The 72,089-nt window shown below is 45.7% G+C and overlaps 2 protein-coding genes, 1 non-coding gene and 1 pseudogene across 3 annotated transcripts; all 4 read left to right on the forward strand.

Moving 5' to 3' along the window:
* Window positions 1–19,943: 19,943 nt before the first annotated feature.
* Window positions 19,944–20,015, forward strand: Trnap-ggg. The gene has a single exon. It is a non-coding gene; the product is annotated as a tRNA-Pro (tRNA).
* Window positions 20,016–32,818: 12,803 nt separating this feature from the next.
* LOC121836022 lies at window positions 32,819–33,514 on the forward strand. Its single transcript, XM_042290641.1, has one exon. The coding sequence runs from the start codon at window positions 32,819–32,821 to the stop codon at window positions 33,512–33,514; it is 696 nt and encodes a 231-aa protein (XP_042146575.1).
* Window positions 33,515–41,859: 8,345 nt separating this feature from the next.
* On the forward strand, window positions 41,860–42,676 carry LOC121836023 (annotated as a pseudogene).
* A 2,553-nt stretch (window positions 42,677–45,229) lies between these two features.
* On the forward strand, window positions 45,230–47,677 carry LOC121836025 (zinc finger MYM-type protein 1-like). The gene has a single exon (XM_042290642.1). It carries the CDS (start codon window positions 45,230–45,232, stop codon window positions 47,675–47,677), a length of 2,448 nt encoding a protein of 815 aa, XP_042146576.1.
* The last annotated feature ends 24,412 nt before the right edge of the window (window positions 47,678–72,089 follow it).

Here is a 72,089-nt window from a genome sequence, read left to right on the forward strand (position 1 = left end):
AGTGTCCTGAGTAAGTACTTAACACCGCCTCAGTAGTTTTGATGGCACCCCTTAGGTTTAAAAAGAAGAACAGTAAGAACCGACGGTCGCATTTTGACGCTTACAATATCGCCCGGTGCACATTCAAAAGGCGTTTTCAGATATGTGCCTACGTTTTTCAGTGGCTTGTCCTACTTGTGTTGAGTTGTTTATTTTTCCTGAAAATTAGGTGTATGTTTATTTAAAACGCATCAAATTCACAAAGCAAGCTAATGACCTCTTCTCAAATGCGGCATGCACTCGCGCTTCATTTTTGCAGTTGCAAGTCTCACAATACTTCTTCGGTTCTTGGCTAAAACGAAACGAAACTTATTGGATATTTTTTTATGTGTTAAGATTACGGGGAAGTTTTTCCGTCTATTAATTTTGGTTCGAGCAACTGGCATCTCCCTCGAAAGCGACAATTATAAATTGAAGTCACCTAGAAATACCAATATTCTGAGGCATTGGAGTGAGTTATTTTCATCCGCTTGTGTTATGAGTTGAGCCAATGTGTAAGCGAAATTTGATTGTCGCCGTCCAATGGAAGGTTGTTTTTTTTGTTTTTTTTTAACCGGGATAAAGTTGGAAGTAAGATACACATCTTCAGCAGCTGCACATGGTTGAAAAACCCAATAAATAACGACTGTTGAATAGAGTGATTCAGCTTCTCTATGAGCGTATTTAACCTTTAAGGCCGAATTCATTTACACTGTTACAAAAATGTCAGTCCGACTTCAAAAAGGACTTAAAATATGCTACATAAGAAAGGCGCGCGAGTGACTCAGGCATCCAGGTTTTACTGCCCAGTAACAGTACCAAAAAGCCTGCTTTTACTTCAATCAATCACAAAAAAAAAGCAGGCACACTCATTCCACATTCATTTTCATTTTCAGTTTATTTTTGATTACACAGCGTTTTCATTACACTGTTCGTTAACGACTGGCAAAAGTCAAATTTTATTATGATGCATCAGTCGATTAGGTACGGTTGACGTACGCATCTTCCATTCCAGCATATTCCATTGAAAAACAAATATCTCTGTGAAAGAAAGCCGCAACATTAAGTAAAATATTGTGAATCTACGGAAGGCATTTGTTTAAAAGATTGTAAGTTCACTGGCATTCTGCCCTTGGTAAAAATTGCGCTTAATGTATTTATCTTGTACTATTTGAGCATGTTGGTGATTTTTAAACAATTAAAAAGAAGCGACGCAGAGGGGACGACGCAGGCGGGACGCTCTTTCAACGTCAAATACATTTATTTTCGCCTTCAAGGCCTTCCTGAGGCCGACGATGGAAGTCGAGTTTTGTCAAGTAAGGCGAGGGGACGAGGTCACCACTGGAGGCCTCTAGGCAGACCTTCCCCCCCCCTTCCCCCTTTTCTCCCTTCCTCTTAGAAGCTTCTTTGCTATCCACCTTGCAATTCTCTCGCCATCCCTTTCTTCCCTCAAGCGCTTTCCCTTTTCCCTCTTCCCATGGAGCGGTCGGCCACCGGCTTGAAGTCGAATATAAATGAGGTTGAATTTGAAAGATTGTCCTGTCTTTGTCGTCCCCTGCGTGTACCCCCTCTATAATTGTTGTAATGCATTTATGGTCTTATACAAATAAGCACATTTATTCCTGGGTTTTCATTTTTTTTCGCAATGCCTACTTTGCAATTTATGCGAAATACTCCAGGTGACCTACCGCTTTCGCATCGCGAAAGTGAAACTCAGAGCATATTACGAAATATTTTTAGTTTTAAGTGTGCTCTTGTACATCTGCTGTAGACAGCACGTTTTCTACGTAGAGATAGCCGATTTAAATTCAAACTCATTTCTTCGAATGCAAACCTTTTAGGTTGGTATCATTGAGGACAACCTTGCTTATTATAAACACGTGATCAATGCGGAGAATCGTTAAGCGATCACTTCGCCCTCAAACCTGGAAAGTGGCAACAGCATCGTAAGCGGGAATATTACTAACCCGTGCACTTTGATTCCCTTTCGCCCACTTTCAAACCATTTAATTACAACAATGCTTACGTTTTTGTAATTAATACTGTTACATTTAAATCAACAATGTTACATTTAATTGCATGTCCATAGTTATGAAAAATAGAACACAGAGGGATGCGCTCGAATTAACTCGCTTGCTTCGTTAGACGTGGAGCATGCTATATAACGCGAAGCCAGTCAGGTAGCCGCATTTTCTATTTGAGAAAAGCAACCAAACGCATTCAGTGGCAGTAAAGTAGTGATTTGAGCTAGTTGGCACTACAACATGATAAAATAACGCACAGAACATGGAAGAAGAGAAAAGTATTTGTCCTTTTCTCTTCGTCCGTGTTCTGTGCGTTGTTTTATCATGTCGCCTTCAGTGGATTTACGAAGTTGCATAATTAAGGTAAGAACTACATCTCATTCTAGGCCTGCCTTCAGGAACAGGCATTTTTTTTTCTTACCCATTATATAATGGAATTTAGTACGTATAAACTCGTTCCAACATTCCACGCGAAAACACGCGCTGCCTCCTGAAGTGCTCTCCAAACAGGACACAGCAAGTTGAGGGGCCACCACACAGCACAAACAGGCCCCGCAACACTTTCGTCCTTTTTTTTTTCTTTTTTGCTAGGTCCAAAGTTTTGTTTCGCTTCACAGCGCGTGAAGTGAACGGAAGCTTCACGTGCTGCGAAAATGCTTTAGGACACTTTCACACCCCAAGTAAATTTCAAAACGGCGAGAGTGCCCCGGTACTGGACCAAAAGGTTGGTATCTACATAAAATAGTCCAAGCCAACGCTGCGCTGTATTCTAACACCTGTATCAAATAGGCAATGTATGCGCCCGAGCTCAGACGTGTCTCTGGTTTTAGTTTCGGGTCAATTAAGGCTTCTATATTCAGAAGCTATTGGAACTGATATGATTGACTTAATTGGGATTTTAGGTAACGTCCATTGATGCACATGAACCAAGGGCTTTCTAACGACGATTTGGTTGCAGAAGATGTCAATCAAGGGTAGTTATCGTACAATTTTTCGGGAAGTTTCAAATATTTCAAAAGTGCAGTGAAAGCATTCGAATTGAAAATATTATTATTAAAATAAAAATGATCGCATCAGTCGACTCTTCTCACACTATTTTTAAACTAGTTACTAGCATACGGTAAATTACGTAATTTATCGTTTTCTCAATTAACTACCATAAACCGGACCTTGAATCACAGCTTGAGGTTTTATACTAGAAACGATTGTACCCACCTTACAGGCTGTTCTGTTAGCCTTTTGTTCTACAGTAAATCGTGGAATCCACGGGAATTTATATTCTCCATGTTGGCAAATATACCGGCATTGCAAAGGGGCTAAAAGAGACTATAGAAAAAGAAGAAGAATAAAGATGTTTTGGGTTAACATTTTACACATTAAAGCCACAAAAATATGATCATACACCAGACGACTAAAACTTGGGGATGTGCTAGTTGGTTTGCGTGATGTTATTTAAACTGCGCCATTAATTTACATATTAAGCGGAGCTAATGCTGGAAGAAGCGGACGTATATATGTATGCTCGAACTAAGAACTTTTTTTTTCTAGCCGTGCAACACCGGGGGCGACGGATAACCAAAGAAATGATAGATAAAACATGACTACTGGTTTAGCAAGATTTATTTAAACTGTTGTTGGCCGCGGAAACCACTAAACGATTGCTATTAGTAAAATCCCAATCTAAATTAATTTATCTCAGCCCGAAATTCGTTTCGTGAGTCCTTTAAGACTATCAATGTGCACGATAGTATGCTCATATCTTACTTCGTGAAGAATTTCGGCTGGATAATGTTGATATTTTATCTATCCGGACAGATGCTATTATTGAAATATACTTTTTAGAGCGCAGCTCTTAGGCGTCCTTTTCCGGCTTTAACGGCGCCGCCGTTGCCGTCGCCGTTGTATTATGAGACGGTCCCATAATGATGGCACACGTGACGTCACACGGTTCCAAGATTTGGCAGAAACTTTTCTCGCTACATTTAGCGGGGAAATTTTTTTCGATAAATTGAGCGGGAAAATTTTTCTGCCAATTGAGGGTGCCAAATTTTTCCAACAAATTTAGCAAGCAATTTATTAATCTAAAATTAGCGGGGAAGTTCTCCTGAAAGACTTAGTGCGGAAAGTTTTCCGCTAACCGTAGCGTGTAAATTTTTCCGTCAGATTTAGCGGGAGAATTTACCGGCAAATTTTCTCACAATTTCCCGGTAAGTTCACTTCCGTATCCTTCCCTCCCCTCCGTACCCTTTCCTCCTCCTCCTCAAGAACTGTGCTCTAATTCGGCATTACAGAAAATTCTGAACGTATTTCTTTCTTTTTTTCACTTAGTACTGTATAGGCTCAGTATAATTAGATGGTACGAGGCTTGAATTATTATTATGTTGTTGCTACACACGCTAACATTTGCATAACCCTGGTGGTTGCAAAAGGAGATGTAATACGAAAGCATTTGGGATACTTTGCTTCCTGCGTTTTCAAGGCGAAATGATCAGTGGTACCTCCAATGTCTGACAATGCCTTTCACGTCATCGGACGCGCTGCGTAGGTTTTCGTTGGTTTATTACTTCGGGCATTTTTGTCGCGCTCTTTAGACGTCTGTACAGCCTCGCGCTCTCGGTCTGCCTCGGCGTTGCGCCTTTTCTGTGCCAATTCTTCCTCAAGATATGGAGGTTTCTTTCTTGGAGGAAATCTGAAGGCTGAATCACCTCGTGGTCCTCCTACAGATCACGTTATTCCGTGCTTGTCCTAGGCGCAGGTATGAGCTTACGTTGCCTCATCCAGATGGCGCCACAGTGCCTGCTCTCAAAACGCGCAGCTGGTTCACACTGACGTAACTCGGCTTGTTTCACGATGTTTCGCCAAAAAATGGTGCTCGTTTTCTCACCACATTACCTCGTTTCCTCCCTCACATTTCAATCAATAAGCAAGCGTGCTATTGAGCCGCTTATGGGAGAGCGCACTAGATCTCAGGGTGTGGTAGCGAGTACCGTTTTTAAAACTCCGTAAAGGTTTTTGACGGCCCGTATCTGCCAAAGTTTATAAAAGCCGCGTTCATGAGTTGACAATGCTCAGAGCTCGTGCTGCGCTCAAACCGTTATTCCGCGCACATATTGGCCACGACGCGAACCCTCGTATTTACCGAAGGATTCATTGTTAGCGAACGTAAAACCAGAGGTGATATATGCTCATGTTCAATCCGTGTCCAAAGCTTCGGCCGTGACGTTTCTAAAATAGTTTTAGGTCGCTTAAATCACCTACATTAACTTTATACAGGGTATACGTGCCTCTTCCTGCCGCCATGACAAGGAGAGGGTGATACTTCGGGTTCTTCTCTATTAATTTGTGTTCGGGTGGGTGAACGGCCAGTCTTGGTCCACCACCAAGCAACTGCCCGAAATCTAAGCTCAAGAAGTGCCCTACGCTCGCGGTTCTTGAGTTTCCGATACGCACCGGCAAGAAAAAAATGTTACAAGTGACGATTTCTCGATTATTTCGAGACGGGGGATGCCACCGACGCCGCCGAGCTTCGGTGATCGCAGCTAAGCAGGTGGTGCTCGCTTATTTCAATGTGCTGCCGACACATGCCGCAACGCGACAAACTCCAAGGTGCGGCGCCAGCGGCGCCTTGACCGACCACCTTCGTACAACGATAGGAGCCAGCCGGGCCATTACGGCATGTGTATATGGAAGCTGGTACAGTATTCCGGAAAATGAAACATGAATGGCAAAGCAAGCAAGTCGGAACATTAGAAAATTGTGCGTTACAGAGACACGCGTCGCCCTGAAGTAACCGTAATAAAAAAAGAGACCGAGGACACCTAAGCACTTGTTATGAGTTGTGAGTGCGAAAGCATAAATGCCGTTCTTTCGCTCCCTCAGTCCGTCTACGGCGTAGTGGATGAACGCTCACGTTTCGCAACTGCCGAGGTAGCGGCCGACGGCTGAGCGCGCGCTCTCGTGAAGTGGCCGCGCCGCGCTGAGCTCGGCCGTGCAGCCCCTCCGGAGTTTGCCCGAGCGAGCTGAGCAGACAGGCCTTCACCACCGTACCTCTTACCGGCGGGCGGGCCACTGCAAGCGCTGCTACGCCATAGACATTGCTTCACTGGTAACGTTTTCTTTTCCTTTTTTTAACATAGCTGCGCTAGAGCTAATGGGAGCCTCGTTCCTTCGTTACGCGCTCTAGCCAGTCGGAGCCTATCCATCAGGTTTCTGCAACAGACGACAAGCTTCGCTCCATTGGGACAGGGGAAGGTGCCGTGTGGCCCGGCATCAAAGCTGAGGACGTCGGTTCGCTTCATGGGACAGTTAATGCTTTCGCATAAAAACATTCGGAATGTAAAACCAAAACCCGGCTCGGTGACTCATGCAAGGAAGCTCGGTGCGACTTTTCGGCACTTGGAAGCGGTAGGTGCTAATCGACGATGCCCTGCCGTTTACCAAGTAGTTAAACGCGTTTAAGAACTTGTAGGTTTTAAGTGTTGTCAGGTATATAAACCAGGTGGCTCGAGTGGGTAGTCGTCAAGATTCGCCGACGATACCTTCGGCAGATTTGTCATATCTTTGAGATGAGGTGCTCTTTTTTTTTACCCATGGGATCAGTAATGCACGCTGATCCCGTATAAGTAAATTTCAGGAGACACCACAGTTACTCCTCGACGGTGAGACTTTTAAGTATACACTAATTACGGCGGGTACTCGAAAACAAGCAAAAAGAATAGCCAACCGGAAATTCGGTCACGTTTGTTTCTGTTTACTTTAGCACGACCTGTGTGCATAATACATTTCCGTAAAGCGTTTGAACTAGTCCTGGGAAAATGACTCAGATTTGAATACACCAACAGAGTTTCGATTTTCACTTTGTTGCTTCTTAGGAACAACAGCCCAGTAAGGCATCAGAATGGCGGAAGCACAATGTAACGCAGACACTGGACGCACTTTTAAGGTTTGCGAGAGTTAATTTGTCAAAAGTTTCTGACAACCCCAAGCAAGAAAATAATTCAAACATTTTTACTTTCACCTGTTTCGAAGTTTATTATCTATGTATAATTTACCACTTAGTTCTCTAAAACGCCAGGTAAGGCGTTAAATGCAAAAAATTCAGAATTATCAAGGTTTTGCAACCAAACTTTTTAGCCTACTTTCTTCGCTAGACGCTCCGCATTAATAATCCTTTGGGGTTGTTTATGAAAGGCTAGCTGCCTTTAGTTGAAAACGAGAAAGGTTACAAATAATTAAAGTAAAAAGTAGTACGCGAGAAATCTTTCGATGATTCTACGTTTGTGTTTTTTTTTTGTTTTTGAGTACTGTGGAAGATACGCTAGCCTTGGTGACGTAGCACATAGTAGCTCTCGCCGAAAATAGGAGGCGCTCTCGAAACTGAATCCTGCCACTACAGTATATGTTTATTATGCTTTTGTGATATATTGTTTTATCAACTTCCCACGGCCTAAAGAGCGCAAAAGATGTTTGCGACTTCTCATTTGTACGCCTATAATGTCGTACATGTAATACAAGAAAATCGCATGTAATGAGCCACTTCAATAAAGAACGTGTTTCTCTTTAAGCTTTGCAGATTTATTTTTAAAAAAGCCGCGAAAGCTACACGAATGTGTTTTATGCAGGTTAGCTATACGGGAAGGGGGACATAATATAGAAAGTTAATCATCACAATCACTCGGCTAATTACATAAAACAAGTAAATAACGTTTTAATTATTGAAAATACAGATACCGCTTTAATTAGAAACTTACTGCGCGTCATCGAAAACCGCTAAATCACACAATATCATAATTGGTTGGAGCACCCTTGAGAAGCACGCTGGAGCGCTAAAGGGACTACAGCTGCATCAGGAGCAAAACTACCGGTCCCATGACGCGAGGATTTTCCGTCTCTTATAAATGCCCCAGCCTTTTGCCTGTCGCATGAGATGGAACTTCAGCTCAAGATAGTGCGCTTCACACGCGCTAAAAGTTTTCTGAAGAATGACTGATTGAGTGGCTTTCGATGACGCTACGGAAGTTGTCAACTGGTCTTTTTTTTTTTTTAGAAAGTGAATTAAGAATATTTAATTATTTTGCCTGTTATTGTTATGATTAGGCTTCTATATCATGCCCATAATGTCCCCCAGCCCGTATAATTCATCTGCACACACCGCATTAGTGTAGCTTAAACGGTTATTTTTACACGAGTATGTTAAGCTGAAAAATAAAGACCTTGAATACTATATATATATATATATATATATATATATATATATATATATATGCGATATGGAGGTGAACAGCCCTCTACTTGTTTTTGGCGCTCCTGCAAGTTTTGGAACACGCTGTTCCAGAAGAGGGCTAGAACGCAAACTTTAGACCCCCAAGCCACGTACCATGTGAGACGTTGAGAGTTAATATAGCTAAGGGAGCCGTAAAACAGGCAAGAAACCAGGTAAGGTGTTCACCCTCATATTGCCGGCGGGTGTACACCGCCAAGCGATATGAAGGTGAACGCCGGACCGTGGACCGGTCTGTGCTTTTAGCGCCATGACGCGGCTACCGTGGCGGCTCGCTTTCTTATCGCGCTCTTTGCCGAGATTAAGCGCTTGGATCGAGCGCTGTCTTTAGATCTGCTGCTACTATCTGCAGAAGGCGTGGAAGTAGGCTTCAATTTCTGCATGTCTTTTTGTCGGCGTGGCTAATATAACATCGTCATCGTCGCAAGTGCGACGCGGCTGCTGACACATCACACAAATAAAACAATATTGTGTTCTTTTTTAGCACATATAGCAAAAAACTACTAAATCACACTGTTTACCGATAGCGTCTCAAAGGCTGCTTCCCCAATGCTGGCGCTTTCTGCGGACAGTAGCAGCAGAGCTGAGAACAGCGCTCGATCCAAGCGCTTAATCTCGGCGAAGCGCGCGATAAGAAATCCAGTCGCCACAGCAGCCGCGCCATGGCGCTGATAGCACGGACCGGTCGATGGTCCGCCGTTCACCTTCATAACGCCCGCGGGTGTACCTTTCAAGAAAAAACAAAAAACACATCGCCGTCCACGAAGAAGGGTTGAAAAAAGTTAGGTTTAACACAGAGGTGTGCGAATATTAATATTTTTGAATACGAATCGAATACAAATAGTTTCGACTATCGAATCGAATATCGAATAGTTGAAGGCAGATAAATTTATTCACAGCATTTTTTATGTTCACATGTCAAAACTGATGTCATTTTTTTTTTGAAGTGCAGAATTGCAGTTGACTTTTCTGCATGACAACTTGTAATCTTAACGAGAATAAAACAAAAAGAAAAACACGAAAATTCTAGTTGTAGGGAAGATTACAAGTTGTCGTGCAGAAAAATCAACTGCTGCACATGGTCAGTACGAGGCGCTTTCTTCGAGCGGAAACAACACCTCCAGCCACAGAAAAAAAGTCTCTCACTCGGCACTGAAGTGGCAGGTATTGCCAAGTATTTGATGCAAAGCTTCGCCAGACTCGAATATCTCAAGCACCAGACAGTTCGCCACCTCTCACACGGATCACTCTCTCTCTTTAGCAGTGCATCCTCCGCATACTTCCCATTCTGAAGCTGAAACCACTTTGCTTTCCATTGTGCTTTTGACTAAGTGGTCAAACGATTGACGAATGACTGCTGACGGCGTTGAGTGTTGCTTTTGTGTCTGTTTTGCTGCTTCCGGCTGAGTTTCTTCAGTAGCATAACATGAGGCTAGCTCTTGCGGCACCAGAGCTTTTAGCCATATTAATTTTCTTTTTCAGCTTTAAAAATTGTGGACTTGAAGAATGGGTCGAAGAGCATAGCAAGGCATGCTTCCTTGTCCTCGTCATACAGAGTGAACCTTGCCTCGATGGATCTTATCAGTTTAGCGGGAAATTCTGATGCCCCAGCAGTTACCAAGACAGTGGAGCATACCGAAAATCATAGGAACTTGGGAAGACAAAGACGGATACTTCTCAGCACTGGCAATAACAGTGGCATCAAACAATGGCTTCAATGCTTGTACATACCCAGAAGCATCTTTCCACTCTGATGAACCAAGTCCATCGATGTCACAGTCCAAGGTAGCAAGCTCCACAGTGACTGCTTCCTTGAGCAGTCACTGTGAAGGCGAGACATCATAAGATACTGGCTATTCCATCTCGTCTCAATGTCTTGCACCAGACGTAGTGCGTTCTTTTCCATCTTTTTTTTTTTTTTTTTGTCACTCCTCGAGTTTTTTCGGAGCTGGTGAATTCTGCTTGTAATGTCCCCAAATATGCCTCCCTTTCTTGCATAGGTGATCAATGGGCGGCGAACGGGGTCTCGCGTTATTTATCGCCAGTTGAAGCGAATGCGCAAAGCACGATTTTTCAGTTCACGGAAGTCTCCTTAATTACCACAGCACGGATGTTGCGCCACTTATTCGTTACGATGAACTTCGCGCATTCGTCGAGTATCTCCCAGTCATGACACATTGCGTCCAGAATAGTTGCGATGTTCACAGCACTGTGACTGGCAGCCACGTGTCGAGTGTTCAAAGTGAGTCACACATCATAAATTTTGGAGTGAGGAGATGGCAGTTGAAGCTCACGTGACATTCGTTAGCGCGCGATGTCCACATGTCGCTTGTAAATGCAACAGCGGTAGTGCCGCCTTCAAAGACACTGTTTAACTCTGTTTTCACCTTCTTTCCGGTGTCGTCATACATTCGTGGCATAAGCACGCGCGAGAGTGTAGAGCGGGATGGTAGGCGATAGTTGGGAACAGCTTCTCTCAGAAGTTCTTTGAAGCCGCGGTATTCCACAATGCTGTAACCAAAAATATTTCAAAATAGCACTCCACTCTCTTCGTTTTGGTGCCGTTTCCCGTTCGTTCCTAAGCTTCCCAGAGGGTTCCCCGCAATCACCTTCATCCACCATAACACGGGTGGGCGAACGCAAAGTGAGCACAGTTTAAAAAGTCAGGAGTAACAAGAGGACAAAAACTCGCAGATTATCGCTGCCGACACCGACAACACCAGTTTACATTATAGCCGCCATGCAGCTATGTCGCTGTCAATGGGCCTTGGTTACCGAAACTGAAACCGAAAGCCAAACTTACGCTTGCGAATACGTTCTTGAATATACAATTAATTTCGAATATTCGTGTTACGACGAATATTCGAAAATACCAAAGTCATAGCTTACGAATCGAATACGAATATTAAATCTGTAATATTCGATTTGTATTCGAAATTTTGAATATTCGCCCACACCTAGTTTTTTTTTTTTTTTTATTATACATTTGAGGCGCGTTTCGGTCCATTAGTGAACCTCAAAACGTCCGTACACATCGGTTCTGTGGAATCCGACAAGGCGTTGTTCGCAATTTACGAATGCAGGTGGGCCTTCGTCCAATTGGTTGGTCCAATTGGTCCAATTCTACTCATTTACTTTTCAGATCCTGATGTTCCCTCTGAGCAGAAGCGTGTTATTATTTGCACCTTTTAGCGTATTTGGATAGCGAGGAAGATATAACAATACAATTAAGGTTTCATTGTATATTGAATGAACTAATGAGGTGATGCTAGCACCTTCAGAGAACATAATTACCATAAAATTCCAAACAATTATCTTTAGCCATTTTTTTTTCTAAATGAGTTATGCGTTTTTATTGCAATGAACCTAACGCAGGTTGTCATACACTTGAAATAGTTAACACCCGGGTTAAATTATAATAAGTGTATAAGGATGTTGATCGACAAACTAAAAAACGTCTCTCGATCAGCATTGCACGGGTACTTAAAGTGCTCAAAGGAGTTTCTAAAAAGAAAAAAAAGTATAAACTTTTATTTTATTTTTCGCGACATAAACCGTCGCCAAGAATACAATTCTAAACATCATACAGTTCTTCAAGTTTACAGAGAAACCCGTATTTTAAATATTATATAGTAAAGACATAAAATTTTTTAACAGCCAAGGAGATGCCACTAGTCTTACTTAACTTAAAAAGCAGCGGACATAATATAAATAACTATATAGGACACAGAATATGCAATAATTCATGCATTTTAACTTGAAGTCTGAAATCACAAGAAGCTGAAAGTAGATTCAAAGGTAATATTGCTGTCCCATACCCATTTTCTTGTGCATTGCGGTTCGAAGCCTACATAGGCTGATCCATAGGCTGAAACATATAAAAAGCATAAAGGAAATTATATTACATATACTGCCATGCGCGTCACCGATCGAGCGCGTACGCAGACTTGTACGTAATCCGTTACAAGTAACGAAATTCTTGTAGTCCCTTACATTTAAGAGTAATTTAGTAACGAAATAATTACATATTTTCTAGAGTAATTTTAAAGTAATTCCTTTAAATTTTTGACGTAACGGATTCCTTGTAATACGTTACATTTTTTTTTTTTTTTGCAGGACCCTTTCTACAGAAATTTTTAATTTTTTTTTTTTATTTTGGTAAAGTCGAGGCGCAGTGACACTGTCACGCAAATTGACCTGCGCAAAGGGAGGCTTGGCACTCTTCAGTTCCGGAAAGCCTTTTTTGCAACACCAAGCCCCTGAATCCATTTTTTTAGACCCTAAAAACACTGTCAAGAAGTCCAAATAAGCATTTCTACAAAAAGAAAGGAGGGAGGGGGGGGGGGGGGGCAAGTTATATCCACTTTTTTAGTCCCTTCATTTTTTCTTTGCGATCGAGGACGGGGAGAGGAGGACACCAAGTAGTGTGTGCCTCTTCGAGAAGCTCGAGGAGGTAAGTGCGCAGACAATAACTAACAATGTCCTTCTTGGTTATAGTGACTGCGACCATTTTCATAATGCCACAACACGAGACAACGCTCCGTCTACCCTAAAATCCGCTAAAAGAAATGTGATAATATGTGAAGGTGTTATTGTCACAAGCATCCTCGTTCGTTGCTGCACACTTATCATTTTCTCTTTGAAAATATTATTTTTTTTCTGTTTCTTTCACCTTATTTGACCCTGTTTTAAAAGCAATCTACTTTTTTGTAGTCCAGCCTCTAGGGTTGGCCCACTTTATTTGTGAATTCTAGCCAGGTTATCTGCATCTCAGTCACGCTTTTTGTGAGTCAGCGTTCTTTCTGTTTTTACCCCAGCCAGGACGGGAAACGGAACAAATGGTCCCGGAACAAATGGTACCGGAACAAATGGTCCCGGAACAAATGGTCCCGGTAAAAATGGTCCCGGAAAAAATGGTCCCGGAACAAATGGTCCCGGTACTAATGGTCCCAAGTACAAACTAGGAAAAAATGGTCCCAGATATATATAGCCAATGTGGCTTCTGCGTTTTGGGATAAATCCGATAAAATCCAATAACACTCGCCGAATTTCGAGGCTGCCGGTTCCACGAACTCGATCTGTTTATTTTTTTCTGGGAAGCTCAGAAATGTTTTGCGCTTTGGAAACATAATGCATATATAAAGGCATAGAGCTTCGCTCGGTATGTGTGCTAACACTACGCGTCGGGACGAGATGGAAGTAATTCGAGTTTCATGCCTTCAACAGTATGACTGAGAGAGAGGGGGGGGGGAGGCACTTGATCGACTGACGTTTTAGCGAACGCCCACGTTTCACCGAATGACACTTTAGGGAATAGGCGGCCGCCGCGAAGCGGCGTTATCGGGTGATCCAAGGGGGTTCACGTTTTTGTAATGAGATGCTGCAGACTGTCGCCGCGAACGGCCTAAGCGCCGCTGCGCGGGGGGAGGGGGGGGGGGGGGGTAAACTTGAGCCCTTGTTATTCACTAAAACGTCAATTCGCTCAAAAGTCGCTGTTTGATAAAACGACGTAATAACTCCTATAATATAGTTTAAGGTCACAAAATTAACGGTTAGGAGATAACTGTTAGACAGTATTCGTTTCGAAAATATTCTGACGATTTCGAATAAAATTAAGTTCAATACCCGACCACATTCTTCAAAGTAACCGGCCTCAAAATATAGACGAGATCCTTCATTCCACCAGGAAATCACTGATTGCATAACAGATGAAGTATATTGCATGGTATATCTTAGTTTCAAAACAATCTTCTGACGGGACCATTTTTTCCTACCCTGGATTTGGGACCATTAGTTCCGGGGCCTTTAGTTCCGGGACCATTAGTTTCGGGACCATTTGTTACGGGACCATTAGTTCCGGGACCATATGTTCCTACACCCCAGCAGGACGCATCTTATCTCAAACAGATATTTTCACAAATTAAACATATTGGTGCCTAACGTAGACTTGATAGTCTGGGCTTGAGGAGAGAGTGAAACTCGTGAGCGCGGGTCACAGTATCTCTGCCCTTCGCTGCCTAGCTGTGGCATCAGCGGACGTCTATCTGGAGAACACCGGAGTAAACTGCAGTCTGTGCGTGCTCCGTGCGTTTTGAACGGCATCAAAAAAGGTACGCACGGAACACGTACGTTTACATTTTCTTGTTTTAATCGACGTCCTAATTAATTGTTCTTACGAGCGTACTTTTTTCGATTACTTATGTTTATATACTGAAAACTTTTTTTTTATTTACCAACGTCTCAACCGAGGCTCGACAAGAACCAAAGGAAGAAGAAGATCGAGCCAAACCTTATTTATTATTTAATTATCACCTTACTGTTACAACTGTGTTTTGCTATGGTCTGGCAATATGGGCCGGTATATTAAGATGGACACAAATCAATTCTTATCCTAGTTTTGGCTAAGTGTATGATGACTTCTACTGCTTCGCGATTTCGACAATGGAGAATTTTAGTAGATCGGTCCGAGGACTCCGAGAAGGATATCCGATATTCCGCCGCCGCCTTTTCGCATTCATCATATTGTTATCGGTGGTATCGGAGGTATCGGAGCGATGTACTTAAACTCTCGAATATCAGGCGCTCGCTACAATGACGAAGCTTTGCTCTATCTTCGAGGTAAATAGTACTTCCATTGCTTCGCTGCAGAAGCTCAATGCAGAGCATAAAACATTCGTGAGGAACTATAGGGCACTCCCATCCAGTGCCTCAGTTCAAAGGGTGTTCAGCGTGGCAGTTTACATACTGAGTAAGAAATAACACAAAATGTCTAACGAGACTTTCGAGAGTCAGCTGTTGCTCAAAATACTCAAGGTCAATATATGAAACAGGCTGCAACAATAAGAACTTGAATAACCGGCTCCCCTTTGTTTCTTAACTGAAGACAATATTGTTGAAAGTAACGCCACGAAAGTAACGGATTACTTTTTGGGGTAACGGTCAATTACTTTTATGGCAGAGTAATTGTAATTGTAATAAATTACAATTTAACCTCGAGTAATTGTAAATGTAATTCCTTACTATTTTTCAGTAACGTGTACAAACCTGCGCGTACATAGCCGAGGATTTACCGCGCTCGGCCGTCGCGCGGAGGTACGAGGTTTGATTCCAGGGAGCGCAATATTCTTTTACCTATCTATTCTTTCAACTTCGCATTCCCGTAAGTTCGACAACATTGTCGTGTGATCGAGTTACGAATGTTCTACACGCCGAAAGTTCTACGACAGATATTCCAGAAACTCACGGGGGGTACGAAAGGTGCTCCACGTGACGAGCCGGATTCAGTCTCGCCACAGCTTTCGATTTTGCTGTTACGCCCACTTCGACGCCCGCGACGCTCCGTTGTTATTTTCTGTTTCCTTCTTGTTTAGGGCAGAAGTTCGTCCCGTAAAAAGTTTATTTCCTCCTGTTTATTTATTCTTCTGGTCACCATCCTTGACAATACTCAGCTTCACCTAGCTACCGTATTTACTCGAGTAATATCCGCACTATTTATGAACAAGCCCATTAGGTCTACTTTCTCGCAAAAAACGTATACAGTCGCTCATTACGTTACGCATGAAGAGCAGCGTATAAAGCTCGAGACCGATATTCTCTGTTAAAATGCAATCTTCACAGATGGTACCTTAACGTGAAGACGTTATTTTTGTTCCGTATTCGCGATTCCAGCGACCTTTAGGGGCCGCCACCACCAAACAAACATGGCGGCTGAGTCCATGTCGCGTCGGCTCGGCCGGGCCGCCTGAACAGGTGGCGCGTTCAATTTAACAGATTCCCTTTTGTTTAATGCCCAATTTTATAGGTATTTAACTGGGACGGTTAAGTGTAGCCGGTGCACATAAGCTTGCAAAGCATAGTTTTGTTTTCCCGGTGTTTTTTGCTCTTTTCATGCCAAACTTTTGTTTCGGAGATGTCGTTCAAAACCGAAACTATGGGCTCCGGAGAGACGGTAATATACTAATCAGTTTTGATCATCTAAGGAAAGCGGCGATGACAACAGAATTGTTCCATCGAAAGTAATTTTCAGCTAACTGGCATGCCTCGACCATGCGACTTATCTGTCCGCGAAATCGAGCTTTTGTGCGTATCCGCGTTTAAGAAACAGCTCCAGTCGTCCGCTCCGTCAACAACACAGGCTGCAGGAAAATTACGAAAATTAAGCAGGCGCTTCTTGAGCCAAGGACCATGTTAACCCGCCGGCGCCCCACTAAGCCGCTCATACTCGTATTTCAATTCAGGTTTTAGTAGCAATCGAGAAGGCATTTTGACGAGCGGGTTATGTATTATATTACGTACTATGGTCCCACAAAAGCGATATTAGTATATTCTTCGGGTTGAAATATGAGCTTAGTTGACTAGCTACTAGGTGAACTGCTGAATAAAAGTATATTGGACAGACAGAGAGATACTAGTTAAACTTAGACAAATGGATCTAGCCGGCAGCACGGAGACAGACCGAAGAAAGTCTTCATCGGAGATTCACGCAAAACCTCTCTGCATTGAACTTTGATTCGAATCCTAAACGAAGAAAATGAGTTTTTTTTTTTTTTTTTTTTTTTTTGTGGCCGGTAAATCTAAGCAATGTAGACGTATATTGCTGCTGGCTTCAACGGGGGTATCATATCATTATTGGAGGCGCGACAGATCAAAATGCCGTGACAGCTTCTAACGTTGCAAGACTCGTGCCCCACCTTTTGAAAACAGATAATTTCCCTCATTCATTATTTGCAACGAGCAGGCTTTCCTGAATCAAGTAATTGCGAAATCAGCCCAACACCTTCAGTGAGCTCCAGAGGCGTTTTCGGCGAAAAGCAGCCAAGATGAATGGCCAAAGCAACGACCGGCGTGTGTGGCTCAAACTTGAAGCTAACCGAACACAACCAAACTCAAGAAAAGCAGCTATCGAACCTTCCCATTCACTTGACTGCAACATTGGTGCTCCCTCCGGTGAAATGCCTCGTCTGTCGTCCTTAGTCGACTGTTCTACATCTTTATAAAGAAGCCACTTATCAGTTACCAAGTCGTCGTTACTTTGAATGTGATTCGAGACAGAAAAGAAATCAAAACGTTTTTTCCGTGATTCCTCCCCATCCAAGAAATAGAAAGCACGCGACCGTGTGTTGCGGAGTAAACGGGCTTTCAAACACGCGATGGAAGGAAACAATCTACTGAGGCTTCACCACACTAATGATCACTCAGGCGAACTTAAGAAATTTTCTGACCTTCGTCAAATTACGTTGTTCGCCACCGCGCCAACTCGTGTCCGCGAAAGCCACCGGAGACGCGGAGGGGCGCGGAGCGACCTGGTCCGACTGGTTCCAGGCTTTCCCGCTTGGTGTCGTCCGTTTTGCTGGAGTCGCGAATATCGCTGGCATCATTCTGTCGATCCCGTGACTGCCGGTCCGCGTGCTCCGTGGAAGAGCGGATACTGAGCTTTTCTTCGTAGGCAGTAAGGCTATTACTCGAGTAAATACGGTACCTAAGCTACTGTATTATGTTCAGTCCCTGAATATATTCCTTCAAACTAACAACCATTTAGGCGCCAGAGAATCCTAAGTACATCCGGGTAGCACGATAGCCGCCGTGTCCCTGGAACCTAGCACCCCATTGAGCTTTGGTGTAAACTAATGTATCAGTTTTTACCACGCAGATAGACCCTGAATGATAGAGCGGTAAACTCTGCATACTGATTTGAGATGGCTTCGGGATCGGGGCATGGTGAGGCTGGGACTTCTCATCGTGAGCCAGTGTTTAACGGGAGTTGGTAAATTACTGAGTTGAAACTGAACTTTTCATATCGGCTAGCTTGAAATAGAAATCTGACAAAACATATATTGTCAAGACTAGAGAACTATGATAATTCCTTGTTAATATCCCGAAAATGTAACGTTTTCCGGAGATAGCTATATTTGTTCCTGTGTTGAGAATATCACTAAAGATACAAAAACAATACACGGCAGGAAAAAATGTTATGTTGTATATGATCCTTGCAGCCTTGCACAGAAGGATAGACATTACTAGAAGTAGGAGAGTTTTATCTAAAAATGATTACTCGACATCATTATGAGATGTTTTAATGATATTTTGATCCTATAATATTTCATCACCAAGGAAGGTTATTTTTTAAATAATTTTTTAGACTACATTAAATTCCAACGTATCAACATAAATGAAATTTCGCACATTTTATGAATATTAAGATAATCAAATGACGGCATTCCAGGACCATACTGATTGGCAGCAATTATTAACTTACCAAAGAGGCACATTGCCAAGAAGCACAGAATACAGCTCAGACGCATTTTTGTTGTCGGGAGAGTCACGAGCGTTGGGGAATTATACCTTGCTTATATATACCTCATGGTTACCTTCTTTCTTCTTGAACAAGTGCAAGAAAAGTGAGGGAAAACAATGACGTGCGAGTTTGCTAGATCATACACTATTTTATTTTTGTTCGCTAGAGTTGCGTTATGCACTATTGTTTCGCTTGTTTTTCAAGCTTCACGAACTCGTGTTTAGTTTATATTTTTTGTTTGGGGAATGTTTTCGTTTACGCAGAAGCTGCACTTGACATGCCCGATTCATATTTGTCCTGTCATGTCATACGGCCGGATCAAAAAGTTCGCACACACAAAAAAAAAGCTTTTACGATGTTTTTCGTAGATATTGTTTTATATTGAAAACAAAAAATTGAATATATTTTTTTGCATAACTTGATCACAAAAACAAAACAATCCCTACACGTCACATCTGCGGTGCGCAACGCACCTTGCGCTTGACGCAACATAGGCCTTTTTTAACGTGTTACTACGACTGTGTGTGTAGTGACGACTATTGGTTTACAGCTTTGGTTAGAGCATATAACTCGCCTTCAGACTATACATTCTGAGTAATCTAGTGCGTCTAATTTTGTGCAAAGTGCTCGGAAGATTCCGAAGATGATGCATCTAATGGAAAATGGCAAGCAAGCCGTACAAGCATGACGATAATATTACCTACAGACGTGGAAACCCAAAAATCCGCCTTGTCTTGATTTGAACCAGGGATCTCTCTATTTCCAGTGGAGAGCTCTGCCAACTGAGCTAACCAGGAATTGGACGTCAGTAGAGCAGACAGGTTTTATCAGCTGCCACCAGTCTAAGACCAACAAGGGTGAACGGCTTGCAGTTTTAAGGTATCAATGATAATGCAATTAAATGAACACGTTCAAGTTAGCTGGACAAGAATGACGATTATAATCCGTGGCAAAGGGGAACAAGGGGGACAAAGGACGAACCCGTTTTCTCTACTGACGTCTAACTCCTCCTGGTTACCTCAGTTGGGAGAGCGATCTTTTGAAAATGGAAAGGTCTCTGGTTCAATACCACTACCCAGCGTATTTTTTCGGTCACGCACCAGTCACCTAGCTGTGTTTTGAGATTTGTGTTTGTCCTGTCCCCCTTGTTCCCTTTCTCCAGGAATTAGTATCGCCATTCTTGTCCAGCTCGCTTGCACCTTGGGATTAATTGCATTATTATATTAGCCTTAAAATGCAGGTCTTTCTCCCTTGTTGGCCTCAGACTGGTGGCAGTGTTAGACTGGTGGCAGCTCATAAAACTCGTTTGCTCTAGTGACGTCTAATTGCTGGTTAGCTCAGTTGGTAGAGCGCTCCGCTGGGAACGGAGAGGTCCCTGGTTCGATACAAGGACCAGGCGGATTTGTTTCGGTCGTGTACGAGTGACCTAGCAGTATTTGGTGTTTTGTGTTTGTCCTTTATCCCCCTTGTCCCGCATCTGTATGGAATATTACTCTCATGCTTGAAAGAGTCGATCAGTGCACTCTACGGAGGGATCCCAGCGAATTACGAGTCCAAAAATATGTTTAGACTTAAAAGAAATAATCGCTGTGACGGCGTTGAGCGGTGTTAGAGCTCCCTGTCATGTGATGTGGCAGTGATCACGACGTTTGAGATGTCCATTTCATACGCAGTGTCACAGCGCATAAATGTTTTTTATTTATTGATTGATTCATTGATAGAACTGTATTTCACACATGTTTCAATGCGGTTTGAACAAAAGCTGATCAAAATTCCTACAAATCTGACACAGAAAAAAACTAAAAACAAGAACAAACATGAGAAATTACAAGGTTACTGAACTAGATTACAGCTGAATAGGTAATCCTAAGAATATTTGTTCATAGACTAAAACATAAAAGTGATTTTATCGACCAGTTGATAAATTAAATTACGTTTTTTCACGATATCTGGATTATCATAGTATAATTTTTTAGTTTCGTAATATAGGCCTACCTTTCGGTTTTAGAAATTGCTTGTCTCGAGTTGTAATTTGGTTTGCTTAGGTCTACAAATATTTTCCCACCCTTCATTCGACGAGCTCCTTCCATAGAGTAATGTGGTTGACTCTCCCAAGTGTTTTGCGGGTGAGCCAATGGCAACCTAAGCCTTTTGGCGGGAAATTGGACACAGTAGGTTTTTTAGAGTTTGATCACTGATAGCTTGAGAAATGCAGGGCCCGGCGATGATCATACATTATATTGCCACGCGCGTCGCCGAGCGAGCGCGTGCCTGGCCGAATTGTTAGCGCACTTGACTGTCCCGCGGAAGGTCTAGGTTCGATTCCACCCAGTGGTATGTCATTCTATTTATTCTTTCAAATTGGCGTACTCTTAAGTTTGAGAACATTCTCGTGTGATCGAGTTCCGAGTGTTTTACGCACCGAAAGTTTTGCGCCGAATGTTCCAGAAACCCACGAGGGCGCACAAGGGGCTCCTCATGGCGAACGGAGTCAGTCTCGCCCCAGCGTGCGATCCTGCTGTTACGCCGACTTCGACGCTCTGTTGGTATCGTCTATTAACTCTTTCTTTTGGGTACAAGTTCGCCCCATTAAAAGTTTAGTTATTTTTCAGTTATTTTTCAGTGAAATATACTCCGTGATATTTGAGGAATATTTAGGCACTGAAGTGACCGAGGTGCCGAAAAGCGACGAAGGTCATGCTTCATATTGTGGGTGGTCACGCTCTGACTGCGCGTCGGACGAATAGTTTTCGGTGTTGTATTTTTTCTTAGATTTGCTAAAGTAAACAATTTAAATTCGCAAAAAAAAATTGCCCAGAGAGTAGTTTTATGTTGTGCAAAGTCACGCTTTGACGTCGCGCCGCAGGCATAGTTTTCGGTTTTGCGTTTTAATATCTCTTAGACTTGTTAATGTAGACAGTTTAAATTTGGCAACAAATTGCCCGGAGAAGCATTTTATGTGTGATATCAAACAACTGCCATAGCCTCGTTTTTGCCAAAAATGTGTGATTGAAATATGCCAGCGAAGACAAGTAGGCTTGCAGGTTAATTTGTAAATTTTATACAAATATTTTTATAATTTTCTTGTCACAAATCAGCAAAGTTGCACGATTCATCCCCTGCAGTGAACATTAGTAAACTATAGGTACATTCAGCGTTGTGATTGTTCTTTTGCGGCACAAATGTCATAGTAAACTAGTTTTCAGAAAAATGAACGAAAATGTCATGACGTGTTTTGCACTTCGGTGTGTGTACGTGCGGAAAAGGCCGACTGCGTGTGTGCAGGAGAGGCCAACTGATCAGCCTGAAGACGTTATCTTGTTATTCAACGCACATTTTTAGAGCGGGGCTCTTAGGCGCCCATTTTCTGCTTGAAAGGCGTCGTCGTCGCCGCGGCGTAACTCCGCGTTTTATTTGGGGACGTTTCCCATAATGACGACACACGTGACGTCACGTGTGACGTCACGAGGGTTACGAGTGACGTCAAGTAAATCACGAGTGATGTCAGGTAGGACGTCACCCCGATTTAGTGACTTCACATGGCGGATAAATTTGCCGGATATTTTTTTGCTAAATATACGTGGGAAATTTCCCCCTTAATTTGCCGAAAAATTTCCCCACTAAAGTTTCAGCTACATTTAGCTAAAAGGACCAGACAACGTCTCAAACTCTGTTTGAGACGTCGTCCTGTCCTTTTCTGTTGCTTCGACTGTATTCGTTTTTGCCCCAGTCTCGGGTTTATTCAACATGGAATAAAACAAACGCTTGAAGTCCGTATGCGGTTCTGTGTGCGTGAGTGTGCGTGTCTGGGGGGGGGGGGGGGGGGGGGTCCGGGGGAATGAAGGGTGAGTGGTAAAAATGCAAAGAGTGAGAAAAGCGTAGAGGGCATGATGCGATACTCAAGGTATATGATGTTCACCACATGTGAATGCTCACGATGACATCGTTCCTGGTCTGTATTGTTGGAAACGTTTCCAGCACCAAAGGTGCTTCATAGCGGCTGTCAATTACGCGTGTAACGTTCAAAAGTGCTAAAACAGCGGACTGTTCTGGAAGCAAAATTAAAACTAACCAAGGAAACTGTCAGGAAATGAAAGGGGTTATTGCGATCCTGACGGCCAGTTGCAGGAGAGGGGAAGAGGGAAATTATTTTATAACTAAAACAAAAACAGAGCGAAGAAGAGAACAACGTAAAAGGCAACCGGCAAGACACATCGCTGACTCTCAAATGAAGTTAATTCATGTTGGCATCTTATAAATACCGTATACGTCATACAAACAAAAACAATGAAAAACACAGAAAACAGGCATTTCACGTGTTGATTACACCACCGTCACCTGAATGCCCTACGCGCTCAGAAAATTCACGCTCTTTATCGGAAAGTAACATCGAAGGGGCGCTGATACAGTCTGGCCCCAGTCCCGCAATATCGAATGCTTTAATGAATCTCCGAGTGACTCTGCCCTTATATTTAAATATTACTTGGCATTGGTCAAACACTGGGATGGAACCAAACTCTCTGCATTGCACCCCGAGTTACCCCGTTAAAACCTTACAAACGTTGTAACGGCGTTTCCCAGTGATTTCCCTTTACCCCCATGAGGGTGTGTACACTCTCCCGCCTTGTTTTTCTGAAGGCACCCCTTAATTCGGAACAACTCGTCTATTGGTGGTTAAGTCGGTAAAAACCCTGGATGTACTTTTCATTGAATCATTATCATGGAAGGAGCACGTTGAATATGTCCATGCAAAAGCTATAGTAAATACATTGGTCTCTTTCGTAGAAACCGTAATGTCTTTCCAACAAGTGTAAAATTGCTTTTATATTACTCTTTGGTTTATACTCACTACGTATATTGTCATTTAGTTTGGGGCGAAACAACAAAAGGTAACTTAACAAGACTACTACTAACCCAAAAGAGGGCTATTCGAATTGTTTCAAATGTTTCTTTCCTTCCAAGGAACACTTTTCCAAGCATCGTGTAATTCCTATTGAACAGCTGCACAAATTTCGGTTGTTGGTGACTTAGAATGTAGCCTTAATACACAGGAATACTTCTTTCATTTCTGCAGTGTCATGTTTTACTAAGTTAGATGATAAATACGTTCCCCGCCATGGCGAGACCTGGAATGTTTCAACACCCCGTACTAATTATGGTTTTACATTATTAAAGTATGTGGTGCCATCTTTACTAAATGAGCTTGGACAGATTGATGTGTGTATATTTGGAAAGTAAAATCGAATGTTAGCGGTCATACTACTACAACCCATTTTCAATACGATACCCTGTAGTGTCACGCATCTGCTCTGAAATTGTTTCTGTCCGAGTGACCATATGTCTTTTGGTTATCTTTCTACATAAGCAAGTAGAATGATTAGAGTGTGTGCTGGTGTGTATGTATTTTTTTTGGTCGAGTGTATTTTTATTTTACGCTGTTTTTCCGCCAACATGTTTATGGGAACGAGGGCCCCGTCAAGCTGCAGTAGCAGCTTTTTGCCCTCTTTTCCACCATTTTTTTTTTGTTTCTAAAGGAAAAAGGAAAATAAAAGATTATTATTATCATTATTATTTTTTTTTTACTCGCTTACCACCTGAACTTCTAAACCAAACATCCCTGAGCAAAGTTAAAAAGATGCTTAGAGGTATTTCGTTTTAATAGCCAACTATCGCAGACTCATTTTGCTTAATAATGTGTGCCACTTTTAAGCGCCTGCCTTTCTCGAACATTAATGAATATTCTGCTGTTTGTAGAACATTTTAACAGAAGACCTACCGTGAATTTTTTTTCGCATATTTTTTAGTTTTGTGGTATTTCATTTTGCTTTGACATTGCTATTGATTTCCGTTTTAGTCTGTGCATAATATCTTCGTTCTGAATTTAGGACCGTGAGGAACAGAGCTAATGCTATGCTTCGATTGGCGAAAAGAAAGCACTTCAAGAACAAGTTTGAAAAGGCGCGCTTTAGCTCTTCAGAGACATGGCCACTTGTTAATAATGTTCGTGGTCATCAGCGAAAGCCATCCGTGAATGACGTTGTTAAAAAAACATTTCGGTGACAAATCGAGAGATATTGTTGAACGATTGAATTCCTACTTTGTTAGATCCACTTGTGCTCCAGAAAGAGTTGGTATTTCGGAAGCAGTAATAGTGATGAACGCAACCTCCGCTTTTCTTTGTCCCATGAGCTTGGACGATTTACGTTCGATTCTCTTCAGCATTAAGCCTACTAGGTCTCCAGGCGTGGATGGTATAACTCTTGGTTGTCTTCAAAAAAACTTCAGATATCTGCAGGATACACTTCTTTTCATGTTAAACGGATTTATCGAATTGGGCGTGATCCCTAATGAGCTTAAGATTGCTATAGTGCGACCGATTTTCAAAGGCGGGAATCCTAAAAAGGTAGAAAACTACCGCCCGATTTTGATTTTGCCCGTGCTAGAACATGTTTTTGAGAAACACATTTTCCATTTAATGACCAGCTTCATTGATCAGTGTTCACTGTTTTCTTCTAGGCAATATGGGTTTATTTCTGGGAGTGGTACGCAGTTACTTTTAGAGGATGTAGCTGACGAAATTTACTCTGGTTTTGAGGGCAACATGTTTTCATGTGCCGTTTTTCTAGACGTCAGCGAGGCCTTCGACACGGTAAATCATGAGATATTATTAGAGAAGCTTTGGAGGTTCGGTTTACGTGGACCTTTTCACTCGCTCTTGACAAATCTGTTAGAAGGTAGGGCCCAGGTGGTTTCTATAGATAAAGTTAATAGCTCAACCCAGTTTCTCGAAACCGGCGTCCCTCAGGGGTCGGTGCTAAACCCATTACTTTTTAATGTTTATGTAAATTACCTAGAAACTGTTATTGCTGGATGGGATATTTTTCAGTATGCCGACCACACCTTGCTTGTTTCGCGACACATCAATTTCGAAAATGCGGTTCACACTCTGCAGTTAAATGTGCCTAAAGTTATGGACTGCTATGCGGCCAACCGTATAAGAGTTAACCCATTAAAAACTAAACTTGTCTGTTTCCGTAATCCCCTGAAACCCGGATTCTCTAATGCCCCTTTTCTTTTACACAGTTCTGGTTGCAAACCTTGTTGTTGTAAGCCTGTTACCTGGGTGGACTATACAAGATATATGGGTCTGATTTTTGAATGTGATATGTCGTGGAACGAACAAATGGCACATGTGTGTTGTGTGCTAAGGAGAGTTGCATGTATGTTGTATAATATGAGATTGTTTGTTCCTTTTAAGGTTATAAAAACGATTGTCCATGCGCTTGCGTACAGTGTACCGCGATATGGGGTGACGCTACATGCCTATTGCACAACATCTTGGCACTCTAAAATTGACAGCATTTTGAAAGGAATTTTGCGAACTCATGTTTTTCATCCAGTGAGAATTTTTTCAGAGATTTGCAGATGCCAAAATTACGTAGTTTGTATACTGAAGCTGTTGCGCTACGCCATCTTTGGAGTGAAAGTTTTAAAACACTGCATACACCATCGCGCCTCCTCAGAACGTCTCCTCGGTATGAAGTCCAAAGATGTGTCACCAGATATGGAAAACGAATACGGTGGTTTTACGTGTCAGACATTTTTAATACCCTTCCTGAAGACATTTTCAGTGTTACTGGCAAAGGAGATTTGAAGAAGTGGCTTCGTCATTATGCTTGTGAAAGCTAATTATTGTGCTGGTGTCGTTTTGACTTGAATTAGGGTGCTGGTAAGTTGAATCTTTTGATCGGGTGTTTGTTTCTATGTGCGTTTTTCGCTATTTTCTCGCATATGTATATTTCTTTTGTGCTTTTTGGGGGGATTTGACGTGGGAAGCTGGTTAGCCGAAGCCTTGTGTACGTGTTTGTTTATTCATGTGTTCTTTTTTTCACCTATGCGAATTTGCTGGGTCCAGTCTTACAAGCCATTGTCGGCTTAGACGGACCCTTCATTTGACATACCGAAAGCGATTATTATTATTATTATTATTACTATTATTATTATTATTATAACTATCGACGAAGTTATTAAGAAAAACTTTCACTCAAATATGACCCTTGTGGCGAATAGTTTCAATCACTCTTTTGCTTCCGTTTCTGGCGTATCTTGCCATGCACAAATTACGACAGACAATCAAGAAAAATCTTGTTTAAACAGTGCCTATCTCCCAAACATGACGGAAAAAGATCTACATACGCTGTTATTTAGCTTCCGTCCTCACAAAACCCCTGGCGTCGATAATATAAAACTGAGCGATTTGCGCCGCAATTTTCACGTTTTAAAAAATGTTCTTCTCCAAATACTAAATGGAATCATTCTCACTGGAATTTTCCCCCTATATTTTAAAAGCGCAATCGTAAGGCCCCTTTATAAGAATGGCGCACGCGACGATGTAAAAAACTATAGTCCCATTTCTATTCTTCCGTGTTTGGCGTTGGTTCTGGAGAAACACATTTTAAAATCGATTCGATGAACGACTTTCTGGATCATGGATGAAGAAAGAATAAAACAATTAAAACAGGGACAACACAACCACATCTTTCAACTAGCAACAGACGAGTAAACTTTCAACAGCGAGCAGCCGACTATACCCAGTAGGAATAGGAGACAGAAGGGGGAGAGAAGGCTCCCTTCCCTTCCCTCCTTCTCTCCCGCTTCTCTCCCCTATTCCTACTGGGTATAGTCGGCTGCCCGCTGTTGAAAGTTTACTCGTCTGTTGCTAGTTGAAAGATGTGGTTGTGTTGTCCCTGTTTTAATTGTTTTATTCTTTCTTCATCCATGACTTAAACCAACAAGCTCTTCTCCCAAGGAGACTTTCTGGATAAATACAACCTTATATCGCCCAACCAATACAATTTTATTGCCGGCCGCAGCACTCAATCCTTACTTGAGGACATGTCTGATATCTTGCACACGTCGTTCGACAATAATCAATTTACATGTGCCCTTTTTCTCGACGCATCCAAAGCCTCTGATTCCATCAGTCACCAAATACTCTTAAACAAACTTTACAACTACGGATTTCGAGGTCCTTTTTTTTGTTGCTTCAAAACTTTTTGACAGACAGTTCGCAGCAGGTAATGGTTTGCAACGAAAAAAGTGCTAAGGTATTTCTCAAGTCAGGTGTACCGCGAGGGTCAGTTTTGTCCCCCCTGTTGTTTAATATCTACGTCAACGATCTCGCTAGATTAACATCAAGATGCTCAGTTTTTCAATACGCAGATGACACATTGCTGTTATCCACTCATGTCAGCCTGCGCATGGCAATAAACACTCTACAAATAAATTCTACGAAAGTCATGGACTGGTTTGAAGCCAATCAAATCAGAGTGAATGTACAAAAAACAAAGCTTATTTGTTTCCGCAATCCACTTAAACGACAGTGCATCGACATCCCTTTTATATTACATTCCTCATCTTGTGTATCTTGCACCTGTACACCCATTCCATACCACAATACAGTCAAATACTTGGGACTTTTTTTCGATAGCGATCTCTCCTGGAACACACACCTTGATTATCTGGCTAAAAGACTGCGAGGTGTATCTTGTCTGTTATACCATACAAAAACGTTCCTCCCAATCTCCGTCAGAAAGACAGTCGTGAATGCTCTTGCCTACGGAGTTCTTCGCTATGGAATTACTATCTTTGCCAACTGCTCAACCCTCTGGAGAACGAAAATTGACGCCATTCTGAGGAACATCGCGAAAAACGTTGCATTCAATCCGAATCTAAACCAGGACGATGATATATTTTCTTATGTGGGCTTGCCGCGTTTTCTACCCCTTTTTCATAGATGTGTCATCCTAAGACATTATTGGCTCAGACAATTTAAAATACCTCGAACTGTCCAGCGCTCTATAAGAAACAGTACACACTTTATAATTCCTCGTGTATCACCTAAAAATGGAGAATGTGTTCGGTCGTATTATGTTCCTCGCATATTTAACAAGTTACCAGATTTTCTTGATCAAATTGACTCTCAGCGTGTCATAAAAGAACGCATAAAACAATTGTGCTGGTAGCTGCCTATTGAATTATACACGGCTGGAATCTCTCTAGGACCGACAGGAGGCTAGTTATTGTTACCATGTGAGTGACTGTTCGACCATCAACCTATATGCCCGCATGATGTTCAAGTGTATATATGTATTTAAGTGTATATTTACGTGTAGATCTAGGCATGCACGTCTATATGCGTTGCGGTGCACTTGATGTTGTATATATGCCCAAGTACTCATTTATTTGTGTGTGTAACCCATGAAACAACTTTAAATTGTGTATAACTGTCTTGTATTCGCGCCTGAAAACAATCAGTTTTATCACCACCGGGTCTAGTCGCACGAGGCGACCCTGGCTTCGACTGACCCGCCTCGAACGTGCTGAAGAAAGAACAAGCCGAATAAAATTATTATTATTATTTTTGTTTTGTTTTATATTATGTTTTATATTATATTAATGTTTTATATTATTGTATTTCCAGTAACTACCCATCCTAAATATCGTTTTTTTTTATTGGAGGATGGCGTCGCACAAGCCACGTGTTGGCTTTGATGCATCCGCAATACCAAACTTTTCTATGCTGGTAGCAATAAACAATTACTATTATTATTATTATTATTCACAATGCCCCCCTAATCCCACCCCCTAAAAATTTAGACACCCCTCCCCTTAATTTTAATTCCTGGGGAAAACCCTGGCGTTTCCTGAGGCGTGAGTTAAGAAAACGTCCTGTTTGACTTATATAACGGAATGATAACGGAATGGAGCAGACAATTCGATCCACAGAAGTCGCGAATTAATTTTGTTCTTTTTTACTGCACATAATGTTTATTTAAACACTGAATTTACACTTCTGCAGAACCCGGCCAGCTTCTTTGGTGTTGAGAAAACCACATCAACACAAACTTACCGTCCCACTTTTTTGAGGTTATGCGAAATTTCGTGAAGGTAAGGTAAAACAGTTAATCATTCTGAAAACAGTTACTTTTTTTTTCACTTTTCCAAGCTCCAACGTAGACTACTTCGTTCCTCGAAGCTCAAATCCTTTAACGTAGAAAGACCACATTAAACTTGAGGTTTATATAAAATCTACCAGTAAGTTTTCCTTCTTGGATCTAACTTGTGAAACGTGCCGGAGATACGCACAAACAGCATTGGCTCTGCTTGAGTCACGATGATATGATTTATGTTTTATATTTATTCTCTAGTACTTTTCCGCTCATGCATTGCCCATGCGGAAAACAGTTGCTTTTGAACGCCTCGTGGGCAACTGACTTTGAACAAACGACTCGTGAGCAAACGACTTTACGTAACCTTCCAAGAAAATTTGAAGTCATTGTAAAAGGAAATATGAATCTCCTGTACATTGTCTCCCCGTAGCCACAGCTGGTGCAAGACCTTCTACATCTACGAAATATACGTCGCCGCGTACAACGTGTGCTAGGCAGGCGATTGTTCGCGACAAGTTATACTTATTCCAGCTGCTTGGCGCTCTTTTTCATCTCCTCCTTCTGGCGCCGAGCAAAGACGTCGGACTGCGGATCGCACGGTCCGGGGTTAGATATCTGCTCAGCACCCCGGTGAATCTCTCTAGCTGCGAATATTTCTGCGTAATTGTGATATGTATGAGTTATCATGACTAAGTTGGCTTTCTAAATGCTTCGGATGCTTATGCGTTGCCTGCTATGGGATGTGCATGGTCTTTGTATCCTAGACCTGCCTGTAACGCTTTTTTTTTCTCTGTTACGCTGGAGCGTCACACTTTTCGTATAAAATCCCACCCATAAACAGATTCTGTGTTGAAGGGATGCTGAACCGAAATTTTGAGCTCACAAAGCAAGGCTGACCGGATGGGTGGGACGCTGCAAAACCCCAAAACATCACCCATACCGCGATATCTTAAACGAATCGCCATATTTTTGGAAAAGAAGTGAGGGATTGAACATTGCAGACGAGATCGACAAGAAAAAGTCACGTCACAATTTCCGATCCCTCAACTTTTCGCTACATCCCAAGAGCAGGAGAGAAGTGAGGCCACTTCCTTTCATTCTCAAATTCTCCCGGAGGACAATGACGTCAAAGAGCTCGCTTGAACGCGGCCTTCTTTTCCAAAAGTACGGTCATTCGTTTGAGATATCGATGTTTAAATGATGTTTTGGAGTTCGTAGCGTCCCGTTCAATGCTTCTACGGCCTTATTTTGCGAAATCCGAATTTCTGTTCAGTATCCCTTTAAGACATCGATGACAATAAAAAGGGGGCTCTTTGCTTACTCCATTTTACTTTACACGTTTAAATTCGACATATCTTCATCCTCCAAGCGGGGCACTTCTGTATTGTTTTAATGCCAGAGAAAGTACTAATTTTTATGGACGCATTTATTGCAGATGTAATTTGGAAAACTACTGATGTCTCCTGCGTTGCTCCCGAAACCTTCAATATCCTCCAAGGAAGGTCGAACACTTGATATATATCATAGACGTGTGTACTCTATTTATAAAATGTTTGTTTGTACCTGCTGGTAGCTTCAAGAAACAGCGGAGGCTGTACATGTAATCACGGAACAGGAAGATTTCACATATGGTTCTCATGCACTCGCTCCGATCTACAAAATAGCACATAATTTCAACAGCACATGGGCTACCTAATCTGACTATGATCAGAGTGGCGAAGTCCTTAGAGAAGATTCACTCTATCCTAAAAGGCTAAGATCAAACTGCCGTTTCCGTTATCACCCGGACCTCGTAGATCGCAAGACGACTTCTGCAGCGCCGAACCAGGTTTATATTTACGCAAGCATCACGTATTATTGAAATAGACAGTTTCAACGGGCAAAGTACGTACCACACTATGCAAAGGCCATTCATGGCGTTTATTTGAAATCTATTTTAAACGGAAAAGCATCTCCGATTGCCGAGAGCGGGCATTAGTTTGCGAATTCGTGCGCTATCAAACATCGACTGACTTCCTCCTAGCACACATTGTTCGCGCCACCCAGTCATCCACAGCAAAGCAGAGACAAAATACGTGACAGGTCCTACAATCTTAAAACCAATTAAGTTTAGGCCACTTATGAAAGAAGTGTTGATTCCAGAAAAAAAAATCACGCTACTCGGTTTCTTTTTTCTTTTTTTGTAAAGGCGCGTTAATTTTTTTATTTTTTATTCTGAAGTCAAGTTAGAGCGAATGTCCCGGTGTTTTTCAAACGTTTCTCACTTCTTTTCCTACATGGAAGCCGCAACATGTGCAAATGTTTGCTAGGAATTATCCACTGCTACATCAAAGGTGTGGGCAATATTTGCACAAAACATTTCTTGAACACTACGTTTAAACTGTTTTCGTCGGTTTGAGTATTAATTGTTGTAGAAATACATCTTGCCAAATATTATTGTAGAAACAAATTCTGACCATATTTCGCTGTGAGTTTTAAATTATGTCTTGACTTATATTATTGATCAATAAAACATCTTAATGAAGCATAAACCGAGATATATATAAATTAAAGAAATATCATTGTTTTTCTTGGTTACGCTGTATTTAGTTCAAAATTTGTTTGGATGCCAGTTACGTTGTGGTTAGCGACAGTGTGGCTGACTTTTAGCTTTTAGAAATTAATCTTATTGCTTTCTTTTGAACCCTTTATAAACAATAAATATTTGCTCTAGTTCATGTCTACCAAATGAGGCAGACGAACACAATTGCTGCAAACATTTTAAAAACTTATTTTCACCTTTGAGATGTCCCGTTATAACTTGTATCGAGTAACTGGATTATTTAAAAACGTTTAATAAATTTCGACATAGAAGTTTTAATCTAGACTAGATTTGAGAAGTGTTTCACGTTACTCATAGTGTTATGTTGTATTACCCGCGTTTCAGCACGTATGACGCGCCCCTTTTTTCTTTTGATCGCTCCTCCTCTGCCTACCCTTTCCCTCTCTGATAACATGCTATAAGTTACGCATGCCTGCCGGCCGCGCGCTCTTCTCGCTCACTCCTTCATGGAATAAAGTCATTCCACCTCGCCACTCGCCGAGCTGCTCTCGTCAATCCTGTTCGTCCACTCGCACGAACACTACACAATGGCGACGAGGACACCGAACCTGCCTTGGGATCATGACTTCTGAAGATGAACCAAGAGATGGCCAGCTAACCAACCGAGACAGCGCCGAAAGCACCAAAAGCGTCGTCGACGCCGAGGCCATGACCACCAGTTTCGGGCAAGTGGAACATTTTCATGAGTCTACTAGTGACTGGCTCTCCTACGAAGAGCGCGTGTTCTCTTTTCTACAAGCCAACAAAGTTCCGGCAGAACTGCAAGTAGACGCCTTCGTGAGTTTGATCGGACCGAAAACTTACGCTCTGCTCAAGTCTTTGACTGCTCCGGAAACACCGCCGTCAAAGTCCTTTGAAGAATTGCGGCAACTACTGCGCAACCATTTATCACCCAAGCCGTCCGTAATTGGCGAGAGAGCGAAATTTCACCGACGGTCGCAAACTGGAGATGAATCCATTTCAGAGTTCGTGGCCCAGATACGGCGACTCGCACAAACGTGCGAATTTGGAAAGTTTCTTGATGAGTCACTTCGGGACCGCTTTGTCTGCGGCCTCCGACGAGTAGATATCCAGCGGCACTTGTTCAGTGAAGATAGGCACCTCACACTCCAAAAAGCCATCGAACGTGCTTTGTCACTCGAGGCAGCTGTCAAGAACGCATCAGCGACCCACTCAAGGTCAGACAGCGCCGCCGAACTGAACAAGCTGCGCAGCTCGGGGCCCAAGCTAAGGGCGATAACGGCTCATTGCTCTCGCTGCGGTTCACCCAAACACGAAGCCACGACGTGTCCTCACGCACAAGCAACGTGTTACAAGTGTCACCGTCAGGGGCACATACAGTGAGCGTGCAAATCAAAGACAAAGTCGCCCAAGAAACGTTTTCCAGTCAGGTCCTTGGAATCCCAAGATGAGTTCCCTCTCAACGGCGTCAAAGCATCTGCTCGGTCTACGCCATCATTGTTGAAGTTCAAGTTCAAGGCACTCCGCTGTCGATGGAACTGGACACGGAGGCAGCCGTATCGATTATTTCAAGCAGCCTTCACAAGCGACTTTTTCCAAGTCTGCGCGTCGAGAAAACACCTCTTCGGCTGCGCACATACACGGGACAAGTCATCCAGCCCAACGGCGTGCCACATGTCAACGTCGAAAGCAGCGGCAAGGAAAAAAAACTTTTACCACTCTATGTTGTACCGCAGACCGGACAACCGCTTTCGGGACGAGAGTGGCTTCAACACGTCCAGCTTCCCCCGCAGGGGGTACCTGTGAAAGCAGGTGTTTGGAGAGTGGCGTCTCCACGGACCCCGAGCCATGCGGGTTCGCCCGCCCACGTCTGACTGTGCGTGGCTTTCCCGTGTCTGGGGAAAGGGGCATCCTGGTGGTTGAGCTGAGCCCGGGGCAGGGTTGGACCCTTCGGGGCCCCCCGGGCGAGGCAATACACCACTTCGGCCCCCGCTTCTCATAGACGGGAGTCCTGGTAAGGCCCGGCCAGGATGATTCAGTCTAGTCGCCTTTTCTTCTACTATCCCCTCCGATCTTTCGCTTTTACCTTTCCTGGTTCTTTCACTTCCTTCTCATTTCTTTTGCTCCTTTTTCACCCCTCTTTGGCGGCAAGGGCTAACCTTGGGTGGCAATAGACCTCTGTCTTGACCCACACTTGGGTATAGTTTCCCGGCAGCACTGTTAGCGTAACGTCTCCAGCCAAGCCCTTCTTGTTATGGTGCGTTACCTAACCCCTTGTTGGGCTCGGTGGTGGGCGGTGCACCGCGGATTCCGAACACTCTTTGCCCTTTTATGGCGCCCCACCCTTCCAAACCCCGTTCAGGGCACGCCCTTAAAAGGCGCTGCCCCGAACAAAAAACCATAGACAAAGAATGTGAAGTAGAAACGTTTACTAAGTTTTTCATCGTTCATTCGCTGGATGAACAAAGACCTGTTTCCAAGCTGTCACCTTTTATTGTAGCAAAGGTGCTAGAAAACCTTGTAGGGTTTTCCTACAAGGCTAAAAAACAGCACACTGGAGACCTTCTCGTGGAAGTGAATACAAAAAAACAAAGTGACGCACTTCTTAAACTGACTACCATCGTTGACGTGAAGGTGTCGGTGAGTCCTCATCGCACACTAAATACTGTCCGTGGAGTCCTCTCTGAGGACGACTTCTTGCACACAAGTGAGGAAGAACTCCTCGAGGGACTCCAGGGTGCCGGTGTCGTCGCCGTGAACGCATTATGTTTAGGAAAGATGGCGAACAAATTCCTTCGAGACATGTTATCCTGACGTTTGAAAGACATACCCTCCCCGAGACAGTCAAGGCAGGATACTTGAACTGCCGCATTCGCCCGTACGTCCCCAACCCCCAGCGGTGCTTCCGTTGCCAGCGTTTTGGTCATGGAACACGCAGCTGTCGAGGGAAGGAGACGTGTGCGAAGTGCGGTAGTCAAGGTCACGTTTCCGATACTTGCGAGGCGGCTGTGGCCCTCTGCGCTAACTGCGGTGGACCACATCCTGCTTATTATCGTGCATGTCCCTCTTGGAAGCTAGAGAAGGAAATTCTTACCATCAAAGTTAAAGAAAACATATCATACCCAGAAGCCAAGAAGCGGTTCTCCTTTTTGTCAAAGGGGAGTTTTGCCGAGGTGGTGCGCAGGGGCCCTGCACCACGCTCGGAGTCAAGGGCCACCCAGGTCTCTCCCGAGATCTTGGCGGCCGACTGCAGGGCCCCAGCTCCCCGACAGGAGCAGCGGCTGCTTCCTCCAGCCCCTGGTGGTAGCAAGCGTGCTGCTCCTCCTTCCAGGGACAGGCCGGCAGCAGCCGCGCCTGCCCCCTCTCCTAGGTCGCCCCCTGGGGAGACGGAGCGAGCTTCTCGCTCTTGCTCGCTAGAGAGGGCCCCCCTACCGAAGGAGCAGCATGGTGCCCATGCAGCTCCTGTGAAAGGAGGGGACCAGACGAGCTCAGACGACCCGTCGCCCAGTTCGTCTGCAACCCCCCAGCCGGTCGTGGTCGGGGTTTGCCCCCCCGCACACCTGGCCGGACAAGCGCTGTTTTAAAAGCAACGGATACCTCTCAGGAGGTGGAGATGTCAACAGATGCTGACAATCTGTCCACTCCTGGGTCCGACCAGGACAATATGGAGAGGGAAACGCCCTCCAGTAAACATAAAAAGAATAAGAAGCCTGTTGTCCCACCCAAATGATGATCCCAATGTCTTCCACGTAGTTTGTGTTGACTTTACAGTCTTACTTATTTTACTAAGTTTATTTTTCAGTTTTATATTTACATACCTTTTATAGATGACTAAGTTACATTTTATGCAATGGAACTGTCGCGGTATTTTAAGAAATATTGATGATGTCAACTATTTTATGGATCAGCTTCGACCCATCGCTCTCGCCTTGCAAGAAACCCATCTTAACACTAATTATTTTAATATTTTAAGACGTCATCAGGTTTTTAGAAAAGATCGCCCCTCTTCCACCCCTTCTGGTGGTGTTGCAGTGGTCGTACAGAGGGGAGTTGCTTGTTCTCAAGTCCCCCTCTGCACGCCCCTGGAAGCTGTTGCAGTACGTCTCCTTCTAGACCGCCTTGTAACAATTGTTTCCTTATACTTGCCACCTAATGCTCCTTTAAACCTTCAAGAGCTTCAGGGACTTATAGGACAGCTCCCACAACCGTTTTTAATTTTGGGGGATTTTAACGCTCATCATCCTATGTGGGGTAGTACCCGTCAAGACTCCCGTGGTGGTGTGATTGAACGTCTTTTATTGTCTTCGGGGTTATGCCTTCTTAATGGGAGAGAGCCAACGTTTTTTAGTGCGGCACACAACTCATTTACATCCATCGATCTTTCTATTGCTTCACCTTCATTGCTTCCTTGCTTTTCCTGGAAGGTTCTTCATAACCCTTTTGGAAGTGATCACTATCCAGTTGTTTTAGAGAGTACCGTTCCATTGCCTAATCTTTTAAAGAGGGTCCCTAGGTGGAAATTAGACAAGGCGGACTGGGCGCTTTTTAATCTTCACTCCACTTTAGATCCTTCGCTTCTTTCGTCTATGTCCCCTGAGAACGCTACACTTTATGTTACTGAGCAGATACTAAAGGCTGCTCAGCAGTCCATTCCACAAAAATCTGGTAATATACCCAAGAAATGTAAACCTTGGTGGAATAAGGAGTGTGCGACAACCCTGGCGGACCAAAATAGGGCGTGGGGCCGATTTCGTAGATACCCCACTCCAAGCAACCTTGTTGATTTCAAGCGACGAAAAGCCAAGGCTCGTTGGACTAGGAAGCAGGCAAAGCGGAAGTCATGGATGAAGTATCTCTCTTCTTTAACCAGCTTTGTCCCAGCTAAAGAGGTCTGGGACCGATACCGGAAAGTAAATGGGGATTACAGGTGCTTTGCCATTCCAACATTTAATGCTCCTTCTTCATCACTAAAAGATATTGGTAACATACTCGGGGAAAATTTTTATAATTCGTCTAGTTCGGCCAACTACAGTGTCACCTTCAGACAGTTAAAAGCTCGTGCAGAACGACAAAAGCTTCTCGTATCAGGAGAAAATTCAGCATCCTATAACCAACCATTTACGAGATGCGAGCTTGAGATGGCTCTTAATGTGACAAAGCTCTCGGCCCCTGGTCCTGATGGAATTCATTATGAAATGCTGCACCGCCTTTCTCCGGAGTCCCTTGAAAATCTTCTCCTGTTTTTTTAATCTTTTGTGAGAAAAGGCATGTTTCCCTCAGGCTTGGAAACATGCACAGATCATCCCCCTCCTAAAGCCTAACAAAGACCCCTCACAACCATCAAGCTACCGCCCAATTACACTGATAAGCTGCCTTGGGAAAACATATGAAAGGCTTATAAACAGGCGACTGGTCTACATGTTAGAAAGCCAGAGGGTCTTTGATAAAAATCAATGTGGATTCCGCCAAGGTCGATCTACCCTTGACCACTTAGTTCGCCTAGAAACTGTGATACGTGAAGGATTTGTAAACAGGCAGCACTGTGTTGCAGTTTTTTTCGACTTAGAAAGGGCATATGACACAGCATGGAGGTATGGAATTCTCCGAAACCTGTATGCCTGTAATATTCGTGGCCGTATGCGGCGAAGCATAAAGGAATATCTGACAGACAGGACTTTCCAAGTTCGTCTCGGCTCAGCCCTATCTGATTCCTTTGTTCAAGAAAATGGAGTCCCCCAAGGGGGTGTTTTAAGTGTGACTTTGTTTTTGCTAACAATGAATTCACTCGCACAACTGCTGCCACCCTTTATATCATATTCTCTTTATGCTGATGATATACAGATTTCATCATCGTCTTGTAACCTTTCTAGTTGTGAGCGCCAGTTGCAGTTAGCCATAAACAAACTGTCCAAGTGGGCCGACGAAAATGGGTTCAAGTTCTCTGCTTCAAAAACAGTCTGTGTCCCTTTTTCTCTGCGACGCGGGCTGTCTTTGGATCCATCCCTGGAATTGAATGGAACTCCTATACCTGTTAAGAAGGAGCACAAATTTCTTGGTGTAATATTTGATAGAAAGCTTAATTTTATTTCCCACCTTAAAGCGCTCAAGCAAAAATGCCTTCAGTCAACAAACCTTCTGAAAGTTTTATCTCACAAGTCTTGGGGGTCTGATAGAAAATGTATCCTACAGCTATACAATGCCCTTGTACGATCCCGTCTTGACTATGGTGCAGTAGTGTATGGATCGCCTCGGCCCTCTGCCCTTAAGATGTTGGACTCGGTTCATCATCTTGGCTTGCGACTGGCAACAGGAGCTTTCCGGACATCCCCCGTCCTTAGTTTGTATGCAGAATCTAATGAGCTGTCCCTGAACAAACGACGTACATATCTTAGTCTAACATATGCTTACAAGATTCTGGCCGATCCTCAGCATCCGACTTACTCTTCCCTCACAATGTCAAGGTTCTATCGCCTTTTTGAAAATAAATCAAGCATTGTAAGACCGCTAAGCTTCCGCATTGAACATCTTCGCTCCTCGCTGGACCTTTCTCTGGACCAGGTCGTCCTCGTTCGGAAAGTCAACGGTATTCCACCTTGGAAAACACAGCGAGTTGAATCCGACTGGTCTCTCGCAAAGTTCAACAAACACGGCATTTCCCATGCTGTAATTAAGCAAGAGTTTGGAGAACTGCGAAATAAGTATGATGGTTATCTTCATGTTTATACTGATGGTGCCAAGACCTCCTCTTTTGTCGGTTGTGCTGTGTATTCTGAAAGCTTCTCCAAGGTTCAACGACTTGATTGTATCGCCAGCATTTTTACTGCGGAGCTCTATGCGGTATCAATGGCGATTGAATATATTATCAATAGTAAAATACTGAGGGCAGTCCTGTTTGTTGACTCTCAAAGTGTGATTCTTGCAGTTTGCTCTTTTAAAGATACTAAAAATATGCTTGTACAACAAATTCGATATAAACTTAACTCTGCTTTGCATGGGGGTCAAAATATAAAATTTTGTTGGGTGCCCAGTCATACTGGCATTCATGGCAATGAAGAAGCCGACAAACTTGCAGGGTCTGCTGGGAACCTTCCACAATCGCTCTCCTGTCTACCCTATCAAGATATTAAACCCTTGGTGAAGTCCTCAATTCTTCATTCTTGGCAATTGGAATGGGACATGGAGTGCGATAACAAGCTTCATGTTACCAAACCTGCATTGGGAGTCTGGGAAAGTTCTTCATGCAAGAGCCGACTTCATGAAACGTTGTTGTGCCGCCTGAGAATTGGACACTCATTTATAACTCATAGGTATCTGCTTTCAGGAGAAGATCCACCTGTGTGTGATCAGTGTGGTGACAGGCTCACTGTTTTGCATATCTTGTGGCAGTGTCCCGGCCTTCAGTCCAAGCGCCGCATTCATTTCCCTGAATTTTTCCAATATCATATCCCATTTCATCCTGCTCTCCTTGTGGGAGAGAATCCTCTAGTCTCTTTTGAACGGGTAATGAAATTTCTTAGCAGTATTGGCCTTTTACACCGACTCTAGCCTTTTGGTCAATCTTTTGTAAAACTTTTCCTTTAATACAATTATCTTTACAATTAGTTTGGCGCAGATGGCCTCGCAGCTTTTGCGCCATTAACCCCCAAAATCTCTCTCTCTCACGTCCAGCTTCACTGGGACCGCATTCGAGACGTCAACGCCGTCACGCGCGCCTCGCCAACTTCGAACAGCCTCCAGCTGAACTTGAGCGGCTTCTGGAAAGATTCAAGCATATTTTCAGCGACGAGCTCGGCAAAATCAATGGTGAGAAAGCCCGTCTTTATTTCAAAAAGGATCAAAACCTAGATTTTTGAAGGTTAGAACGGTACCGTTTGCATTACGTGCAGCCGTAGAAGACGAACTTAATACGCTTGAAACATTAGGCATAATCTCTCCCGTTGCCAGCAGTTAGTTTGCGACGCCTGTAGTGCCAGTCATCAAACGTGATGGTTCTATTAGACTTTGCGGCTACTATAAAGTCACGCTAAACCCAATCCTAGACTCCGAGAGCTATCCGCTCCGTAAATTCGAAGAATTATTTGCTGTCCTGGCCGGAGGAAAAAAGTTCTCGAAGCTAGACCTCAACCGTGCATACCAGCAGGTAGAAATGGATGAGTCATCTAAGAGTTACCTAACTTTGAACACTCACAAGGGGCTCTACGTCGTAAGTCGCCTTCCGTTTGGCATCGCGTCCGCACCGGCGATATTCCAGCGAATAATGGACAATATCTTGAAGGGTCTCGAAGGAGTCACTTGTTACATCAGTGACATTATGGTAACAGGAAAAACTGACGAAGAACACTTCCGCAATTTGGAGGCTGTGTTGCAACGGTTATCTGGGATAGGCGTCAAAGTAAAACTGTCGAAATGATAATTTTTCAAGGATAAGCTGCAGTACTTGGGGCCTATCGTAAGCCGACGGCGTTCAGCCAGCCACTGATAAGGTCGAAGCTATCATGAAAGCGCCGAGGCCAGCTGACACGCACCAGTTGAAGTCGTTGCTGGGACTAGTGAATTACTACGGAAAATTTATTCCTAACCTTGCCAGCGTGGTTGCACCTCTCAACCGGCTTTTGCGCGGCGACGTGCGCTGGTCATGGAGCGACAAATGTTAATTAGCGTTCCTGGAAGTGAAGAGGCTGCTGTCCTCTCCGCCGGTGCTGACTCATTACGATCCTGGAGCACCGTTGCAGCTGTCCGGCGACGCCTCAGCGTACGGCGTCGGCGCGGTCCCGTCTCACGTCGCTCCAGATGGGCAGTGTCGTCCGATTGCTTAAGCGTCACGGACTTTGACTAAAGCGGAAGAAGGCTACAGCCAAATAGAAAAGGAAGCGTTAGCACTGGTATTCGGTGTAAAACGATTTCATTACTACCTCTATGGGTGCAGTTTTGTTCTTGTAACGGACCATAGGCCCTTGCAGACCATCCTGGGATCGAAGACCGGCATCTCTACCCTAGCAGCAGCCAGACTACAGCGCTGGGCAGTTCTCCTTTCCGCGCACACATTTACGCTAAAGTACAAGTCATCAAAGGAAAATGCCAATTCAGATTGTTTATCACGCCTGCCTCTTCAAGGTCAAAACGGCCTTAACGAAGAGCCGTCAGAAGAATGTTTCTTCTTACTACGCTTCAGTACGCTACCGGTTAACCACCATGACGTGGCTCGCGAGACAAAGACCCGGTGTTGAAGCAGATCGTGCAGTACGTGGAGAACAGTTGGCCGAATCGCGCCGAGTGACGATCTAAAGCCTTTTTTCTACAGGCGCTGCGAGTTCTCATTGCAGCAAGGGTGCCTAATGCTTGGTACCCGTATCGTCATTCCGCGACGTTTCCAGTCCTTCATGCTTGAGGAGTTGCACTAAGGACACCACGGAGTTGTCAGGACAAAGGAGCTGGCACGAAGCTCCGTGTGGTGGCCGACAATTGATCAGGTCATCGAGCGACAGGTAGGCGCATGCCAGCCTTGCCAGCTGCAGCGTAATTTGCCTTGCCCTGCTCCGCTACACCCGTGGGCGTGGCCCACTCGTCCCTGGGAACGAGTCCACGTGGATTTTGCGGGACCTTATAGAGGCGTCATGCTGTTTGTTGTTGTGGATGCTCATTCGAAATGGCTGGAAGTCTTCACAATGAAGCAGACAACGACCGAACGAAACATAAACTTTTTGCACGAACTATTTTGTCGTTTTGGGTTCCCAGAAACGCTCGTGTCAGATAATGGACCACACAATTCACGTCTGCTGAATTTGCAAGCTACATGCGCAGGATCGGTACACGTCATATTCGCACGGCACCGTACTATCCAAGTAGTAATGGCCAAGCGGAACGTTTTGTCCAGTCTTTGAAGGCCGCACTGCGCAAGGATATCGCCCTCCCAGTGAACGAGGCACTGGCGGACTTTCTTTTGGCTTACCGGAACACGCCGCACACTAAAAGCGGGGAAGCGCCAGCCGTCCTATTGCTTGGCAGGCGTCTCCGCACACAGCTAGATGTTGTCGAGCCTTCAACCAGGGAGACTGTTTCTGCAAGGCAGTTTACCCAGACGCTAAAACGGCGTTCAAATGGTCGGCTTGGTAACGGTTCTCGGTAGGCGACAGTGTGCGGGTCCGAAATTTTCGACCTGGTGACAAGTGGTTTAGAGCCACGATTTTAGCCCAAACGGGGCCGGTATCCTACAAGTTGTGCGTAACCACGCCGCGAGGTGTGTTTCAGTGGGTGCGGCACAAGGACCACATTGTTCTGGTGCCACCGGAAGGGGACATCTCCACGTCACTGGGACCTTTCAGGAATCCGAAGTACCAGAAGCCTGCCTGCAGACTCCAGCACCACAAGAAGTGGCTCCTGCTCGACCACCACCAGCGGAACCAGCTCAGCAGGAGGAGCGGCGATACCCTTCTCGCCAACGAAGACCACCGGACCGCTACGCGCCCTAGCCTATTGTTGAGTGTAGAACAAACTTATTTAGGCCCGAGGATTGTTATGTTTATACGCGCGTTTCAGCACGTATGACGCGCCCCTGTTTTCTTTTGATCGCTCCTCCGCTGCCTACCCTTTTCCTCTCTGATAACATGTTATAAGTTACGCATGCCTGCCGGCCGCGCGCTCTTCTAGCTCGCTCCGTCATGGAATAAAGTCATTCCACCTCGCCACTCGCCGAGCTGCTCTCTTCAATCCTGTTCGTCCACTCGCACGAACACTACACATAGTCTATCAATTTTTCTAAGCGCAAAAGGGTTGTTGTTTGGTTAAAAGTTCAGGATTTTTTTATGCTTTCCATTGATGTTGGATATAGAGAAGACGGAACGGCCAGTCTTGTTTATATCCAATTTCGTTTGCTACTACTTCGTGAAAATGCAATAGTCGTTAGTGTCATCAACAAAAGGTTTCAAAGTTATCGCGGGATTTGAGCCTTTAATCATCAGGAGGGGCCCAGCCATACTGAACTCAAGAAACCATTGGTAAAATGTATGTTCTCTTTTCTTCCTTGAGATAAACAAAAATTATTTAAAAGTTAGTCGTTATGTGTTTTGAAGTTATATGACATCTGCTTCTGAGCGAAGTTGAAGCAGATATATTGATTAGCTTTAGCGTTCTGTACCTAAACTGGGATCAACCTTCTGCATTTCAATTCGCGTGTTACTTTTGCTAAGTAATGGGCCAAAATTGTCACATTCCCACTTGACGACAATATAATTCAGTGTCTAATTTTAGTAACATTCTTTTTGAATCTCGTCAGGCTCATGCCAATTTTGACATACAGTTTTTTGCAGCAAAAAGAAGCAGGCCTTGTGATTAACCCCTAGGAGCAGAACAGTATTAATAATATTAATGTCTTTATTCCCAACAAATACAATCATAAACGTGAAATGGGGGAACACAGCATCGTTGCATGCTCGAAAAGCCTGATCGTTAGCAGTCATACAATGCATTTTCCAACCATGCTATCAACAGCTTCCAGTGGTATTGATAATTGTGAAAAAAAGTTGATCATGGGCGAAAGTTTATCAATTTCGGAAGATAATATTACATGATTATAATGCAATGAAATGCAAAGGTGCCAGCGAGCTGGAGAGGTCCCGGGTTCGATACGCAGACCAGGCGGATTTTTGCGGTCGCGCACCAGTCACCTAGCTGTGTTTGGAGATTTGTGTTTGTCCTTTGTCCCTCTTGTTCCCCTTCTCCAGAGATTATTTTCGTCATAATATTACACATTTTCTTATGAAATATTTCGATCTCCACATTAAATTGAACTTTATAATCGTCTTCACTAAACCTAAATTTAAAAGACGCTTTAGCTTTTGTTGTTAAATTTCTTTTTAATTTACAGGGGCGGTGCGACGCTGAAATACCGTTGAAAATTAATCTTTTGACGTTCATAAGCTACGAAACAAGGGTTAGTTTTACAGCGTCAGCTGTACTGGGCTTGTTGTACAAGGTGAGTATCGTGTTTCCAAAAACGAACGCTGCACGCGCACGGCTATGCAGGCGGCTTTGGAGCTGGGAGAGCGCGAGCACAGCAGTGATACGAACATGGGCGTCCGGAAGGGGGGGCAAGGGGGGGCGGTTGCCCCCCCCCCCCCTGCAACATTGGAGCATTTTTTTTTTTTTTTTTTTTTAGTTTGAGCATGCATTGGTAAAAAGCTACTCAACTTTTGCCAACACACTGGAGTTCTCCATATGACAAGAAGTCCGCCCTATCCGTACAAAACGCCCTTTAGGATTGCGAGCCGACTTTACATGTCACATATTATGACTGATCTAGCCCGTCAGGTCCCGGTGGTGAAGGAAACACTGGCTGGCTATTGAAGATATTTATGATAGAGGACAATTCTAAGCTGAAAGTTCGATGCTATTTTTTTCTTATGAATTTCATGGATTTTGCATTCTTATATCGTACAGTAGAGTTTTTGTATCAAATTGCCCACTACATTTCGGGGGAACAAAGTACCATTCGCACGTGGCTTCACATCTCTTTGTATCCCCCCCCCCCCCATCCCAAACCCTCAAAACCTGAACCATAAATTCGCCCCTGGAAAAACTTGTACTGCATTCAAGGTTGAGGGAGTAGTACCTTTTAATACGAACCGTTTCAACGAAACTAAGTTGCTACGCCATCATTTTTAGATTCCAGTTAAATCAAACCGAAACCAAATTTGATGAATTGTTATCTATCTTAATAGTAAGGTTAATTAATTATATACGCTGTTTTTATTGCTGAAAGTCTTTAATACGTGACATAATATACCTTGCCTTGTTTTCTGTGTATAAGAACGAGTGTCAGACACTTCAGACGAATGAAAGCAACAAAAACACCAGGGTAGCCGCATAGTCATCGACACGACTGCGATCTGCCGGTACTGCGCGGGCTTCGGTGTTCTGTACGCCGTGCTGGGATTTGCTGGCGTGGAGTGAAGAATTGAACAAACAACGATTCCAAAGACGTAAGCTACTGCCCGCTATGACTGTTCACTGTGTCCGTTACAATCAATCCGTCCATTTCGCCTGTTCGCCATCTCCCACGAGGCACTTTCTAGTCACCTTTGCCTAGCGCGATCCGAAACAATGGACATTCGACACTTCTTCAAGCGTCAGCAGATGTGTGACGAAGTGTTATCAAGTTGTCCTGCTGAAGATCCTGGTGTGACATGTTTCAACGTTGCCACATCTGACCAAAGTGAAGCAAGCTTTCATCAGCAGACAGCAGCTGACATCGTCGAGTCTACGAGAGGGACTGCACCAACGGTGAGCTCCCACGACGTAGTAAGCTACGATGATTCCCCTTCCCCTTGTTTGGGTTTAAACCAAGGTGACTCCAGCAAGGAAGCAACTCGGGTCTTTAATAATTATGACTTGGGAGAGTTTCTAGACAAAGCTAAACACCCGAGCATCCCGGACTCTTTGAAGTTACGCCTTCTTAAAGGCCCATGGACGCCAGATGTTAAGTACGACTTTAAGAAAGATGTAACATCTGTCAAAAGAAGTTTCCGCTACCAATGGCTGGCAGATTACTCCCCTTGGCTTGCGTACTCAGCGACAGCGAAAGGCGCCCTTTGCCGTTACTGCGTCACTTTTCCCCCGAATGTTCACCGCGGCACTCAAGGTAGCTTTATCGTGCGTGCTTTCATGAACTACAAAAAGATGCATGAGGCGTGCAGGGATCACGTAAAGTCCCAATGGCACCAGGAAGCAATGGCAGCCTCACAAGACTTTATGAATGTAATGATGAGCAAGCAGCTACCCGTTGCACAGCAGCGGAACAGAGCACTGCATCACCAAGTTGAAAAGAACCGCGAGAAACTATTTCCTATAGTTTCCACCATCATCTTTTGCGCAACGCATGACTTGCCTATTCGCGGGAAGCAGTCTGACAGTGGAGTCTTCAACGATCTCCTTGATTTTCGGGTGGAAGCTGGAGATGCTCGACTTCAGGAACACTTCGCTTCTTGTGCTGGCAACGCAAAGTACACTTCTGTCCGGATCCAGAACGAGATCATCACAATCTGTGGCGACATCCTGAGAGAGCAAATTGTGTCCGAAGCTAACACAGCGTTGGCTTTCTCCATCCTTGCGGATGAAACGGCGGACATTGGAGGAACAGAACAGCTGTCTATAGGGATTCGCTTTATTGACAAGGCGGGAACCGAGGCATTCGTTCGGGAGCAGTGTATGGGATTTTTAGAGCTGGAACAACTGAACTCCGCTTGCATCGCCGCTACAATCTTGAAGTTTTTGAAGGATGCCGGGCTGATTCTGTCGAACCTCGTTGGACAGGGATACGATGGATGCTCTACAATGGCTGGAAAAGAAGCTGAAGTAAACAGGATAATACAGAAAGAGCTTCCTAAGGCACTATTCTTCCACTGCGCAAGCCACAAACTCAATCTCGTGATCAACGATCTGAACGAGGTCTCTGAAATTCGAAACACGATAGGGGTCATCAAACAAACCATAAACTTCTTCCGTGAGAGCGTTCTCCGAAGGAAATTGGTGCCCAACATTCCGATGCTGTGTGAAACAAGGTGGTCTGCAAAATACAAGTCAATTCGGATCTTCTCTGAGCATTACGTGGCCATAGTCGAAGCGCTCGAGGACCTGGCATCAATGGAATCAAGCTCGAATGCTGCAACGAGGGAACGCGCTCATATCCTCCACTGCGCAACAACGAGCTCATCTTTCATCGTCTGTTTGCACATTGTCGCGAAGTACAGCGCACGGCTGGAACCCGTTACGAACATTTTGCAGAGTGTATCCATGAATTTCCATTCTGTACACAACCACATCACTGAGCTGCAGAATATTTTTCGCGGCCACCGGACCAACGCTGAAGAGCAGTTCTCGGATATCATGAAGACAGCAAGTGAAGCGGCCAATCATCTAGGCGTGTTGATATCTGTACCCAGACAAGCCTCACGGCAGGCCCACCGAGACAACTACGGGATACAGTTGCCGGAAGAGTATTACCGCGTGGCAATATATGTGCCGTACTTGGACTCTCTCAATGCTTCTTTGTCTCGCCGCTTTTCTGAAAGCAACAAGAAGAGCTACAGACTTCTCCAGCTGCATCCAGCAAGAATGAAGCACTTGAGTCGCGTTGAGTTTGCTGTTCTCGCCGATGAACTCCAAGGCTTTTACGGCATCGACAACTTCAAGGAAGAGGGCATCTCCTGGTATGAGATGTGGCTCAACAGAACTGGGGACTGCTCAGAAATATCTTATCCCGAACTTCTGCTTCAGGCAAAGACGTTCTTCCCCGCTGTCGCAAACGCCATCGAGGTGGCTCTTGCCTTACCAGTTACCACCTGCACTGTCGAACGCTCGTTCAGTACACTAAGGAGAGTGAAGACGTGGCTACGTTCAACTATGAGGAACGATAGGCTGGACGGCCTTTGTATGACGAGCGTACACCGGGAGTGTGTAATGAAACACAAGGACGACTTTATCACCCGTGTAATCACGCAATTTGCCCAGAAAAATCCAAGGCGTCTGCAGCTGTTATTCAAGGAAGACTAACTACAGTCGCATGTTGGTGAACCTTTTGTGTTGCGTGCTGGTCATCAGTTCGCGTGAGCCGCGAACTCACGTTCACAGAGACTTGGCACTCTTGTTGTCAACATATTTTAATAATTTTTCTGCAATTTGAATAATTAAACTTAACGCTTTGTTCAATAACAAAATCCAGTCTATTTTTTAAGCTTGGCAGTTTACCTTGCCGTTTCTAATGTTTTTTTTTATCCTTGAAGTTTACACCAGAAATCGCGCATCTTTGGCAATTTCTTTTCCCTTAACCCCCCCCCCCCCCCCCCCTTTCCCCGGCCCTTTATGTGCACGGGTGCCCCCCCCTGGAAAAAGTTCTGTGGACGCCCATGGATACGAACACTGCCTACAATACAAAGCCGGAGCGCTCGGAGAGATAAAGTCATTCTACATCAGATCTGGCGTCCAAAGGATTAAATTTTCTGAGGCGTCGACTTCAATACCAGCGCCCTACCGCCCCCCCCCCCCCCCCCCTCCTCCTCCCCAGTTATTCAGACGGTCACGTCTTGTCACCCCATAGCTGAAATTGTCGCCTGGGCAGCGACGGAATGCCAAATTCGCAGGCGTCGGCGTTCGACGCCCAATAAAAAGCCCAGCGCGGTTTTTTTCTTCTTCTTTCGACATTTTCTTCCGTCGTCTTGGTCTTGACCGCGTCATTGTGCCAATAATGCACACTTGTTTTCCTTATACGTCTTCAACGGCACAGCGATTCAGTCGAAATATTGCGTACGTCGGTGCCAAAGTCATTACACCGGAGGCCCAAAGGTGACTGTGTTCCGATTTCCGAACGATAATGATCTTCATGATGTTTGGGTATACGAGCGATCCCGCGTGACAACTTCGCCATCTCGTGCCACACCAAGGTGAGAACGCCACTATTTTTTTAGTCGTTGTTTGCTCCTGTAGTCCTGTAGAAAGCAAAAGAAGCAGAAGTGTAGTCACACATGAGTGGAAGCAAAAGTGCGAGTGGCTTCGCGAAAGGGAACGTTTCGATATTCCAGAAGCTTGTCGTGCTGTTCCTTTGCGTAAACAATACGTGTAATGTCATCTGCTCTGCGTGTACGACTCATGTCGTCTGGCGCACGGTTATGACGTTTCATCAGTTTCCAAAAGCGCTTGAGTTCATCAATTGAATGAAACACACTGCTTTCACTCGTTTGTTCACTCACGTAGCCTCTTCGCTCTCGCTTACACGAAGTTTCTTTTATATTTTAAGTGTGCGAGCTTCACTTCACGGATGCTGAAGGTATTTGGAAAATTTCCGCGTCGACGACGATACCGGGCGCGTGTTGGCTGCGACACTGAGTTGTCCATGCCTCAGTAATGGAGCAGTTCCGTTGAAACACCCGGGATTCCCGATCTACGTGTCAAGTGCGCACAGCACGAGACAAGATACAAACTCAAATATGAAGTGAATGGATGCCGCTGCTCTGCAAACCGCCGTTGCAGAATTGTTTTTTGGTTGCGATTACTGTTATGCGTAGATGATTGCCTGTGAAATTATTTGTTTGCTCAAGTCTTGCGAAATTTAGGCTAGGGATACGTCAGAGGAATTTTGAAGGAGATAAATACCCAGTTTATTACTCCAGCTTTCGATGTAAATGCTTGAAGCTGCAGAGCTTTCTCTAGTATAATATTCCTAAGTTGTATATGTTTTTTTTATTATAACCACTGTTGTTCAGTTTCACGATAAAAAGAAGGCTCTAGGTACACCTAAGCACTTTCTATGAGTTCTGAATGCGAACGCATAAAAGCCGCTCGTCCGCTCTCTTATTTCATCTGCAGCGTACTTTCCGTCGCCGGGCAGCCCGCACTTTCTCCTGAGCGCGCTGACCTTGGACGCTCCGTGTTAACGGTGCTCTGACGGTCGCGCAGCGCCATGGGGTGAGCGGTCGTTGAAACTGACGCGCAGCGACAAATAAGAGCCTCGTCGAGGCACGCCAACCAATGGGATTAAAGCTGAAAATCGATCAGCTTTACTCTGCTTCTTTAGGATCGAAGAATTTAGGTGCCGTTGGCTTGCTTTTCGAGTGGTTTCATAGTTGAGAGCTGGCTTCACTTAGAGAAAGAATTTAAGGTGCCGTTTGGCGCGGCTCGCTCCACGAGACAGTTAATGCTTTCGCATTAAACAGCAAAATCTATGTAGCATTAAAGATGACGCACACGAAATATTCTAGTTTCATAAAATGTAAAGCTTTGGCCACCGCTCTGATAAGAATCTGACTCAACAACTGCACGGACTTTTCTTCAATTTATATTTGTTGTGCTTGCTCCTACAAATAAGCAGTGTTATGAAACATCAACTGTATTGCATTACGAAAATTTTTAATAAATTGCCTACCTATCGCAAGTAGCATTACAGGTGCCAAGTGCAGTTGAAGCCACGATAATGTTCGTTTAGCTGTTCGCGCGTGTGATGAAGAAGAAGTATTCCTGCGAAATGTATGTCAAGGTGTAAGACAGCCGTTTTTACTTACGGGCCTTTTTCATCAATAAACCTACTGAAGCTCAAGAATAACATTTTTGAAAAATAATTTTTTTACTTCGAAGGCAACATATTTAAGTACCTTAAGTTTTGTTGGCTTGCATATTCTCCTACTAGAAAGCTCGAGACCTGAGTCAGCATCTGAGTACTATTGCTCCTGAAACTGAGTCCCTCATTTGTAGCAATAAGTACACTATATTACCACAAACAAACCAATCACATCGTTCCTAAGAATCATGACGTGCGCAATTTCGTCTTGCGTTTTCTATGATTATGTATCATAACAATAATCTTCCAAAGGAATATTACTGTGTGCCGTTAAACATGTTTCTACTTCAATAATTGTGTATAGCTGGTATTTGATCTACTAAAGAAGTTGTGACTGTCAAACGTCCATTCGTACAGTACTCAGTCTACACTTCAAGCCTTTTTTTCTTTTTTTGCGTTATACCGGAAAGTATTTGATCGCCATCTGCGCAGTCAAATAGGTTCCCGGATCTCATTGGTGTTTATAAAATGACTTAGGTAAACATATAAAGTAGCGCAAAAACGAAAAGGACAACAAGTATACAAGACAAGCGCTAACTTTCAACTAGTTTTACTCAGGAACATCAAGCATATATATACACACGACAGGTAAAGCAGCACTACATAAAAGTTGACTAATTTTGTGCACAATCATTCAAATACTGAAACTCATTAAAATGAAGTACAATACAAGTGTCGCTGACACATGCCGTCCCACTCTTTTTAATAAAGAATGCTTCCAATAGCTCTCGAGCGACCGTCTCTCGGCTTTTTTTGTATGTTTAACTAAAATGAACCAGCTAGCCCAACAACGCACCCTACTAAATAAAATGACTTCTTGCTCATGGGTGCGTTGCTGTCTACTACACTCGTTCTTACGACAGCATATCCATCGCAATTCACTCACCTGTCTACTGTACCGCGACGTCCGTCGGCCAACGCCCGTGATGTCAGAGCAGGAGAACGACGACCTGATCTTCTAGGCAGTGCTGGTGACACCCTCTCTCGTTCGCTGATAATAGTCGGGTTTGAGGCGCACCTAGTTCGGCCAATTGCTGTTGCGCTGGGGCTACTGCAATCGCCCTCGTCGCCACCTGCTCTTTATCTCCTCAACTTACCTTCGGTCGCCCGTTTCCTCGGCGGTCTAAGCCTTTGCGCGCAAGAGTGGTGCGGCCGAGACATACGCCGGAGCAAGCAGCGGCTGCTCGACGGTGTAAACACGCCCGGGAGAAAGTTGTCAATGTGTAGGCACCGAAGGTCTCCCGCTGGGAGTTAGAATGGAACGCAGTCCATGTCAATATCTTGGTGTGCGTGCGTGTAAAGCGGCGCGTAGGTACGAATAGACCGATATCACTAAGCGCATGCGTGATGCCGCCACAACTTTAGTTCACACACTCTAAGAAAAGATGACTACCCTGGGTAGTCAAATGGCGCTTTGGAGGCTTTGACTACCCCGAAGGGCGAGTTACTAGCCTTTGGGCAAAGTGACGACACCAAACCGCTGTGGAATGACCACATTTCTGCAGGTAACGACAGGGGGATGGCCACTTTCGAATCCGATATTCACGTGCGGGCAGTCGTAAATGATATTAGTAACTTAGATAACTACAGAAAAACTATAAATTATATTCTTCCTTAGCTTTCGTGATCTTTTAAAGGGCAACTCCGCTCAATTCCGAAAAATTTAGGCTTCCATGTGACTCACATTCACAAAGTACTACTAAACAACTCTACGTCTTCGGATTCGCGAAATGTGGAATATTATTTTTGTAATCCTAGTTTAAACATCAGCAGATACCGAAACCGAAACTTCGGTTGCGTCAGACAACATTGGTCTCGGGTCGTCAGAGTCATGGCACGTCACGTCGAACCACGTGGTCTTGTGACGTTCAGGAGGGAGCGAGAAACAGGACACGCGACGCGCGCGGGTCTTTTTTTTTTTTTTTTTCTTGGACGCGGGCAGGTCGCTTCGCATGGCGTGGACGGTGATGGCCCGGGGGAGAGGGGGAAGGGGAGAAGACGAAAGAGGAGAAGCGGAGCGGAGAAACAGACCGATAAGCGCGCAGGGCAGTGCAAACTAGCGCATCCGCGTTACGGTGATCACGTGAGCGCCCGGTCAGCCAACACCGGGAGGGGAAACTCATGACGTCATCGTTCCATTTTACTCTGAGAAGTAAAAACAAGCAAAACGTGAGAATGACGTACACATGCCTCTGACGTAGTGGTTCAACGTTGGCCGCTCCAACTCCGTGGCATTGACTGCGCTGATGATTGCGCCTCGCGCCGCACGCTAGAGTTGGCAGATTTCGGCGACTTGGCTTGCTTGAAGGTTTGCTGGCCAGTTTATTAAATATATAAACGGAATTAGATCGTAATATTTGACATGGGGTCTTCCTATATGATACTGAAGAGGGCTACATAGTTTTCTAAATATCAAAAATGAAGCGGAGTTGCCCTTGAATGCTATACTTACGGGGTGCGAGGGTGCGGGTCCTACTAAGATGAGCTCGACCCTCGCGCGGCGCGTCTGGGAGTTCCGCCTTTCGCCGGTGGCACGCTGTAAGCGCCGTCACGTCCGAAATAAAAAGCACTGTCACTCGCTTTGTGTATCGGATTCCCAACGATATCTCTTCAGCGCTGTCATTCATTATCGCTTTGTGTATCGCAAGGGCGAAATGAAAGTAGAAACATTTCGTGCACATAAGACCCGTAGTGCTTAATGACGTGTCACCGGAACCACACTGGGGCTCCGGTGAACAACGCGCCACGCGCGGTTTCTGAGAAATAGTGAAACGTCACAAACTCGAAAAAAAATTTGTGTATTAGCACGACCATGCTCTTTATGAAAAACAACTGCAGCAACAGACCGACGCAGACATAGAGTAATCTACACAAGGTAAAGAGCGGACACTTCCATAGGCCCCAGCAACCCATTTAGCTGGCAAGAAGCGCACTCAGCGGCCGTCGTAGTCCCCAAGTGAATGAATGGAGTCGCAATAAAAACAAACTTACAGGATGGATGGATATCTAGTTGGGCGAAGTGTGTTGGGCGGTAGCCTGCGCCATCTGGTTTGCCACGAGTTATGTTTTTCCTACTATTCCCGCATGCCGAATTTCAACTATAATTACTTCACACGTATGTGTGAATCCTAATGCGCACAACTAATGGACAATACTATATACAGTTAACACTGACTTCACAAGCTAGGAAGCCCATCTAGGTTTCTGCTGCCCAGAACACCACCAGGGAGTAATCAGCAAAGTTTATTTTCGCAACAAAAAATATGATGGGCAGGTTGTACCTCGTATATAATTACAAAAACTACAAAACACAAGCGCAGTGTATCAAGGATTCACAAACAGTACAGCCTACAAAAGAACGACAAGCATATTATGGCATGCATGAAAATCTTATCAAACAACTGAAATTACAACTGCAATTGGATTGAAAGCCTTTTTTGTATTCTCAAGCAAGTTCCATGAAAGCCGCACACACACATATAACATATGCAGCATCAGCAACAAATACAAAAAAAAACTGGCCATGCAGTATTAAAGCTCGTTGATCCAATGCAATCTGTATGCTAATAAAAAGTTCAGCAAAAGAATTCTGAGATGCACGGTGACCAGAATGAGAAAAAGCACACAAGTAAATGCTTAAACGAGATTGCCACTAGCATAGGCCTACTTAGTTTGTAACATAGTCATTAAATAACCCTAACACAGCCTGCTCTGCACAATTAAACATACCTTGCTCCTGCTGATTTAAGTAACAATAATGACCAAAATAACAAGAACTGAAAGCCAGCCGACGGACTAATCCAGGTTTTACGTTCATGTCACGCTTAAGATGTCACATTTAACATGCAACTTTTAACATTACCACTACCATAAAAAGCACACGTGAAATGGCTGACAAAAGACTGCTACAAGCAGACTGGTGTACGGTGTACTTGCGAACCACTCATCACAAATGATTCCACCAAGGCTTAGCATGTAATCTGCACTGCCTAATTAAGTACACCTTACAGGGTGTCTACTAAATGACTTCTTCCAGAGCCCATGATTTTTCCAGGTTTTCCTTGACTATTTCGATAAAATTCCCTGGCTCTTCCTTCCTTCGAAGGATGACATTTTGGGCAATGCTATTCAGCAGAGCCGTGGCGACACCTGATCGCCGGGCTTCGTTACGCACCACCGTGCCACTTTCACTGATCACATTTCCTGATTTAGCCAAACATTTAACAGTTTCCTTAATAATTCCCTGACTTTTCCAGGTGATCCCAAATTCCCTGAGAATTTCAGGCTTGCCCAAGCTGGTAGACACCCTGATCTCAATCTCCTTCACGCTTCACATGTGCGTAAAGCGGAAATAATGTCCAAAAGAAAAGGAAGTTGCATCCAAGATGAGTGACCTAAGAGTATTAACAAAGATCAAAATGGGAACTTACACATCCCGTATGACCATAATAGGAAAAACCGTCATGACCATCTAAAAAAGCAGTCACTACAATAGACCAGTGGAGGAGTAGAATGCAACCTACTTGGTGCAAATAATCCCAACAATGGGCTAGTGTGGAGTCTGCACGGCCCAATAGAATCCCAATGAAAGTAATTTTACTCTTGCAGATATCTTATGAAATGCAACGTAAAGGCTGAAACACATCACCAGAATGAAGTTCTACAAATTCAACTTTTCAAGCTGTACACCAGAGACGCGAGAATGAAAGCGAACTTTATCCATGTTTATATTTACGAAACGGACATGCCAGCGCAATCGAATCCTGCAAAACATTTTTAAAACCCGGGCACGACATCCTGGAATGCAAAATTTTAAATCACCAACAACCTGTCGTCTCGTGGAATTCGGAGGAACTTTGTTCCTGGCTTCTTGCGCGTTCTTCCATTGTTTCCGCACCAGGCTACGCAACAGTAGCTGCTGTAGCCAAACAAACTGGCGGCATCAGCTGGGAAACGAAAAGAGCACAAGTCAATTTGAGATTACGCGAATTTAGTGCCTTCATTTCATCGCAATTTGGAAACCAAAAACGTTCAAGTGACAATAAAGAGGCGATGAAAAAAAAGCCTTCACAGTATTGTCAAACCCCATTTCTTTGTACAGGGTGTCACAAAAGAATGTTTACACGGTCTTTTTTACTGCAAAAATAAACTAGGCATCGCCGAACGCTCATTCTCCGCCCAATGCTAGAGCTAGAGGTCACAACCAGATGTCAAAGTTTCAGCCCGATCCGAGTTATAAGTGGTTTTCTGAAAATTTCAATGGGGAAAATGGAGCCCATTCTTGCCCGTTTTCGGTTTCTAGTGCCATAGAGCCCCATGTGTTCGAAAACTCTGCCGGCCGCCATTTGCCCATTGAAATTCTCAGAAAATCAGTTATAACTTTTGATTAAGTAATCGGATCGGGCTGAAACTTTGGCATCTGGTTGTGACCTCTAGCGCTACCTCTGGGCGGAGAACGAGCGTTCGGCGATGCCTAGTTTATTTTTGCGGTGAAAAAAAAAAACGTGTATTTTCCTCGTGAACGCCCTTTGCTTAGGATGGCCTCGCCCTAAGCAAAGCGCGCATGAAGGCTACCTATACCCTGCTTCATACCTGGCGCCAGGTACAACGCTGTCAAAGCTGCTGGCGCGAAAGCCACGCGCTCGCGTCAACAGCATTGACAGCGATGCACATGAGGTATGAAATTGAGTAAGCCTGAGTGCCTTGACTGGCCCTATCGCTGCACGAGCGCACGCGCTCACGTGCAACTGCCGAGGCTTCATCCAGAGCAATTAGCTCGCGCTTTAGCCCGTGCGCCCAACTATAGACAAAATCAAGCAAAATACGGTGTCAGTAAAACGACTCACCTTTCTAACAACGAAAGAAGGACGAGGAGCCCGCACGAGCCATTCAGGCGCAGCCGCACCGACATCGACCTTTCGCTCGACGTGACCGGAAAGCCACCGTCCGCCGAGTCGACGGCCCCAAAGCCATCCACTGAGCCGCAGCCAAACCCGCAGCTGTTTAAATTGTTTCGAAATGTATTTGGAGCTGCTATTAATTTTGAAATGTTAGGTTATAGAGTAGAGTTATTTATCAAGGGTGAAAATATGATAAATGTCTAAATTAAGTGCGTGACTGCAGTGCAACTAAACGGTCGTCGTAGTCCCTAGCTCCTGGGCCGCGATTCGGCTCGAGTGGCCACTATTTTCGTTTACTGTGTTACTCTATGAGGCGGATGCCTTGGTTTTTAAGAGCAATGCCCATGTTTTTGTGCGAGGTTATCAGTCCAATCTTAAAGAAGAGAGGAATTGCTTGCTGACGCTCTCTTTGGTTACTACCGATATGCCAGGCGTATCAATTCCGGAGCGGAATAAATTCATCTCCCTGTCTGAGCAGGGCCTATCGCAAAGAGCTATAGCCAGGTTAAGCGGCCGCCCGGTATCGACAGGGCGACAGTGCGGCGACCGAAAAGCACCCCGAGTGACGGCGCTTACAGCGCGCCACCGGCGAAACACGGAACTCCCAGACGCAGACGCCCAGCGCGAGGGTTGAGGACATCTTAGTAGGACCCGCACCCTCGCACCCAGGTGCATTTTCATTAGTTCTCAGGGGTCCTTCAGGTGGAACAGCCTGTATCGATGGCCACGCGTTCCGGAGTTCGGGTTTCATTCCGTGCTGACTGTACATGCGTGAGCTTCTGGAATAATCGGCGTAGAATCTTCGACGCGTAGAACATTCGGACCTCGAAGAAGCAACACGATTCTCGAATTTACCGGAAAACTAAATGGCAGGAATAACAAAAGATACGTCGCCCCCAGGAATTGAACTCTGGCTTTTCGCGTGGGAGGCAGGCGCGATAACCGTTTGGCCACGCGCGCGCTGCCTACTTGGCCAGCTGCGCGCGCGGCAATATACATGATAAGGCCCTTCATAGAATTAACAGTAATAAATTGCTAGGAATTTGTCCCTTACAAAGCAAAGTATCGGTTAACAAGGATAAACACAGAAAACAAAAAGCTGATACTCAGCCCCATAAATAGGCAGAAAATGATTAAATAAACAGTTTCACAACACTATTCATAAAATGGCAGGACATAACGTTTTATAATTTTCTTGAATGTGAAAAGTGAAGTAGAACTTTTTATTAACTATATGATATCGGGGTGGTTGCTTAGGAGCTTGGGTATTTTGTAAGTTATTGCTTGGGAACCGTAATTGGTTCGTATTTTGGGTTTCATGTAGATTTCGTTTTTCAGATTTTATTGTCACGAACGACAATTGATGAGGCGAAGATAACTGAAGAAACTAAACTTTTATTGCGGTGAACTTGTGTCCAATACAAGAAAGAAACAGAAGAAAACAGCAGAGCGTCGCGGGGGTCGATGTCGGTGAAACCTCAGGATCGAGCGCAGGGGCGATACTGACTTTGTCTCACCACGCGAAGCCCCTTATGTACACGCGTGGGCTTCTGGAATGGTCGGCGTAGCAGGTTCGACGCGTAGAACAGTCTAACCTCGAATTAGCAACACGGTTCTGGAATTTACCAGTAGATCACATTAGAGAGAACAAATATCCGTACCCGCGGCCAGAAATGGAACCCTGGCTTTCTGCGTGGAAGGAGAGCGCGATAACCGTTAGGCCACGAGCGCGCTGCCTGATTGGTCAGCTGCGCTCGCAGCATTATTCTCCCCTTTAAAAAAAGTGCATCGTCTCGATGCAGCACGAAACGAAAGCACCGATCCACAGCAAAAGGAAAGCAGAGACGCGAGCCACAGTCCACAGTTCACTCTTTGACGAGAGTCAAAAGTTCTATCGTTCGTAGTACGGGTTGAGCCGGACGATGTGCATCACCTCGGGTCGTGGCTGGCGTCTTGCAGGTGGGCGCGTTCCGTTGGGTAGAGCTTCGTAGTTCAGATCGCCGAGGCGTCGAATGATTTTGTAGGGTCCGAAATAGCGTTTGAGAAGCTTCTCGCTCAGTCCGCGGCGCCGTATCAGTGCCCACACCCATACCCGGTCTCAAGGTTGAAAGTGGACGTCCCGGCGACGAAGGTTATACCGGCGTGCGTCGACTCGCTGTTGATTGTGAATTTGAAGGCGATCTAGTTGGCGAGCCTCTTCTGCTCTCTGACTGACCGCATGGTCAGTCAGAGGGCAGAAGTCATTCACTGGCTCACAGGGCAGACTCGCGTCCGGCATGTTCGTCACTTTTCTGCCATGCACAAGCTCGAATGGTGTAAACCCAGTTGTTTCTTGAGCTGTGGTGCTGTGGGCGAACGTGACGTATGGTAACACGTCGTCCCACGTCTTGTGTTCTACGTCGACGTACATGGAGATCATGTCGGCGACCGTCTTGTTGAGCCGCTCCGTTAGGCCGTTGGTCTGCGGATGGTACGCGGTGGTCCGACGACGGCTGGTGTGGCTGAGCTGAATGATCTCTTGCGTGAGCTGAGCCAAGAACGATGACCCTCGGTCGGTTATCAAGACTTCGGCGGCGCCATGTCGAAGGAAAATAGATTCGACGAAAAACTTGGCGACTTCCACCGCGGTTCCCGACGGAAGGGCTTTCGTCTCGGCGTATCGTGTAAGATAATCGGTCGCGACAATAATCCAGCGGTTTCCTTGCGTCGATGTGGGGAACGGCCCAAGTAAATCCATTCCGACCTGCTGGAAGGGCGTAGTCGGGGCAGATATAGGCTGCAGGAGTCCTGCTGGCTTCGTCGGAGGCTTCTTATGTCGTTGGCGCTGATGGCACGACCATGTATACAAATGGACGGTTTTCGGGAGTCTCGGCCAATAGTACTTCTCACGAACCCGGGCGAGCGTGCTGTTGTAGCCAAGGTGTTCAGCCGTCGGGTCGTCGTGGCGTGCTGAAAGATTTCTTCTCGCAGGCTGGCAGTAACAACTAGCAGCCAGGCAGGGTTGCTGGTTCCGAAGTTCTTCTTGAAGAGCACGCCTCGCCGCTGAACGAAGCTTGACAAGTCTCGGGCCAAGAATAGCGGAACGGAACTTCCTTGACTTTCGAGGTGGTCGATCACGGCGCGAAGTTCGGGGTCATCTCGTTGAAGTGCTCCCATGTCGGTATCCGTAATTGCTCAGAGAAAACGGGCGTCATCGTCGTCGTCGGTGTTGTCGGGAGGAGCTTCGACTGGGGCCCTAGACAAACAATCGGCGTGATTATGATTGCGCCCAGACTTGTGCACAATGGTCACGTCGAATTCTTGCAGTAGAAGGCTCCAGCGAGCGAGGCGTCCTGACGCGTCCTTGAGGTTGGCGAGCTAACAGAGAGCGCGGTGGTCCCTGACTACGCGGAACGGTATCCCGTACAGGTACGGGCGGAACTTCGTTAAAGCCCAGACGGCAGCGAGAAATTCCTTGTCGGTTGTTGAGCAATTTTTCTCTGCCTTGGACAGTGCCCGGCTTGCGTAAGCAATCACCCTCTCTGCTCCGTCTTGTCTTTGGATGAGCACCGCGCCTAGCCAGGTGTTGCTGGGTCTGTGTGAACTTCCGTTTCCGCTGATGAATCGAAGTGTCCGAGGATAGGGGGCGACTGGAGTCTTTCCTTTAGTTAGTTGAACGCTTGTTCTTGCTCCTCCTCCCACTGGACGTTCACGTCGTCCTTCGTCAGATGCGTGAACGGTGCAAAAATCTTGGCAAAATCGCGAATCAAACGTCTGTAGTAAGAGCACAGCCCAAGAAATCTTCGTACGGCTTTCTTGTCTGATGGCTTCGGAAATACGGCGACAACGGATGTCTTTGCCGCGCCAGGGCTTACACCCTCAGCACTCACGACATGGCCCAATAATTTAAGCTCGCCGTAAGCGAACCGACATTTTGGCGGCTTTAGTGTCAGTCCAGCGTTCTGGATAGCCTGTAGAACGGCTCGTAAACGCCTCAGGTACTCGTCGAAGTCGCTTGCAAATACCACGGCGTCGTTGAGATAGACGAGACAACTTTGCCATTTCAAGCCGGAAAGAACGGTGTCCATTACGCGCTGGAACGTCGCCGGTGCTGTGCATAGTCCGCACAGCATCACTTTATATTCGTACAGCCCGTCCGGCGTGACAAAGGCAGTCTTGTCACGATCTCGTTCGTCGAACTCAATCTGCCAGTATCCACTCTTCAGGTCCATCGACGAAAAGTATCGGGCGTGGCGCAGCCGGTCCAGAGTGTCGTCGATGCGTGGCAGCGGGTAGACGTCCTTTTTTTGTTACGGCGTTTAGTTGGCGATAGTCGACGCAGAACCGAAGAGTCCCGTCTTTCTTTTTCACCAGGACTACCGGTGAAGCCCACGGACTGCTTGAGGGCTGGACATTGTCGTCATCGAGCATTTCTTGGACCTGCTACTGGAGGACTTCTATCTCTTTCACAGAGACACGGTACGGCGACCGATGAACAGGAAGCGCGTTGTCTTCAGTGACAATTCGGTGTTTCTCAACGGCCGTTTGGCGCACCTTCGACGACGTGGAGAAGCACTCATTGAACTCGGCAAGAAGGTCACTGAGTTGCCGCCGTTGTGGGGTAGGCAGGGTTGGGTCGATGTCAAACTGCGAAGGCGGCGTTATCTTGGGTGGCCACGAAGAGAGGTCTTTTGACATTCCGGCGATTGCTGCTGAGTCCGGGAGTTCCTCGGCGTGACCCACGACGGTGCCTTTCGTAAGGTGCTGGGCCTCCTGTCAGAAGTTCGTTACGAGTGCGACAGTGTGTCCGCCTTGGAGCTCCGCGACGCCTCTTGCGATGCCGATCTGTCTTCCTAGAAGCAACTGGAGGTTTCCTTCGAGCAGAACGTCGCCGCAGAAAGTCTCATCGACCCCGACTTTTACGAAAACACTAGACCGCGGCGGTAGGTTCACGTGGTTTGCGAGGAATGGTACCGCGGATGACGTCGCTTTGGGTTCGTCCGGTGGCGGAGCAGGTTTTCGTAGCGTCAGCCGGTTTGCTCCGAGGTCGATGACGGCGCCATATTCGCAGAGAGTTAATTCCGAGGATAACGTCCCTCGAACAGTCTTGCAGAACGACGAACTTGACAGGGCACATCTCACCGTGGATTTCGACTCGAACAGTGCACCTCCCGACAGGCGTAATAAGGTGTCCTCCAGCAGTTCGTATCTGCGGCCCCTCGTATGACGTTGTTACTTTTCGAAGGCGGCAAGAGAACCTCCCACTCAAGACTGAGTAGTCTGCTCCGGTGTCCACGAGTGCCGATGCGTCGTGGCCCTCGATAATAACGTTTAGGTTATTGGACATCGATACAGGCGCGTCGTTGTGATGTGGGGCGTTGGGAGAGTGGGAGCCCACCGTCGTTCTTGGAGGCTCTTTGCTTCGGTCGTCTTCGGCTACGCCACCTCCAGGCTTTGCCACACTTAGTTTTGCCGACGAGATAGGGGCGACAGGCTGTCCCGACGATAGCGGCGGAAGGGCGAAAGCGCACATCGAGGCAAAGGCGAACGGGAACCTCGGGGTGGAGTCGGAACCGAGGACCGGGGTCGTCGGAGGTACTCCTCGATGTCCCTTGGTCGCACTTCAAGGCGGGGTCGCGGGTCGCTCGGCGCAAAGCCTCGCAGGCCCATTTTTCGGTACGGGCACCTCCGGTAGACGTGATCGGCCTCGCCGCAGTGATAACCCAGCGGTCGTCGATCGGCGGTGCGCCACACATCCGTCTTCCTTGGTGCCGGTTGTTCAGTGCGGACGAACTGGGGTTGCCCTTCCCGACGTCGGAAAGTCTGTGGCTCTGGTAGGACAGGTCGAGGTGGCGTCGAATACTGCTGGGCAGCTGGCGCCGGTCTGCGAGCTACCGCGGCGTAGGTCAAAGAGGGCTCCTCGGGTGCTGCTACGCTGGCAGGTGCCTCAGGTGGGAAAGCCCGCCGGACCTCCTAGCGGACAAGTTCGGCTATTGACACCGAAGCCGCCTGGTGGGTAGCAGGCAGGAGCTTCTTGATTTCCTCCTGGACGACGTCCCGGATGATCTCGCGTATGTCCGGGGTGTTGCTGCTGTACGGCGAGAGGGCAGCGAAGCCAGGAAGTCTCTGATAGTGGGAGGCGCGTGCTTGAAGGGCACGTTCGATGTTTGCTGCCTCTGTAATGAAGTCTTGGACGGTGATAGGCGGGTTCCGCACAAGGCCTCCAAAGATGGTTTTTTTCACTCCTCGCATCAGGAACCGCGGCTTCTTCTCTTCAGGAGCGTTTGGGTCGGCGCGGTTCATGAGGCGGAGAACGTCCTCGAAAAAACTTGTGACGCTCTCGTTTGGCCCTTGGCTTCTTGCTTGAAGAAGTTCTTCGGCCCGCTGACGTCGCAGCAGGCTGGCAAAAGTGCGTCAAATTTCCGCCTGAAAGTCTTGCCACGACGAAATTGACGCTTCGTGGTTCTCGAACGAGGTGCGTGCAGTGCCTTCCAGGGCGAAGTAAACATTTCGCAGGCACTGCTCAGGACCCCATCCGTTGAACCGTGCGACGCGTTCGTACTGGCCCAACCAGTCGTCCACATCTTCATGAAGCTTGCCACTGAAATTCAGTGGCGTCCTTGGTGGGGCTTGCACGTAGACAATGGACGTCGGTGTCGTTCCGTCTGGCTGCGACGTGGTGTTCATCGTCGGCTTCGATACTTCTTTGTCCTGTCCGGCAGTGGTCCAAGTTCCGGGGGTAGGCCGAGGTTGCCGCGACTTGATCGGGTCTCGGTCCTCTCTTCGTTGGGTCCTCGAGGGCTTGGGGTCGGACTTGCACTGCGGGCCCTCGTAGGGGTGCGCTGAACGGACATGCGTACCCAGCACCTCCACCAAAATGTCACAAACGACAATTGAGGAGGCGGAGATAACTAAAGAAACTAAACGTTTAATGGGGCGAACTTGTGCCTAAAACAAAAAGAAAACAGAAGAAAACAGCATAGCGTCGCAGGCGTCGATGTCGGCGAAACCTCAGAATCGAGCGCAGGGGCGAGACTGACTTTGGCTCGCCGCGCGAAGCCCCTTATGTACACGTGTGGGCTTCTGGAATGGTCGGCGTAGAAGGTTCGACGCGTAGAACGGTATAACCCCGAATCAGCAACACGGTTCTGGAATTTACCAGAACATCACAATAGAGACAACAAAAGCGCGTACCCGCGGCCAGGAATCGAGCCCTGGCTTTCTGCGTGGAAGGAGAGCGCGATAACCGTTAGGCCACGAGCGCGCTGCCTGCTTGGTCAGCTGCGCTCGCGGCAATATGGCATTGTCTTCGGGTAGTAGGTCTCATTAAATGTATTTCCATCTCTGTCGTAGTCACTATATATATTGTTACGTTTTTAATTTACAAGAGGACGTCCACAGCCAAATCAGACCAAATTAGAAGTGTGTCACGCGCCGTCTGCACGCGCTTCGTCGTCGTCTTCGGTGGTTCCCGGCACGCGCTTTAGCACGCCGCTACACTATTCCCCCTGATGGGGTATCCACAAGAAGGAAAAATCCGCTCCTTTGCTCCGCGGAGCGCGCATCACGTGAGACATACGTCATCCCTTTTTGACGCCTCGCGGCGCCGTTCTCCCGTTCTCCTCCGTGGCGGAGGCGCGGAGGCTTCGTGGTGTCAGCACGAAAGCCCCGCAGGTGCACGCGGCGGAGCCGGGGACGGAGTTTCCCGGGATGTTGACGTCACGACATCCGTCCGCGGAGTTCTCCTTCGTGTGGATACCCCTTTAAGGACTTGTTTTCTTGAAGAGATGATCTTTGGATCGTTTTCCTGCTACACAACCTCGCCCCATTGCTGTGGTGTTAGACAGTTTGCTTGAACTTGTTTGTTTCGAAAAGTTTATCTTGAGTGAAGTCCTTTCATCATGCAGATTCTTGACATGAAACTTCGTGCTCATTTGCACACACTCTAAAGTTCAAGCCGACCTCACAGTCCGCCTGCAGCACCAAAGTCCAGCACGTTAGCGCTTTTGGAATATTGATGCGAAGAGTCCTGATACCAGAGGGGTCAAGTGGTTCACTTATTGTCACCCCTGGCGACATGTCAGAGAACAAATCTTTGCCGGCACAGAAGATGTCGGTGCCTAAGTTCACAGCGCATTTGCGCCTTTTGAAAAGTTAACACCGACAACGATATGCATCGGCATTGCCTAACACAGGAAACACCATGATTTTTCGTGAATGCTTTCAACCGCAAAACTGCCACAACCTGTCCGAAAACCAGTGAAGCCTAGCACGCACTTACGCGCTTTTGTGGCGTGGGCTCCCGGGAGACCGTGACAGTCGGCTAGCGTTGCTTCAGTGATGGAACATGGCGAAGGAATCTGGTCTGGTTGGTGGTAATCCAGGCAGGGCCGCGCCACTCAACGAGGTGCTGACACTCGCGCAGAGAATGTCCTTGCGCCTTGTAAAATGATTTCTTGGGCCGTCAGGAAAAATGCCGGGAATCCCACTTCTGACACCAAATGTTACGTTTTTAATTTACAAAAGGACGTCCATAGCCATATTAGAACAGATTAGAAGTGTGTCACGCGCCGTCTGCACGCGCTTCGTCGTCGTCCTCGGTGGGTTCTAGCACGCGCCTTAGCACGCCGCTACAATATATACATTGCAAGTTTAAGGATAAAGAGGCTTTCAGTGTCCAAAAGTCGGTGCTTTACAAAATATGGAGTTGTATGATCAGTATAACCCAGCTTCTCAATACAGCGAACTGCTTTCTTTTGTATCCCAGTCAAATTAGATTTTGTAGTGGTTCCCCAGACCAATAAACAATAATGAAGATGGGATTGTACTAGAGTGTAGTAGAGCTGACACTTAAGCCAACAAGGAAGGATTTCTTCGAGTTTGTATAAGACGCCAATAGATTGAGATATTTTCGAGCGAACATGATCTACATGACGCGGCCATGCTTAGTGTTTCTTCAAACCAGACGCCCAGGAATTTAAGGGAGGACACTTGTTCCAATTTCAAGTTTTTAAAAGTTATTTTTAGATTAAGACTACTACGAAGTTGTTTATAACCCAGTTTAAGAATAATATATTTCGTTTTGTTAACATTCAGTTCTATTTGATTGGAGTCTAGCCAGAGCGCTAGTTCATGAAGCCACATATTTGACAAATCTTCTATCACACTTAGATCCTTATCAGTAAAAAAAGCATTGGTATCATCTGCATATAGGATTATGTCGGGAGTGCCAGGTATGTTCACTATATCATTTTATATAGTAGAAAAAGCAATGGTCCGAGGATTGACTCCTGGGGTACACCATAATTTATTTTTCTTGGTTCAGATTTGAATACATTAATTTTTACGTATTGCGATCTGTTCGATCAATAACTGCAAATTAAATCTCAAGCTGTGTCCCATATACTATAATGCATCGGGTTTTAGAAGGATGTCCTGTTTAATCGAGTCGAACGCCTTGCGGAAGTCTAGGAAAATTCTCACGGTCTATAGCTGACTTTCAATACTACTGACCAGTTTATCCTTAATATGTAATAGTGCCTTTTCTGAAGATTTATTTTTCTGAAAACCATACCGTACCTTCACTATTATTTGCCTTTCTTCGAGATACTTAGAAAGCCTAACATTATTTACTTGGTCCAGGATTTTAGAAAATAGTGGGTGTACTGAAATTGGCCTGTAGTTGTTTATATTGTTGCGCGGGCCACCTTTATGTATAACACACACTCTCGCAAGTTTCATTTTTTGTGGAAATGTACCAGTTGATAAAGAAGCGTTGCAAATATGTGTCAGTGGAAGACTGATAAGATGAGAAACTGCTTTTATCGGTACTGCCTTGATATCGTCTACCCCAGTTGCTGTGTTATTTTTTAAGTTCAAAATAATCTGTATTATCTCTGATTCTGTCGCAGGGCAAAGATACACCGAGTTCGCATTTTGAACTGGTGACAGGTATAGGTCAGAATTACTACTCAATGTACATGTTGAGGAACCAGCATAGAAGCAATGAATGTTATATTTGTTGGCCATGGACATGTTTGACTATAAATCACCATCAATTATTAGTTCATTAGGTAACGCATCGTGGGTCCGAGAAATAAGACTTTTAAGGTTGTTCCATATTTGCTGTGGGTCATTATAAACTGACGAAAATTTATCATCAGTGTACTGATTGCGTGTAAAAAGACTAGAAATAAGCATTCAGCTTATTTCTAGTCTTTTTACATTCCCGTAATATCGCTTCATCTCTCGTTTTGATAAAATTATCAAAAAGTTTATTTCAATAGTTCATTCTTTTGTACATAAGCTTATTTATCCATTGTTTTGTTATTTTCCTGTATTTCCTCAGATTTCTGATAGGAAACGCTACATCATAGCATCGTTTGATTTGTGTTATAAATATGTGATAACATGCACTTGGATTCTGTTCACTGCATACATCATGCCAATTAATAAAAAATCATAAAAGGTCTTTATATTTTCACGATTAATGCATTTTGAGGCTATCACAGTTGAAGAATAGGATGAGGCTCTCGTTTTTAGCGAAGATGGAAGAATACAGAAGAAGGGTAGGTGATCGCTTATAGGACTGGAAACTATTCCGGGGATTGCCTGACTCGGTAAATGACTTGTAATGCAGAAATCAATTACAGTAGCGCTATCAAGGGTTATTCTTGTTGGGACGGTGATAACATTACTGCACCCGAAAGGTTCAATTATGTCAAGAAACTGTCTGCAAGAAGGATTCGAGCCAAGTTCATTAATATTAAAGTCGCCTATTAGTCTGACTGTTAAGTTTAAGGCAGTAATATGGTCTAAACGTTCGGTGTTGTAATTAATAAATTAACATACTGTTCCTGAAGGTGGACGATACAGCGCAGCGACTACGGAACCGTCGCATATTGCAACGATCGATTCGTAGTGACTGGTAACACCCGAATACTCGGGCGCAACACGATAACTAGCGCTATCACGGAAGTACAGGGAAACGCCTCCTCCTCTATTGTTTGTTCTAAACACACCTTCCCTCTTGTATTCCTGAAAATTAACTTCGTCACTGGTACTAGTTTGCCAAGTTTCTGTAAAAGCCAAAACGTCGAAGCTATAATTAAGAGAGCCCAAAAGGATAGTGATTTCGTCATGTTTATTAGCAATGCTCCTTGCATTCAAGTGGAAAATCGAAAAATGTTACTGTAGGTACAGCGGATCTTGCTGGATAAGTTGGCTGAAAGTAGTCGGATTATCATACAATGCAACCGGAGTTGTATCAGCCACTCTCAGATTATTTTACCGGGATCAACTTCCAATCCGATTTTGATAGCGCGTTCGCCTTCTGCCTTGCGTACGAAGATGTTTCCATGTTAGAGCGCAGCTCTTAGGCGCTCGTTTCTGGCTTGAGCGGCGTCGGCGTAACCGCGCGGTGCATGATGGGTAAATTTTCCCGCTAAATTTAGCGGAAATTATTTCCCGCTACATTTAGCGGGAAAATCATCCCGCTAAATTTAGCGAAAAAACTTCCCCGCTAAATTTAGCGGAAAAATGTAACCGCCAAATTTAGTTGAAAATTTTCCCCCTTATGTCTAGCGGAAAATCTTCCCTGCTAAATTTAGCGCAAAAATTGTCCCCGCTATATTTAGCGGAAAAATTTCCCCACTAAATTTAGCGAAAAAATTTCCCCGCTAAATATAGCGGGAAAAGTTCCCCACTAAATCTAGCGGAAAATCTTCCCTGCTAAATTTAGCAGAAAATTGTCTCCGCCAAATTTCGCGGAAAAATTCCCCGCTAAATTTAGTGGAAAATTTTCTCCGTTAAATCTAGCGGAAAATTGCCCCCGCTAAATTTAGCGGAAAAAGTTCTCCGTTAAATTTAGCGGAACAAATTCCCCGCTAAGTCTAGCGGGAAACTTTCCCCGCTACATTTAGTGGAGAATTTTTTTCCGCTAAATTTATCGGAAAATTTGCCCTAAATGGGAGGCGAGCAGGAGAGGAGGAGGGGCATAGCCCCCTCTCCGTACCTTCTCCTCCTTATCCTCAAAAGCTGCATTCTAATTCGGCGTTACAGGGAGTTGTAAACGGCTTTCCTTTTTTTTTGCCAAACAAATTTGTAGCTTTTTTCTTGAGCTTTTACCTTCGTCATCCACAAGAGTTTCTTGTTGTGTGCGGTTAGGTTGTCAAAAAAGCGCCCGTTCAGATCAGTGTCTCTTAGATAAGCCTTTTAGCCAGCCATTGGCAACGTGTTACTCGCGATACAAAGCGTGCCAAGGCGACCGGAATCTTACCGGGCTTAGGCGGCAGTCTGTGCAGGTCTTCTAGATCATTTGCTGTCAATTCAACGAGTTCGAGCTTTCTTGCAATATCATTCACCTTACAGAGAAGATCTTCATTTTCACCTCGAGGCAGTCCATGCATTTCTAAGTTAGTTCTGCGACTGTACTGTTCAAATTTATTTGCTTCTTGTCTTATCTTTTCAGCTTCAGTGTTGTTTTGTATCTCGACATCCGATAGTCGTTTCTTTAGGTCCGAGATTTTTTCCGATTGCTCTGTCATTTCTGACAGCACATAGTCATACTTGTCAAACAATTCCTGTACCTTCGTTTCTATGTTGATTACAGTTTCCTTTATCGTCATCAAGGAGTCCACCCTCTCCAGGATGGTCGCGAGGTCACCTAGTTTTGGGTTCATTTCAGCCAGCACCTTACGAAGATCAAGTTCTGGCTCTTGTTTATCTTTTTCTCACAATAATGCTCCTCGTGCCTTGTAAGTGCGACAAGTTTGGCACCTCCACGCTTTTTAGCTCCTACTCCTCTGGACTTAAAAGTCCAAATTGCTGTCCGCGCAGCTGGCCAAGTAGGCAGCGCGGCCAGGGCCTAACGGTTATCGTGCTTGCTTCCCACGCGAAGAGTCAGGGTTCGATTCCCGAGAGCGACGCGTATTTTATTTATCCTTGCAATTTAGCGTTCTGGTACATTCGGGAACTCTGTTGCTTGTGTTCGAGGTACGAATGTTCTAGTCGCCGAAGCTTCTAAGCCGATATTTCCAGAAGCCCAAGCGTGTACATGGGGCTCCGCGTAGCGGTCCGCAGTTAGTCTCGCCCCAGCGTTCGACTCTGCTGTAACGCTGACTTCAACGCCCGCGACGCTCTGCTGTTACCTTCTGTTTCCGTTTCGTTTTCGAGCACAAGTTCGCCCCATTAAACCTTTCAGTTTCTTCAGTTATTCTTTGTTTCCTCGCCTGATCATTCGTGACATTTTGGTGGAAGTGCTGGGTAATGCGTGTCCTTGCAGCGTACCCCTCCGAGTTCCCGCAGTACATGTCCGAACCCAAGCTCCCGAGGACCCAACGAAGACCAGATCGAGACCCAAGTAAGTCGCCGCACCCAGGGTTTACACCCGGAAAACGGACTGCTGTTAAACAAGACCAAGCAGCTGACGAGGCCCACGATGAACCACCAGTCGCTGCAGACCCCGACCGCCGCCGCTGTCGTCTACCTGCCCCTAGCCCAGCGAACCCCGAATACCTTCCATGGCGAGATCCACGAGGATGTAGAGGACTGGCTTCTGCACTATGAACGTGTAGCCAACCATAATAAATGGACCACTGAGCAGAGCCTGTAGAACGTGCACATCGCTTTGGAAGGCACGGCCCGCACCTGGTACGAGAACCACGAAGCGTCGATTTCGTCTTGGGAAGAATTCCAGGCCGAGCTGCGACGCACCTTTGCCAACCAGCAGCAACGACAGCGTGCCGGAGAACGTCTGCCAGTGAGAACCCAAGGGCCGACCGAGAGCGTCACAAGCTTCATCGAAGACGTTATCCACCTGATAAATGGCGCCGACCCAAACGCCCCCGAAGACAAAAAGCTGCGGGTCTTGATGCGCGGCGTGAAGGAAAACATCTTCGGAGGCCTTGTTCGGAGCTTGCCTACCACCGTCGAAGGATTCGTCACGGAGGCCTCCAACATCGAACGTGCCCTTCAAGCACGAGCCGCCCACTATCACCGAGTTCCTGGCGTAGCTGCACCCACGCCGTCCAGCTGCGCCCTCAGCCCCAATAGCTCAGGGATCAACGAAATCATCCGAGACATCGTCCGTGAAGAACTAAGGAAGCTGCTACCTGCCGCCGAACGTCCAGCATCGCTCTCGATCACCGAGATTGTACGAGAGGAGGCTCAGCAAGCGCTCCAGCAAGACGTTCTCGCCGACGCCACGCCAGAACCACCAGCCTTGACTTACGCCGCAGTTGCTCGTCGTCCGCAGCCTCCTCTCACCCGGCAGTACTCAGCTGCACCCCGACGAGAGGTCTCTTCGCCGAAGTACGCTCCGGGCCAAGCGCAGCACAGACCTCCAAAGACCGACCTGTGGAGGACGCCCGACCGTCGCCCTCTGTGCTTCCATTGCAGGGAAACAGACCACACCTACCGCCGATGCCCATACCGACGACTCGGGCTGCGTGGGTTCCACCCGAACGACTCGCGCCCCCATTACGGTGAACGCCATCGGGAGATCGACGAGTACCTGCGGCGACCTCAGTCGCCCGAGCCTGCGTCCCGCCGAGAGTTCCGGTCGCCTTTCCCAAGACGTCCAGCTTCGCCGATGCATCGACCCCGACGTAAAAGCCTGACGCCCCTCGTTCCACGCCGAGGAAACTAGGTGCGGCCACCCCTGGAGGTGTAATTGCCGAAGACGACCAACCCCAAGAAGCTCCGAGAACGTCGGAGGGCCCCCACTCAAACGCAACCAGAGACCAAAACGACACGCCTGCAAAGGTAAAGAACAAGCTAAACGTTATTATCTACGGCCACGACGCGTCGGCTTTTGTTGACAAAGGAGCAGACTACTCCGCCCTGAGTGGGAGGCTCTCCAAATGCCTTTGGAAAGTGAAGACACCGTGGGATGGCCCACAGGTACGGACCGCCCGGGGACATCTTATCACACCAGTTGGGATATGCACTGCTCGGGTCGAGATCCATGGTGAGACGTGCCCTGGGAGGTTCGTCCTTCTGCAAGACTGTGCGAGGGACGTTATCCTCGGAATGAACTTTCTCTGCGAGTATGGTGCCGTCATCGACCTCGGGGTGCAAACCAGTTGACACTGCGAAAGCCTGTTCTGCCGCCGGAGGAGACCAACAAGACGTCAACCGCGATCCGATTCATTGCCGACCACGTGAACCTGCAGCCGCGGTCGAGTGTTTTCGTAACCGTCATAACCGACGCAGCCATGCACGATGAAGCTCTTCTGAAAGGCAGCGTCCAACTGTTTCTTGAAAAAAGAATTGGCGTCGCACGAGGCGAAACGGATGTTTAAGAACGACGTACAACTGTTCTCTTGACAAACTTTTGAGAGGAGCCACAGCCCCTAACGAAGGGTACTACCATGGGCCATGTCGAGGAGCTTCAGGCGCCAGACGTGGTCACCGCAATCTCTTAGGAAACCTCGTCGTCACAGCAGAAGAGCAGGTCGCCGCCGCAGCTCGACATCGACCCCGAGCTCCCTACTCCAAAGCGTCGGCAACTGGTTTATCTCCTCGCTGAATACAGTGACTGTTTTGCCACATCGTCGAAAGTTCGCCAAACAACATTGGCGAAACATCGTATTGTTACCGACGGTGACGCGCTCCCTGTCCATGAGTCGCCGTACCGAGTCTCCTTAAAGAAAAGGAAGGTGACTCAAGATCAAGTCTAGGAAGTGCTTAACGACGATATCATTCAACCCTCAAGAAGTCCGTGGGCGTCCCCATTCGTCCTTGTAAAGAAGAAGGACAGAACCCTGAAGGTTCTGCGTATGAACACTGTGACAAAGAAGGACGTCTATCCGCTCCCCCGGATCGACGATACGTTAGACCGACTGCGCCAATCCCGATACTTTTCGTCGATGGAACTGGAGAGTGGCTACTGGCAGATTGAAGGCGACAAACGCGACCGCAAAAAACTGCTTTCGTCACTCCCGACGGACTGTTCGAGCTCAAAGTGATGCCTTTC

Source organism: Ixodes scapularis, unplaced genomic scaffold, assembly GCF_016920785.2.
Source record: "Ixodes scapularis isolate PalLabHiFi unplaced genomic scaffold, ASM1692078v2 PGA_scaffold1__304_contigs__length_218370807, whole genome shotgun sequence".
Taxonomy (NCBI): domain Eukaryota; kingdom Metazoa; phylum Arthropoda; class Arachnida; order Ixodida; family Ixodidae; genus Ixodes; species Ixodes scapularis.

Excerpts from the sequence above, each read along its gene's own strand:
- LOC121836025 (XM_042290642.1), top strand. The coding sequence starts at position 45,230 with ATGGACATTCGACACTTCTTCAAGCGTCAGCAGATGTGTGACGAAGTG.
- LOC121836022 (XM_042290641.1), top strand. The coding sequence starts at position 32,819 with ATGACCACCAGTTTCGGGCAAGTGGAACATTTTCATGAGTCTACTAGT.